At 34.7% G+C, this 72,089-nt stretch overlaps 1 pseudogene; it reads right to left on the bottom strand.

The window, feature by feature from the left end:
• Positions 1 to 12,944: 12,944 nt before the first annotated feature.
• LOC142853025 (large ribosomal subunit protein uL3 pseudogene) lies at positions 12,945 to 64,712 on the bottom strand (annotated as a pseudogene).
• Positions 64,713 to 72,089: the final 7,377 nt, after the last annotated feature.

Genomic DNA, 72,089 nt, shown 5'->3' with positions numbered 1-72,089 from the left:
ACGTTTGCATATGTCCTTCATTTCAGTTTTTCTCCTCTCTATTACTCTTCATGCCCTAAATTCTTTCACTTCCTCCCAAGTTCACACTACATAACTCATTGTTAATGATGAGCAGCGAGTTCACTTTCTGCGTTTGCAGAGTAACACGGACAATCTGTCAGATAAGCAATGGCCTTTTTATCATGCACACTAATAGAACTCCAGAGTGTCACTCTCTTTATCATGAGGTTCCCCCTTTTCCCCCCTCAGACATAAATAGCACCATTATGTCAGATCCCTCTGCATCTGAACAACAGTACATGCTTTTAGACCTGTGCCTTTGTAAATTTCACTACTTATGAATTTATTGAGAACCATTAGCATTGGATAAAATTGAGACTTTTCTACAGCCTAGGTTTCTGTGAAGTATTGCTTTTGTCACCTAATGAAACAGAATAAATAAATTGTAAGTTTCAACTGTTAGAAGAAATTTGCTTCATAAGTCCAGGACAGACAATATCAAAAATTTTAAAGGATAGTAACTCTATTAACCTTTTTATATTTTTATTCATCATAAAAGCATTTTTAAAAATCTTTGTCTTTTATTTTATTTATCCTTTTTGATATGGTTAAATCTGGAAAATCAGAATATATCATGAAAAGTAAATGCCTCCACAGAATTTTAAACATGCACAGAACATATGAGATTAAAAGTAATTTTTTCTTCTGAAATAGATTTCTTTAGAATGATTATGGAAATACTATTTATATAGAAAATGATCAATTATTTTCAATAACATATCAAAGCATTAGATATCCATATTTGAAAATAATTGCTCTTTTCCATAATCATAGGAGAGAAATTTCTTTTATAATATATAACTGCCATGAGGAAAATAAGAAAAATAAGAATTTAGGAATTTCACTAGGTCTATTTTCTGTGAAAAGAAGATTAAATGTAGGTTTAGGTGACAGAATCTCCTTACCTAAAGATATATTAGTCACAGAGAACTGTTTGAGGGTCTCCGAAGACCTCCTGATAATACTACATATATAAATCTAAGGTCTGGAATCTTAGGGCTTTCTTTTTATTTTAAAAAAATGAATAAGAATTCAAGAAACTTGATAGCAGTAACTTTATCTTTAACCAATTTTAATCCCAATGTAATACTTTATTCTCATGGATTATTTTATCACAATGATGGTGTGAAAATAAATCTAGATGATATTCGCCAAGGGAAATGCAATGAGGCATCTTTAAAGCTCAGTTCTATTTTTCTTATGGATATATCATTAAATCATCACACTCAAGTCTCCTGCATTCATTTATTTTAAATAAGGCATTTCTACGCTGCAGAACTTTTCAATAAATCAATGACTGTTTTGAAGATCTCAAGTACAATTAATGAGAGCAGCAACCTTCCTGAGCTAGCTATGTGTTACGCTCTTTCTTGAAACTTGGACAGAATGAGTGCTGTTACTGTTTGTGCTCAGAGACTGATTATCAAATTTAACAAAATCACAGTACCCATATTTTATATGTTCACGTTTTCTACTAATTTTAGATGTACCATATAAAACATCAAAGACCATCATTTTGAAAGGGAATAATTAAAATCTTATACCTAAGATCATTGTATTTCCCATTGACTTTGATTCAATCTTCCAAAAATGTCCATTTGTCATTCTTCTGTATCCTTAGTAGACCAGCTCAGTCAGACTGTGATACGGAATTCCCTTGTGTATGCAGTGAATATTATTGGTTAATAAAGAAACTTTCTTGGGCCTTTGCAGGGAATAGAAGTATGTGGGAAAAACTAACCTGAATGCTGGAAGAAAGGAGAAGGAGTTAGAGAGAAGCCATGTAGCCTTGCTGGACACAGACACCAGAACATTAGCTGATAAGCCACAGTCACATGGCGATACAGAGATTAATAGAAATGGGTTAAATTAAGATATAAGAGTTAGACAATAAGAAGTTAGAGCTAATGGTCCAAGTAGTGTTTTAAATAATATAGAAAGAGGCCAACAAAAGGCCTCTTCCTACAAACTGGTACCCACATGGCCAACTAAAACGCACTTAAAACCTGAGAGAGCTTAAAAAGGAAACCTTTACCTCAACCCAGGCTACATTAATCTGAAATGAGAAAATATAAATTGAGAAAATAGCTCCTTAAGAGCATTTTCTAGGTCGTTTTTACAATCTGTGAATGATGCAAGAGGGCCAGCTCATTGTGGATAGTGCTATCCCTTGGTTGGCAGTTCTGGATTTTTAAAAGACAGCAGGCTTAGAAGCCGGTCAGCATCACCCCTCCATGACTTCTGAATCATCTCCAACCTTCTTCTGTCTGACCTTCTTGAGTTCCTATCCTGACTTCATTTGATGAACAGTGCTGTAGAAGTGTTGGTCAAATAAACCCATTACCTCAGAAGTGTTTTGGTCATGGAGTTTCATTACAATAGCAATCCTAACTAAGACTTCACTCTATCCTTATCAAGGTATGTGTATACAGGACCCAGAATTTGGAAATGATAGTAGGTACAGTCTGACGTGGACTCTGATATATTCCAATAATAACACTACTTAATATCCCATACTTTAAATATGATTAAAAATTACTATAGCAATTATTTTATGGTTAAAGATAGAAAGAGGATTTTGTTCCATACATTCTAGAAATTTATATTTTGATAAACAATTAATGAAGAATTAGAAATGGAGATCCATCTGCATGACACTTGCCATCCTTCCTTCCCTATGCTACACTACATGGCTGAGAATTTAGTTAATTGACCTTTCTGGCAACATAGTGAGTGAAGGTTAAACTTGTGTAAATCGTTTGGACAGTGTGCATATGGGACTAAAGATTTATTTAAGACAGAAAATAATTGATATTTGTTGTTGTTGTTGCTTGAGACAAGCAATAAGTTAGTAGTACCAGAGTTTTTAAAGAGTAAAATTGAACTGGTGAAAAATGTTTTGTTGTTGTTCTTGAATAGACACTATTGAATTGAAAGCATTGAATGAATTGAGTTTATGAATGAAATGTTGAGATGAATTTTTGTGTGCAGAAACAATCTGACATACAAAGGAATAAGTTTGAAAGACGAGGTTAGAGGAATATGTAACTGATTTCTATTTCAGATACACTCTTCAATAAGAATATTGAATGTGCAAGCAGTGTCTTGACTTTTGCAGAGTATATTACAATTTCATTTTTAAGATAGCATATTCCACAATAATATTAGAACATAAATTGCAGTGGAATAAAAGTAACTTACTCTCTAATCAATGAATCATTGTTATGTGAATGATTGTCTGCACTGAATTATATTGCAACAATGACAATTTATTTGATATGTTTTGACTCTCAAGGTTGGTAGTGTAGCTTAGCAGATTATGTAATACTTTGTTAGTAAATAAGTTATATGTTGAGTATTAACGCAATATGAAAGTGATGTAATTGATAAGTTGAGTTTATATTCTTACCGGTGCTTATCATTTATGTAGAATGACAGTGGATACTTTTATACAAGAGCATGCTATTAAATCATGGAATTTCCTAAACCACTAATTTGGGGTACTGTTACAGTATACAATATAAACTTAAATAATAATAAATTTTTCTCTAAAAGAGATCTATAGGATTTCAAAATCATGAATTTAAAATATTTTGGAAACAATTTTATCTCTCTATACTTCTTCCTAACACTTTTAATTCCTCCACATAGACATCAGAAATGAGAAACTGCCATGGACTCTGTTGCTATACACTTTTCTTCGTAGGTCAACCTGATATTTCACAGGAAAATTAGATTTTACAAGGATTTTTGGTAAGAAAATTGTACTCAATCAAATGGTGAAGTGAAAAAGTATATTTCATAAGTAAAATAAATTTGATTTCCAAAAGAAAATCAATTGGGGCATATAATTAATCAGTTTTATAAACACGTCTTCTTACACACACTTGATTGACTGCAGACATACATATGGTTGAAATTATAATTACCAAATATTTTGTTAGAACATGTTAGTATCACCACATGGGAATAATTTTAATATCTATGAAATAATGCAATTATCACTAATTATAATGCTAAATGAGTTCGTGGAAAAAGCTTTACTATATAAAAATATTTTCTTCAAAACTAATATGAATTTATGGGAGAAATACTAAATTTGTAGGCTTCAAATTGTATAAATATATAATTTATATGTCTGAAGTATATTTGTTTGAAATATGAAATTAAATGCTATATAGTTTAGTTTTCTTTTGTTGAAATAAAATACCATGATGCAAAGTACTTTATAAATGAAAACATTTATTTCATATTGTATTTCTAGAAATTCATCGTGTCAGGAGCCAGAACAGAAAGTGGCAGGCATTAAAACAGTAATAAAAAGTTGACGATTTACATATCAACCAAACAGCGGTAGTAGAGACTAAACAGTTTCCTAAGTCATATTAGGTTGATTATTTTTAAAGCTTTACCCTACCATTGCTTTTGTCCAGCAAGGCTCCACATACTAGCAGTTTGATAAATCCCCAAACATTGTCACCTACCAGGGACAGAATTCATTAAGACTATGTGGGACACTAATTTCAAACATAAAATGCTTTATAATGCTCAAGTAGTTATAGCGATATGACATGTTACAGTTAAATGTAAATAGTATCAAGCAAAGGAAATGATGTAAGTTATTAAGTGAATATTTTCATGCAAAAAAAAAACCCAGAAATGTAAGTCACTCTTTAAAAGTGTTAGGATTCATGAATTATGCTGGCCTGCCCTCAAGGTCCTCAACTGCAACCACCAAGAACTCTTCTTGTGTGCTGGCCATATACCCCTTATAAAAAGCAGCCTTCCCCTTTCTCCCAACGCCAAAGACCGGACTCAGGAGCCTTTTCACAATAAACTTCCCAGGTGAGTTCTGTTTTATGGTTTAACTTTCCTTTCTGCCTGCTTTCTGCCAAACTACAACAAAAGGTACTTGTAATTCCTGTTGAAAAGCTTAAGTTCGTGCTACAGCATCCACAACGTGTCATTCACAACTGCTTTTAAATCAAGCTCAAGGGAATCTACATCTGTTCTTACTTAAGAATCAAACTGTTCTTACCTTTCCAAACAGGATGCACACATGTGGTGCAATACATACACGCAAGAGTTTACAAATAAACACAGCATAAATAACTATTAAAAGAAAAATGCAAAATAATTCAATATTTTCATTGATTTTCAGACCTACCCTAATGAAATGTAAGAATTCTGAAATGATTTTGTAGATTCTGTTCACACAGTAAATATAAAGCATTGCCAATAAGAACAGCTCACACCCAGAGAATATTTTAATTTGGAAATTTGGAATGTAGCCATTCATAACATATTTGAAGAATGTAGAGTGATTTAACACATTTCAGTAGGTCCAGGTCTTTTTCTTTTTCCTTTTTTTTTTTTTTTGATCTTGTATGATGCATTGTACTTGAATAAAGTCGGCAGTAAAACTAGTGATTCGTGCTATTCTGAGAACAACATAAAAATACCAAAATAGGAGACATTACTTTGAGTGAGGTAACCAGACACAGAAAGACCATTTTCACATGTACTCACTCATAGGTGGTTTTTAAACATAAAGCAAAGAAAGCCAGCCTACAAACCACAAATCCAGAGAACTTAGACACCAATGAGGACACTAAGAGAGGCTAATAGATCTAATAGATCTAATCTACATGGGAAGTAGAAAGTAGAAAAGGACAAGATCTCCCAAGTAAATTGGGAGCATGGGGACCTTGGGGGAGGATGTAAGGGGGGAGGGGAAAGGCAGGGAGGGGAGCAGAAAAAATGAAGAGCTCTATAAATAGCAATAAAATAAAAAAAGAACACAAATGACCATCCTGAGTTTACTAAGTCACTGAGTGTATATATTGGTATTGTGTTATGTTCCACTGCGGCAATTGAGACTTCTTCGATATTACATTAGAACAAGTGACAGCACAATTACAGTGGTGTCATTAGCCAACATAAACCAATTACAAACTCTCAGCCAGTGAAGCTGAGGATATATTGTTCAAAAATATATAACTGATCTGATAAAATTCTACTTGAAAAATGTTTATATTGTGATCATGTTTATTATGAACAACAAAGACAGCAAATTCCTTATCACACAGACAAAAATATTATTTTTGGTTCCCAAACATCTAAAAATTATTACTTCAGTATTGTGTAATATTAGTTTAAGATGTGTTGCATTCATTTATGCATGGAATATTTATTTAATAGTTCAAAGATGTGCCACATTCTTTAATGTTGCATTTGATTAAGTCTGCAAGCTGTGTTTCTTTGCCTGTAACTAATTAGGAGAGAGAAATAGGGGAGTAATCTAGACTAGAAGAGAAGAACAGAAAGAAGCAAGGAGTCAGAAAAAGAGTAGGAGAGGAAGACACCAGGGAACAGAAACCCATCTACAAAGCCAACCAAGAAGTAAGAAGGAAAGAAAGATATATAGAATAAAGGTAAGAGGTCAGGGGAACAACATAGTTAAAGGGAAAATGGATAATTTAAGTTAGAAAAAAACATGCTTGAAACAACCAAGCTAAAGCCAGGGGTTCATAATTAAGAAAAAGTGTCTCACTCTCTCTCTCTCTCTCTCTCTCTCTCTCTCTCTCTCTCTCTCTTAATTTGGGAGCTAGGTAGTGGCTCTCCAAAGAGTGAAAGAAAAAAGAAAAAGAAGAAAAAAAAACAACATAGTAATGAATTAAATATCATTTAAAATAACTACAATACCTGGCTATGAATTATACCAAGTTTTCAATGTTCAAACTAGGAAACTGATCAATGAGAAATGCCACAGTTGATTCAGTGATCAGTCAAGATCAATCTTGTTCATTTTTACCTGATGTGAACATTCCACTTATGGGGAACCTTGTTAGCCAATCATCTTTAAGAGGTGGGTTATAGTTAAGGTGTGGTTTTGCTGGGACCCAGAGAAAAGCCTTTGCACTGACCAGGTGCTCTTTCTCTGCATCTTTTCCTGCAGGACATTGCTGTACTTGGATTTCTCGCTTCCTGTTTTGTGAGTTTCCCCCTTATAATAAATAAAATATAATTGTTTTATCCTTAACTAGCCTGGTTATTTCAACGTTCCACGTCTTCCAATACTCTCAATTGGAAACTCAGAATCATGTAAAAAGGGCCAGATCAATTGAGTTCTATACAAACATTAGGGGACCAGTGTTTCCGAAGTGTAATGCTAGGAGATAGCCATATCTGTAGGATCAGGAAAGGTTACCTCCAAGGATGACTTGTAGCAGTGATGGAAACAGTCACTTGAGGTGGGAGACAAATGGATCAGACTTAAGAAATTCTGCTCAATAAACAGAAGGAAGCAAAAACCACATGAGGAAGAAGGATGAGAGAAAATAAAGGATGATAGCAAAGTAGAAGGAAATTAATTCACTGATGCCATGTTGTACATGATGTAAATGATGATAAATATGATGAAGAAAAAATAGCAACACTGAGTAGACCCAAGTATACATAGATAAATGGACATCTAAAAATACATCCTAATTTTGGAATTTTTAATATTATGTCTTTCAAACTGGTAGAATTCATGTGAAAATTTCCCCAAGAAGAGGCCAAATTTCTATATCAGGAAAAAAAAGTTAAAAAATTCATTTATACATCTTTACTGATAAAAGAATAATGTTTACAGACAGACTAAATATAAGACATGAGTTTAAGTTGAGGGTTTTGACATTGAAATTTCAGTTGGGATATTTTTTTAAAGTTTAAAGAATTATAACTTTGATTTTTTTTACTGGTATTGTGTCTCACATAATTAAATAAATAATAAAATATATCTAGCCAAAACTATAGTTCCATAGTAAATTATTCATCTTTGTTAGTTAATACATCATTGTTAACTATGCGAACTTAATTACTCTGCTATAATTGACCATATCAGAGGAAAACAAGGCACAGGCAGTATCACCCAATTATAAAGGATTTTATCCTTTGAAATTTAATTTATAAGGCAGTAATTTCTAACTCAAGTACAAATGAAACTTCAAAACTTAAGTTTATGCAATAAGTTTTCAGGATGGCAGTGTCATATTCCCGAAACAGAGACATATTATAAGATTCTAGGGTGCAAAATTTGTTAAATTGTATCTCAGTGTGTAGTACATTGGACAAAGCATTCATATAGCTCCAAGTCAGTAGTGTTTATACAATATAGGATTATTTATGTCTTTTGCATTTTAATTCAAACCTCATGATTATTTGAAATTGTTAACATAGTGCAACAATAAGTTTTGAGTGTAGTGTTAGGGCCAAAAACTTAAACAAAACTTAAAAATTGTAGTTTGTGATCTAAAGTATTCTTGTAAACAGCAGCCCCTTAAAGCTGCCTCTTCTGTACTTACAGTTAAATATTTTTGTATGAGAAGTCACCCTGTAGACTAAGCACTTAAAAAATGTATGGTATTTTACAAAGTGCCCTGCAGTCAGCCTGGTTCTTATCTGTAAGTAGTCAGGGAGGCAACTCTACTTATCCAGAGAAATCAGCTGAAGACTACCACCCTATAAGGTGAGCAGCAGTTTGCTGTTTTCACTGATGAAATAGGCCAAATGGGGTTCTTTTCTACATCTCACTCCACAAACTCTCTTTGCACTCTTGCAGTATAGTGGTTGGGCACCTGTAGAAATAACTGACCTTGGAAGTTTCAATAGTCACTTTCACTTTGGTTAATAGTGTAAGGTGAAAACCTCAAGAAGACAATCTAAAGTTTTAGAAAGGCACATAGCTGAATGAAGAAGGAGATAAGGTCAGGGAAGAACTACACAGCAGAGCAATTATTACTAGCTGTGTGAGAAATAGCTAGTGATCAAAGATTATGATTAAATCTTTGTATTCATTTTTGCCCTCAATCTCCTGATGCAAAACAAACAATATCAAAAAACCTTTTGAGTGGGTAGTAGAAGGTTACTTATTCCTTTCCATATATAAATATTTAAGTTTGTGATCCCTTTATGATTCTCTCTCTCTCTCTCTCTCTCTCTCTCTCTCTCTCTCTCTCTCTCTCTCCACAGGGTTTTCCTGTGTAACCATCCTAGCTGTCCTGGAACTAGATCTTATAGGGGTTTGTTTTTGTCTATAATTTATTTTATTTTTTAAAAAAGAAAACAAACTATTTTTTTCATTTTACATACCAATTCCAGTTACCACCCTCCCACACACACCAAATAAGACCCTAAAACAATAGAGAAGAGGGTGACTTTAAGATTCTTTATAAGAATACCTTTCAAGTTATCTAATAAAGTGGTTGGTTCTTTCAATTTAATGGCAAAATACAATCTATCATTAAAAGAATATTTTGCTTGCTTACATAATGTTAATCTACAACAAGTTGTTTGGGTATGAATGTGTATGGGTTTGTTTTTTACCTGTAATATGTAAAATGTTTAATCTTGTAAGGGAAAAGGAAAACATGCTGCTTTTTTACTAATATTCACTTAGTAAACAGAAAGTAACCACATTGTAATTTTATTTTCTGTTTTTTTTTCCTTTTTTAGTTTTTCAAGACAGAGTTTTTTTCCTTTTTAGTTTTTCAAGACAGAGATTCTCTGTAGCTCTGGAGTCTGTCCTGGAACTAGCTCTTATAGCCCAGACTGGCCTCGAACTCACAAAGATATGCCTGCCTCTGCCTCCAGAGTGCTGGGATTAAAGGCGTGCGCCACCACCTCCCTGCACACACTGTAATTTTCATATTGCTTGAAAGATTGTGCTGGGGTATATAAGCTGTAAGGGAAAGAAGAAACAGTTAAAATGAGTACTAAGAGAACATCAAGAATAAGAGAGTTACAAGGAAAGCATCGAGAATGAGGGAAGGAAATCAGGAAAATAAAGAATAGAGAATGCAAAAGAATAAAGGAGAGGTTTGAAGGAAGCCATGAAGAGAGTGTGTGAGTGTCTTTTCCTCTTACACCACAGATAAAAAAGTTGAAGTACACTCTGACTCCATGGACTCCATTTTAGCCGGTTGCTGCTGGAGACTGGCCCCAAGGGAGGGAAAGATTCTCCTGTTTATCTCGCTCTCCTATTCCTCCTATAAGCTTTCTATTATTATTGGCAGTTGAGTTACTGTGGATTCTGGGATCCCAACTCAGGTTCTCAGATTTATACAACAGTTTTAACCACTGAATCATTTCCTTAGCGGCATGTCCTAACTTCTAATTTGTAGTGAGTTTGTATTTAGGAATGAGTACATAAGCAAATCGTCAACATAGATAGATAGATAATCTTGAGAGGGTAAGATGGGCTCTAGGGAGCAGGTAATAGTACAAATACATATGATACAAAAAAATGATTTAGAGGTACTGTGTGATGGAACAGGAAGAACTGGGGGGAGGAAAGGAGGAGAAGCACAAAAGAGAATGAGCCTGTAAAACGCTAAGTCTCAATACAACTACAATCAGGAAACCGGCTACTTTTTATGAAACTTAAAAAAAATAGCATTGATAAATCATTTTTCATCCAACACAAAAGTTTTACAAGAAAATCCATGGTAATGGTCAGCTTTTTAAAATAAGAATTCTGATAACGTAGATCCTAAAACTGAGCTGTTTAGAAAAAAAATAATGAACACATTTCACTTCCTGACAACAGAGATAAAAGTGAACTTGTGTAAGATGTTTATCTGTCTTCTTACTGCCTCTCTCCTGTGTGTTTTGTGATTAAGGCTCAGGAATAATTCTAGTCTCACTATTGGTATTTTTTTCAAATGTCTAGCTTTGTGTCATGTTAGATAATAGTGATACTGCAAGTCAGAATACAGGCAGTCAGTGTCTAAATTTAGATTTCAAACCACAATAATTTATTTATTTTTTTCTTTTTTTACTATAATACCAATACCAATCAAAATTTCAACTTCCTTCCCTCCTCCCACTTTCCTCCTGCTCTCCCACACACCCTCCCTCTCCTCCCCCTCCAGTACCGAGAGAAGGCAAGGTACCATGCCCTGTGGGAAGTTCAACCCCCCCCCCATATCCAGGCTTAGAAAGGTATGCATCCAAATAGAATAGGATCCCAAAAAGCCAGTATATGCAGTAGAGACAAATCCCAGTGCCATTATCATTGGCTTCGCAGTCTGTCCCAATTCTCAGCCACATTCAGAAGGTCCAGTTTGATCCCATGCTCACTCAGTCCCAGTCCAACTGGATCTGGTGAGCTCCCATTAGCTCAGGCACACTGTCTCAGTGGGTGGACCAACCCCTTGTGGTCCTGACTTCCTTGCTCATATTCTTCCTCCATCAATCTGGACCTTGGGAGCTCAGTCCAGTGCTCTGATGGGGATCTGTGTCTCTATCTCCATCTGTCGCCTGACAAAGATTCTATGGCGATATTCAAGATAGTCATCAGTCTGACTACGGGGACAAGGCCAGCTGAGGCACCCTGTCCTCCATTGCCAAGGGTCCTAGCTGGGGTCATCCCCGTGGACTCCTAGGAACCCCTCCAGGGCCAAGCCTCTTGTCAATCCCAAAAATGGCTCCCTCAATTAAGGTATATCCTTCCCTAGTATGAAATTTTAAGTATGATGTTTATATTTGGATGATGAAAGAAAGAATTCTTTGAGGTTAGGACTTGGGCGAGGAAAGAAAGAAAACTGATTGATGGTAAATGAGGTAGAGGTTAAAGCACAATGCAGGCAGAATCTTTCAGAAGAATATATATATTTGTACAAAATTCTGAAAGATAAATAAATAAAAAATGAATTATGAGAGAGGGGGAGAATATAGCCACCATTGGAGAGAAAGAGAAAAGCTACCATGTGGCCTGTGACACAGGTTTTTATTTCAAGAAAGTAGGAGACACAGACAGAACAGAAATCCAGACCTTCCTGCATATGACTGAGTCATTGCCTCAAAATGAAAAGTGAAAAGACTGTTGAAGACAGAGCTCAGCACTGGAGATATGATGTAGCATGCACAAAGAGTTAGCTTCATTGGCTATTGAGAGCCCTACTCTCAAAACAATAAAAAACAACCCAAAATTCGAGCCACCATTGTGGGTGACTTTGGGAGCTAATCCTTGTTGAGAAAATTTCAGAAGTGGGTTCAGAGTACATGTCTGAGGGATACTTCCTGCCTGAAGAGACAGCTCCTGGAGTATTTACAGAACTATTCTCATCTGTCATTGGTTGAAGGTTGCTCCCGGGAAATGCATTTCCCCACACTTCCTGTCTAACTTTGGGTAAGGCAGGCTACTGAAATAGGAAAAAAGCTTCAGGCAAAGAGACCAGATGTTTTCAGTGGTAAGTGCGGCATGTTCTGAATGCCTACAAATGAGGAAATACAGTAGGGGAATTTTCAGCACCTGTTCCATAGCAATGTGTACAGAGAGAATGCTGAATCTATGTTGAAGGAATATGTATTAGTTCAGAGCTGTTTCATGATATATACAGGATTAATATGTTTAAAAACCTACTAGTGTTTAAATATCAAGATAAACTGTAGTATTCAAATGTTTACAATTGATATTATATTTCTATTATCATCCTTTGTGTATATATGGTGCAAATACACTAAAATTTTAAAATGCTTTTTGAATGTATGGAAAATTTCTTTGTCTAAGTGTGAGAAATTAGTATTTTGCATATCTATATATATTCATGCTTATATATTATACATATATAAGCATCTGTAGTAAATTAATTAAACTTTCTTAAAAAATATATTCACCACAGTCAATATACTATTTTGCAGTCTGAAAACAGATATGGCATAAATCAATCTTGTATTTAAATAAAAATTGAGATTCTCTAATATATGTAAAAGAAAGTCAAATTTTCCCTTGCTTCAAGATAACTACAATTTTACTATTTGGATTTGTTTTCGCTGATTGCACACCAAAACACAGAACTCATACTCAAGTTTAGTGTATTAAGGCTACTTTAACACACTTAATTTATTTTATTATTCTCTATTTTAGCCATATAGTCCCCCACTGCAAAAACTTTCATTGAGACCTCACCAGCTGCGCAAAGTGCTGCTGGCATTAAGGACCTTCTTCCTTGGCAATGAGGTCTTTCTGGAGTCGTTCGTTCCATGAACGTTTTCTTTTTCCCCATGTTGTGGAAACAAGCAACATTGGAGGAGGTATCAATCAATTTCAGTTAGTCTTCTCCAGAGCATGTCGTTTGTTTTGCACCAACAAGGACTTGAAGAGAGTGATCTCTCACTTGTTTGTTCCCACCACACAGCCTATGAACATGAAAAAGTAAATGGCCACCTCATTGTAATGGACAAAGCCACCCAATGGTTTGGTGCTCTTTTCAGACAGGTCATAGTCAATAAAAGAATTGTTCTTGGACAGCTTGCCATCCTTACTGAGGCAGCCTTGGCCAATCTTGTTAATCTTGTCAATGATGGTAGCCTTTCTGCCCAGCTGGAGACAGAGGGAAGGAAGGCCACACGGGCATGGTGGCAGGCTTCAATACAGGCAATCTTGCACAACCTTCAATGGGTCTTGCAGGGACTTTTCTTTATAAGTCAACAATTGGTGACTTCTTTGTAGCAGTTGTCTTTTGTCACCCCATGACAGCAATTACATTATCCTGTTTAAACACCTGATTCACAGGAACCTGCTGCTCCCTCCTTTCTGGGGTCCAGCCTAGCTTCTCAGCCACAGTGTCCCCATTTACCTGGATCTCCATCAAGTGTGCCTTCTTCTGGCAAAGAGGAAGAAGCAGATGCATCTGAGTGTGGGCACTTATCCAGATGTCTTGGCAGTACTTGTTCCTGCCGCTGAAGTTCTTTAGCTGTTTCTTACCCATGTCATCCTGCCATTTCTTGCAGGACTTGGTGAAAGCCTCCTTTTTAGATTTGTGCCAGTTCTTGCAGAAACACATTTTACTCTCATCTTTTATGTGCTCAGGAAATACTATATTAAAGGTCGGAAGGCTTCATGGGATTTCACCATATCCCACAATGTCTACAACTATTGTGAGTGGTGTTTCAACAATGGTTACAACCACCACAACTTCCTTCTTTTTCGCTTTAGATTCTGGTCTATCAACTTCCTGCGTGTTGTGACTCATGCTAGTTTTGTAGCCTATAAAGGAAGTGAAGTGAAGAGACTTGGAAGGGTCACCCTTGGGAAAACGCTTCACTTTCCCACAATGCCAGCTGTTGTGCTTCTGAAGCAAGAAGCCCAAGGACACATGCCTGGGAGCAGAGAATTTCCTGTGAGATGTTTTGCCTTCACATGCTGCCAATAGAGCGTGTTAACCTTATTTAAAATTAAATAAAGCTAAAACTTCTGATGTACATCATTGAAAATAATAATGTTTATCCAATAAATTTCAATCTAATATATTTATGCTAAAGATCAGAAGCCTGGTATTAAGTCCTTTGCTTGTTTTAGATTTTTATTGTTATGTAATGGATGCATTGCTACATTAATTTTTCCCAGCTTCCTTTAAGATTCTCCAGTAGCATTCAATAAAATCAGCAGTCTCGTGATTTATATGCTCAATAATCATTTCATTGGGCTTATTTTCAATATCCCATGGGTATTTTCCTCTGAAACCTCACTTTTAATTGAGATGATCCCTGTAACATGTGTGATACAGTAATGGTACTACTTTCATGCGGCTTGGACTAATTTGCAACCACAGCAGATCTTCAGCTTTCTTTCTCCAAAACGTCTTAGCCTGCCAGAGGGGATGTTCATTCCATTAGCGTTTCTAAGTGAATTAATTTCTTCATAGTTTTACTGATTCCTCTTTTACTGAGAATATCTCTGAACCCGAGTGTCAAGTTTTCTTTCCTTCTGTGTATTTAATTGTTTTCTGACATATTATATTTAGCCAGTGTGCACTATTTTTGACAATGTCTTTTTAACCTTATAATGATCAGCTGAATTCATCCAAAATTTTGAAACTAGTTTTTATTGTAGCATTATATGAGAATAGCAGAGAGAGTTATCATGATAAGGCTTAAAATTCTTGAATAGTATAAAAACAATGGCATGGAAGATCATAAAAAGAACTCACTGAATTCTTTGGAGATCCTTTGTCTCAAAAATATTAGCTCAAGGCATTTGTTTGTTTGTTTGTTCTTTTACCTCACAGTTCGTATGGGTATATATTGTGGCTTCCAGGTTATTATTGATTCATTTCTGTGTTAGCAAACACATGTGTCTGTGTATCCATATTCATTTTTGGAGGGTTTTCTTTGTCTCTTTTTCCTGTTTGGTTGTTTTATCATATTCTGATTCATTTATTTTTGAGTTATTTAATTTCATTACTATTCCTTAAATGCCTTTTTTTCTTTTGTAACTAGAGGGAGAGAGGGTTTGAATTACAATAAGAAGGAAGGCAGGGAGGAACCGGAAAGAGTAGGGTAAGGGGAAAGAGTAATTAGAATATACTGTATGAAATACCATTTTAAATGACTCAGACACAAACACACAGATATGTACAAAGTGAAAAAGTTGAAAGAAGTTTAGGAAAATTCAGTTTTTTTTTTAAAAAATTGGCTGCGTGGAATTTGACAATTTACAAAAAAGAAATTTTTCTTTCAGTTTCTGCAATAGAAATTGTGTGTTATGTTTTTCTTAATCATACTATGTATTATACTAAATTTAGATTATTCTGTTGCATATTAATGAATTCATAGATAAATCTGCATTAGTACAGCTTTTATTTAGAGAATGACACATATAAATTGCTAACAGCACATAGATACATTGTGATCATTAGTTTGTGAAAATAGACAAAATAAATCTAAATCAAATTGGGGCATAAAGGTTTTTGGCCACACCTGGGTGAATTAGTCCAGTGGGAATGCCCATTAGAAAAGAATGCAGCGCTGTGCACTGCTCTGGAACCTTGACAATAAGGTGGGAGAAAAGTGAACATAGGCATCATTGCAAATACCATGCAACCAGCTGCTTCAGCATCTGAGTCTGTAACTTCTCCATTACAGTGGGTTAGGACCTCCCTCTGAGTCAAAATAAATCCTTTCTTCCTTCAGTGTTTTGTCAGGGTATTTCATCACAACAACAGGAAAAGTATATGTATTATGGGCATGTGGTTTAGGAACATGATGAATTTTCAGGACTGTGGCCACAAAAATCATGACAAATAGAAATGTAATACAGAGGAATGAGAACCTTTGAAAATTCAAATCTTACTCCATGTTTTGAAATAAAACCTAAGTTAGTATTCTATATGAAATAATTTAACACTTGTGTTTATAGTCCTCGTTTGCTACTTATTACTGAAGTAATGTTTTGCTAATATTAAAATTATATTCAATCAAAATTACTTAAAATTAGAAAATATATAATATCTAACAGAAAGTTATATGCTCATTGATTTGCTAAGTTTCTTAGTAAAAACTTTATTAATTAATGACTGTTCCTTAAGTATAAGTAGGCTAGATTAAAGGGCTTATCTAAAAACAGAAATTTAGTTACTCATGATTTTCTGTTATTCCACTTTCTATTGATTTGCCGCCTACAGTATTTCTGACCTACATCATAGTCAAATACAGACAACTGAATACAACAACTTAAATCATGCTATGTAGAAAAACTGCAACATTAAAAGAGGGAAAGAGTTTGTAAAAGTTGACAAAAGATGTGTTAATATGATAGACTATTGATGCAAAACTAAATTGTGAATGTTTTCTGTCATTAATTAAATGTTTAATTTTTCTAATTTCAAACTGTGATATAAAATATTTGTCTCTATCTCTATGGTCAACAGCAAAATTGATCCTCTTCATTTTAAACATATAAGTAAAAATTTATAAGTATTTTGGTATAAGAACTGTTTAAATTTTTGAACATTACTGACATATAATCATAAAATATATAATTCTAAATTTTCTATATATGTAAACACTCATTCAAGACATAACAATGTAACTCAGTTCCAACTTAGCACACACAATTCCCTGGGTTCATATGTAAATACGTGCACAAACACACACACACACTTACACAGTCCAGTTGTTCAAAATGTAAATAAGCGTGTGTATGTGTCTTGGTACATGAGTCATGGCAATTGTTTGTGCATAACTTGAAGTAATTATTTTATAAAATAATGTAACTTAGTTTCATCCATTCAATTTATTTTATCAATTGTGATTTTATAAATAGTAAGACACTGACTGAATTGGGCCATTAATTAATTCTTTGAATAAGTATATCATATGAGCTCTTCAAGAGGAATGGTTTATGAATCATTTAATAAAACACCTAAAGTAGAAAATAATATGTCTCATGAGGACATGAAGGCATGAAAAAAGTTCACAGCAAGATACTGCCTTTCAGATGAAATCAACCTATTCCCTTTGATTTTCAATGTGCTCACTAACTAAAACTGACTTAAGAAATTTTTTATGTGAAATAAATTTTTATTTAAATTAATTATTTTAAACTCCACTAAGTATCTATTTAAAAATAAACTGATATTATATAGCATGCCTACTTGGACAAGGTGGGCAAAGTGAAGCTCTGTCAGATGCTACAGTGACTGTCCTTCTCCACATAAACTCTAAGGAGTACACGCACTCATACATAAGCTAGTTTTGAAAGTAGTTAGGAAATCAGGCAAGGAAAACATAGTTTCTGAGTGTAGTATATCATAGGAAAAATTTTCTTTGAAGAATAGAGAAAGAAAGACACAACTTGAGTCACAGATCCGCAGTTCCAATCATTTGGAAGAACGGAAGGGAATTTGGTAAGACCTGAGCTCATCATTTCTCAGTTGCCATAATATATTCTCTGAAACATTCAACTTCAAAATAAAAGGTGATTTATAATATTACAGACAACAATTGCTTACTACTATCCCTTATGGCCTAGAGCATGGCAGCGTATTATGGCAGAAGTATTGTGATACTGCTTACTGGAGGGCTAGAATACAAGAAAGGAAAGGGTGAAGAACTGCAGGGTAAGTGCCCCCTGAAAAAGTATGCATCAGCTATTATTGAGTTTGCATAGGTTCGGCGGGTGAATACTCACTAAAATAGAATAAAATAAACATTTAATACTCATAAGCGAAAATATAACGGAACTCATTACTTTCTAGTTGTGGGGTCCCACAGATGTGAGTCCTATTCCACCTTGGCTAAAGGACAGAACGTGTGAGCTTATTCTTGCTCTCTCAAACTTCTTGACAACAGGTATGGCTACAAACAGGAAATCCTAATCTAGGGTGTGGTTAATTAGTATTTTGAGTATAGAGGTGGATCTGCTCCACCTTGTCCAAAGGTCACAGAATATGGAAGTGCTTGACTAAGGACACTCTGTTTATTCCTGATATCATGCTAATGATGTCTGTTGCCCCCCCCCACTTTGGAGTGAATAAAAGCATATGAAGAATAAGCATGGGTGAGTTCAGTATTCACTGAATTTTCCTCCCGATGCTGTTCTTTGTTTCTGTCTTTTATTTCTCTCAAATCTCTGTTCCTTTTGTTTAATAATTCTAATCAGCACGTTCCTATTCTAGAACATGCAAATCCCATAAAGGCTGGATCTTGACAAATGCATCACACACTTCAATGTGTGACTTGCAACATGTACAAGGATTTAAAAACAAAAGGGTATGAAACTGTGCTCTGATTTCCTGCCACAAGGCTTCAGCTCTAAAATACCCTGGCTCAACTCTCGTAGTCATAAGGTAGAACCCAAGCATGTGTTTCAGGACAAGTGTTTGTGAGAAAGAAGAGCAAGGCCTTAGAATTGTTATTCAGCACCAGAGATGCAGAGGTGCTGTGGTGAAATTTAGCTCCAGGCAAAGCACAATGCCGCTGTCAAGTGACTGACATACTGGAAATGTGTTCAATAGAAAAATAGGTCTGTTTCTTTTTTTTTCTTTTACTGTACTTCTAACAGTAGAAAAGGGAGGAGAGAGTGTAAGCTACTATAAGGCATTGTCATGGAGCTCAAACCTAGGACTGCTATGGGGGGATTTGAAACCAGGTAGTCACAAAAATCAAATTTTCTATACAAAGAGAAGACTTGACAGGACTTCTAGATTTGCTAGGGTATCAGGTATGTGGGTCAGACATGAGATTTTTGCATGTATCACTGCCAGCATTAGTACATATTTGAAGCATACTACACTCTAAGACTGTGAATGATTCTTGGATTGAGGAAACCCAATTAAACATGGCCTTTTTTGGCCATGTAAAACTCTCCACCAACAGTTCCTCAATTGATCACAAACTTCACAAACTTTTATCCCTAGGCAATTTCTTTATGTGAATTGGGAGTATGTATACCCAACATTTCTCTCTCTCTCTCTCTCTCTCTCTCTCTCTCTCTCTCTCTCTCTCTCTCTCTCTCTCTCTCTCCTTTACACTCAGAAATTTGTGAATACCAGGCTGGATTTCTGTTTTATCCTGAATCATCTCCTTAATACTGTACAAGTTCTTGTAACCTTGTGACCCATGTTTGACTCAACTAAACCCTGGTAGTATTAAGATTGACTCTAGCAATACTGTGTCACTACACATAGAAAAACATTTAATTGTTCACTTGCTGAGGCTGGAGAAAGGAAATAGCCAAGTCTTGAAGTCCTGGAGCTTGTCAGCAGATTTATAAAACCTAACACCTGTGAAAATTTTAATAATTCTCATAATCATCCCTGCTAAGATAAGAAATTTGCAGAACAGAGTGATTTGATATATGGTAACACGTAATCCCAAGGAGTCATATACATTCTGGAAACTGTTCTCACCTGTGACTGGTTTCAATGGCCTACATCAGAATAATATAGTCCATCCTATTGTGGACATTTTTCTACTCCAGGAATGAATTGACATTGGCAGTGTGGAGAATTACATTATGACATATCTATTTGATGTTACTAGTCAGAGGTCTATTCTGCCCGATTAGGTTGGGACAGTGTCAATAACAAGCTAAATAAGTCTGGTAACTGTCCAAAGACAGGCAGATACCATGATGCTTAATCATATGACATTGACAGTTATGGAAGTGTACTTGGTGTCTCTGCCCCATGTTGAGGATTCAGGGTGGAATAGGTAGGGGGAAGATTGATCAGTGAATCAATTACAAATTGATTGTAATTTGATTACAGAAATTACAGTTAGATGAATATGGCCCTGCACAGCATGGAGGCTTCCGATAACACTCTTGCTTTGTATAAATTATTCTATACACAAGAAAAACATCTATACTACAATTCTTTTAGCCATAAACGTAAGTGTGTCGAGAGAAATTGTGAATAAGAATATGGATATGATCCATTTTGGTTATATATGATAATTGGATTCTGTGATGTCTATGGGAAAAAAGGGTCATTTAAATGTAAAACTTATTTTGTGATAATTTTGTACAAGAACATAAAAAATTAGTTAGAAAGAAGTAAGTATTCCTGGTGTGATATTGCACAATGGGGTAACCATAGATAACTGTAATGTTCTGAATATTTCATAATGCTGCAAAAAATATTAAAATTTTCATCATAAATAAATGTTAATGTTGGGCTACATATGTTTAACCAGATTAAGAGTTTGTAGACTATCTACAATATATCAAAACCTAACATGTTAATTCATTAATATGTATAACTGTTTCAACTCACCAACTTAATATTAAATTTTGAAAAGATATCAAGTGATGTCTAATAATTTTGATAGCTGGAAAAACTTTTTGGAATTTGTTATAGATTGAATTGATTTTTCACAAAGTGTGTCTCCTTATGTCTTAAATTCCAACTTGCTAATAATCAGAATTGGAGATTTAGGAAGGTAGTAAGGATTGTATAATTTATTGATTATAAAGTTCATAGGTTAAGATTCCTGTCCACACAAGAAAAAAAGGCCCTAAGATGTGTAGTCTTTCTCTCTCATCCTCTCTTCCTCCCACACTCCTTCATGATGTCTATCTCTTCTCACTTTCTCCCCTATATGAGTACAGAAAAGTGACCAACACATATACAAAGAACCACAACACAAATTTAATCTGCTGATGCTTTATCTATTTTCCATCATCCTTATCTGTGAAATATTAATGTCCTTTGTTTCTTCTCCTTAGAATATTTAGTTACAGCAACTTGAGATAACCAAGTATATAGGCATAAATTTTTGAAAGTAAAAATATACTTGGATAGAACCCTATAATTTCTATGACCTCACAAAGGCTTTGCCAGAGGGTTTTGTATAGAAATAACTTTGGTAGTATTAATTATATAAGAAAAAAACGCTCAGTTGCAACAGAATGCACAGGCTAGTAGAATAGAGGAATTTTCTTTCCTGACTTTAAATTTTGAAAAGAAATTGTTAATAATTGCTGGTGCAGAAAAGTATAAACTCTTCAGAAGACATTACTTGTTCTGAAACCTACCAGATTTATTTTGTAAAATTATTCTAAGGTATGACTTTTTCCTATAACAGAAAATAAACTGTATTGGGATTCTCGAACTGTAAACATAATTGAATTGAAATAAAATGTGAGTGAGAAATAAGGATATACTGTTTCACTTTGCTTTATAGGTCGTAATATATGACAGTGAGACCAAAGCAAGAGGCAATCTGAAGCCTGTTATTTCATGGAAATTGCCTTGAAAACACACTGTCCTTTAAGAAAAATAATAGTGTGATTTGTTATTATTCTGCATTGTATTGAAGTAACTTAAAAGAATAGCTTAAATCCCTTTTCAAAAACGTTTTAATTATTAATAAGTTTCTATATTTCCTTGAAATACTTACTTAAGAAACATTTGAATTATTTAGAATTCTTAATGTCTTAATGAAATTCTTAGTATATTTTGTGTACTATGAGATATCACAGAGCTTCCTAAACTCTATGAAATAGAATTCTATGCTGAAAAATAAAATTGAGAAGATCTTCTGTATTTAATTTTCCTAATGAAACTATTTCTGATTTCCTTATTAAAATATATTTAATAGAAGCTGTGTATGGTACAGTATTCTTCTATCCTCAGCTGTGAGTTGATTCAGATATGTACGTTCAGCCAGAGGACCTTGTTTTAGAAAAAATCCTATCTTATAAAAAAGTTCAAGAAAAATTGACGGTGATGTGGAATATCACAATATTTTCAATAGATAAGAAAATCCCTTGCTTAAATTCTTCAGGAAAGAAGAGAAATTTATGACAGCCAAGACTGAGAGATTAATAAAACCTGAAAGTCAAATGACTGTAGAAGTTCTGTATTTTCCATCTGCATTCTAGACTTAATTTGAAAAAAGGAGACCAATGAAGATAGAGTACAGGTGAGGAGAAACGATGCAAGGCAATGATAGAGCTGAGTGAAATTGTAGCAATTACTCTATCTCCATGAAAATCACAGAGATACAGATTATTTTGTATGTTAATGAAAAATAAAAATAAAAATGGTAGGTGGAGCTAAAGATTTGGGGAAAATAATCTATCTTCCCCCAAAGATGCATCAACTTTAACTAACTATGCATGAAAATGTCTTCAATTCATTGAAGGCAATCAAGAGAGAGACTAAAGTTACATGAAATAAGATAATACTTACAAGACACTTATAGGTAGAAATGACCCCTTTTCCAGTTTTTTTTATCTCTTCCCTTAAACACACCAAGCAAAGTCCAAACACCCTCTTGGAAAAATGAGGATGAAGTCATATTTGTTTTATTTGTAGCCTACTAGATCTACAACAGGAAACACACATGATACCTTTCATACTTGATGGTCCCTGATCCAGGGCTGTGAGACTCCAGCCTTGTGAGAGAGACTCGAGGGTGGTGCTGTATCATCTCTGTCTGACAGTAACTTTCAGCTTAGAATAATCCAGAGAAACAGCCAACCCTGTGGGACTAGTTTGGGATTTCAGATGTATAGTCCATTTTTTCAGCTAATCTGCCCAATGTGAAACAGCATACCAGGATAGTTCTGCTGAGATGATAGAATTTACCATAGAATTTTAAAGCATCAATGCAGTCTTTGAAATGAAAACCAAACCAAAATCTTAGCTTTATTTAAGACTAAACTGTGAAGGCCCCCAGAAGTGAATCTGTTCTACCTTGACTAGAGGTCAGAGATCGTTCAGACCTATTCTTGTTCCTTCAAGATTATAAAACAGGATGTTTGACTATGGTGTGGCTACAGGATGTCTTGCATAGACAAAAAGATGTTTTCATCTAGGTGTGGTTGCTTGTTGTTTTGAGATATAATTACGCTGTTCTTTGTATTGTAGTAAAGAAGTCCTTTGCTTTCTCCTCCTTTTGGATTGGGGTATATATACAAGAACTTTGAATAATAAACTTAGGGAAGATCACAGTGTTTACTGGACACCTTCCTGATTCTATTGTCTATTTCTCAACTCTTACTCCTCTCTCCAAGTACGGTTAAAAATGAAACTCAATGACTTTCAGAACATTTGGTGCAGTGTGTGGAACAGAGAAGTTCCAACTCAGATGGTGTTATGGCTTCCAGTGCTCACCCAGAGGAATAAGAGAGATAATGGTGAATATATGTTCATGGCACTCTGATATCATCATTCTGTCATCTGAGAAAGGAATGAAAATCCAGTGATGGTAATTCCCAGTTTCTTTTTTTTTTAATATTTATTTTTTATTATGTATAAAATATTCTGTCTGTGTGTATGCCTGCAGGCCAGAAGAGGGCACCAGAACCCATTACAGATGGTTGTGAGCCACCATGTGGTTGCTGGGAATTGAACTCAGGACCTTTGGAAGAGGAGGCAAGGCTCTTAACCTCTGAGCCATCTCTCCAGCCCCATTCCCAGTTTCTTGTAGACCAGCTACATAGACTGCCCAGACCTCTGTGAGTTTTATTACCCTAGATCTGGTTGAGGAATGCTGACTGGGTGTTGTCCCATATATGCAATATATCTTGGGACACAGAATTAACTTTGCCAGTGTTTAATTTATTTAAATCGTTATATTGGAATATCATCAGTAACTTTCATGTCTGTTCTATAGAGATCAACCATACTGACTTTTCTCTTTTCCAGGGCTTATAGAGATATTCTTTCTACAAAATATGATTACAAAGATTTAAAAATATATATTCATGCATATAAGAAACAGGAGAGAGAAATCTGTGATGGATAAATTTCACGAAGAAATTAAACGTAAGCGGCCAGTGTGCCCCATAGATAGTCCCATCTCTTTCCCCCAATGCCTCCATCCATTTCAGCTTGTTTCTTAGTCAGCACTGACATTTTCATGCTGTTTCAAAGATAATTTAATATCTAAAAAATTAGTTTTTCCCCCTCCAAATTATAGAAAACCTCTTAACCTCTTTTCACATGGATGCACTGACATAACTAAGAGGTTTTTATCCCACAGATTCTTGAAACTCCAATGAATGAAGATGGGCAAGGAGCGATGAAAACTCAAACAGCTCACACTGAGTAGGTTGTTTATTTCCATAGCACCATTTAAACAGAATAAAACAGACTTGTTTCTTATGTTTATAGTCATTATAATTATAAGAAATAACAGGTTTTTATCATTAAATTTATGATTAGTTTCCTGGAAGTCATTTAATATCTTACATTTAGAAATAGCAGTTAATTCACTCCATGGGTTTTTCTGTTCTCTATAACCTTCAAATTTAAAAAAAGTCAGATTGTCTATGTTTACTGTTACATAGCTACTGGATGAAACAGAGTATGTCTAAATAAATGTGAATTTCTGATAACTGATAAGCAATTTTTTAGCAAAACTTACTGAGTTCAAAGAATGTGTGTGTATCTCTAATGTAGTAATCTTACTTTATTTCTGGGACATAGAATTTTTTTCCAAAACATTATTTCATGATTATTTAAATTAAGTGCATGAATTAACTTTCTGGACATGAGTTACTTACAGTCTGCCTGATAGCCAGAGATGTAGCCACGTGCACAGTAGCGGTACAACTCCTGTAGAATGACCAATAACTTTATGATTATATTCTAATGCCCACTTTACAAGAAGTCTCTTACTGCTGTTGTAAGCCAGGCCAAAGACTAATTTCTGGGGAAATCATGGGCTCTAGGTAAAATATTAAAACCACTCGGTACTTAAAATGAAATACTTTCAAACATTCTTTGAAGTATCTATGTTTATACCCATAGGCAAATGCCTCTCTTAGCCTTAATCAGAGGAAACTTCCTCAGCAATGAAAGGAGGTAAATGTAGAATCTTATTGCTGCTCAAACTCTTGCGACTAAATGACATTTGAGTGCTCAGTCCTGTATAAGCAAACATCTCTAAGAATCAGGAAACTTTGAAAAGTGGCCAGAAAGAATGTAGAGAACAGAGAAAGGGAGAGATACTATTTTCTGGGCATGGTAAACACATTGCAGTGATGAACTTGCAGCAACTGTATTTATTTGCACTGGGCCTGCAAAAGATTGTCAGTACTGGTTCAAAGAGCTTTAATTCGCCCTTCTGAACGATTGGCTTTTCTCAAGTGGCTGAAGGATCATTGTATTCAGTTTTATATGCAGTGATTATCCCACAGGCCCAAATGTACTGTTCTCTATTTATGTTCATGAAGATGTGACAGATTAAAATCAGAGTCACAAAAGAAAAACAAAGATATTATTAAGAAAAATGGATATGTGGGGGATGCTTAACAAGGTGGTAGGGAGAAAACATGGTAGATATGACAGTAATAAGAATATATTATTGATCTAAATGCTCTTTGACCGGAGAATAGATAAGAAAAAGTGATACATTTACACAATGGAGTATTACACAGCAGAAAATAACGACTTCTTAAAATTTGCAAGCTGATGGATGGAGCTAGAAAACATCATTTTGAGTGAGATAACACAGATACAGAAAGGCAATTATCAAATGTACTCAGTCATAAGTGGTTTTTAAGCATAAAGCAAAGAACATAAGCCCACAAATCACAATCCCAGAGATCCTAGACAACAAGTAGGACCCTAAGAAAGACATACATAGGTCTAATCTACATGGGAAGTAGAAAAAGACAAGATCTCCTGAATAAATTGGAAGCATGTGGACAAGACCGCAATAACAATAACAGGCAAAAATATCTGTTAATGTATTTGTTGTAATCAAGAAAATTTTTAAATCAGGGATATTCTGACTTTATTCCAGAGAAGGAGAGAAATTATCTGTCACACACATTTCAAAGGATTTGTATATTTTAGACACCCCAGTCATGCCATTTCACCCATGTTATTCCCATGATGACTTTTGTATGCTGAGATTCTGATCCAATACGGAATAGGACTTTTAAATCTTACCACTTCTACAAGACATCCCTATAGTTTGAATGAAAGCATCGTAATTAAAGCAGGCATGTTTAATAAAAGTTCATAAGTAACAGACTCTCCAAGCATCTGAAAAGACCCATGTGAATGTCTCCTTTAGATTTCTTTGCTTCAGATCTCCTTGTCTCAAGCTTCTTTTCTTTTCCACCTGTATTATGATGGTGACAGCTGGTCCTTGTTGATCTTGGTTTGGCATATGCTTCTGGACTCACTCCTGGTACATGGTCACACATCCCTGGTTTTCAGGAGGCTTAATTTCTGCTCTCTGGCTTCAGCCCATGCATTTATTCAGATCTGCTACAGGTTCCCAGCAGGGCTTCATTCTCCATCATTTCAAATCAGCTTACATCTATTCAGACAAGCCATTCCAGTCAATTACCCAGTTATTGACATGGAATCTCCCCCTTGCTGGCCTCAAGGATTATAGCACATGCAAATCCTCTTCTGTTCACCATCCATATTCAGAATTCGATCTTCACAACAGGCCTGGATCTTTGCCCTGACAACCATCTGTATGACCGAGACCTTAACATCCTCTCTAGTGCCTGGTGTTTCTGCTGCAGATAGTTAATACATTACAATGTCTCAGATCAACAGACTGGAACATCTGAAGTAATTCTACTATACCCACTGCTATAAATTGAAATTAGTAGACTATCAACATGGACCCAAAGAAATTCTGTAACACTACCATACAGGAGGAGTTGATAACCAATCTACTCACATATATCAAATGAAAGATTGAAACTGGTTCATTCCATATTTTGCACAAATTTATTTACAAAGTAATCTATCTTGTACTACAGTATAGATTTGAGCTAAAAATGTTATCTTTCAGCAAGACTTCCTTTTTATATTTTCTTTTCATTCTTATAGAATTTTTCTCTTCTTATAGTTTAAGCTCTGGTAAAATTTAATTAGAACATTATAACTAAATTTATATTAAAAATGAGCACACATATAATCAATGAACACAATAAATCAACTAGTTTCGAAATAAAACAAGGTTTCTGTACGTTTTGGGATCCCTAAACAATGATGAGGTCATTCTTTTATTTCATTTTTATCATTTCCATTTTCCATTTATTCTATACTTAATTTTATCAATGGTGTTTAAAATAAGTTTATAATACTTTCATAACTTTTCTTACTCTGTTTTTTTCTATCTTTATGTTGTGTAGACAATGTAATGTGTCTCAGTGTTGACCAACAACTTTATTAACTGGGTAAGTTTATATTGAACATTGCCATTGTATCCTTTAATTGTTTTTCATTGTTTTCAGGTTTTCCAAATAACAGTATTCAATACATTGTAAAGCTTATCGTATAGAATTCCCAGAAAGAAACATTTTCTAAAATATTAAGAATGACCTCGTCTTTGTATGGAGGTCCTGAATCACATAAGGCAGATATTGCTGAAATCTGAGCGATGTGTAATTTCATTCTGCTTCCTTTGCTATGAAATATAGAGCCATTGGTGTCATGAAATCGAAGAAGGATAAAAATGAAGGCCTTTACTGATAGAAGCATGTGCAGTTTATATTAGATTAAGAGGGATGGAAACAGATCTGTAGCTTTTGAAGTACATGAAAAACTACAGTAGCACTGAAGATACTGGCAGGTCAGCGGTGTAAATGGAAATAACTACTTTAGGGATAGACTGTTCAGGACTCATACTGAGAACCTGTGTGTCGCATATTTCCAGAAAATCAATTTATTTTCAGTAACTTGGGAGTGCTATGGTTTATGAAATACAGTTATAGTTCAACTGTCAGCACAAAGCAAAATTTCAAAGTGGGTTCACCAGTGGTATTTTGCGCTTTTAGGAGAAAAAAAATACTATATATTTTTCTTCACTGTGAGCCTCAGTTTTCTAAGTGCAGTCCAAAATATATTTAATTGTATATATTCATTTTGATGCCAACTGAAATAAGTATATTGAACATGTACCCGAACTTTTATCATATACATATGAGTCACAAATGAATTTGTAATTCTGAATAAACATGTTTGAAAATCTATAAGAGAAACTTATTTGTCATTGAGTAACAAATAGAAGTAAGATCCTGACTACTGGATACATCAACATGCAGATAATTTCAGAGTGTAAAACTGTGTTTCCATTATAGAAAATAAATTATAGTCAAATTACAGACAACCAGATTAATTTCCTTTAATAGCTTGAGGTGCACAGTAGCTATTGGACAGAACAATTGTGACACTAAAAATTATCAGAATAACATACATACATATATTATTTATATTAATGATTAAATAATTTTTAGTGGCATAAATTAAAACAATGAAATACAGTGATTAATTAAACTCTTAAATTAGAATATATTTATAGTCTACAGAATGTTATAAATTTTGGATTGTATTTAAGGAAAATTCTCATTGAAATTTAGATTTGCTGATGTGTTTACCAAGTATATTAATTGTATGAATTGTATAGTGTCAGAGTAGTGTTTAGTGTAAAACTTATCAGATGAACATTTATTGGCACTTTAAAAGCAAAAGGTTTAAGGATTCTCTTCCTACTACTACATGACACATTGAAATATCTAAATACCCCAACCTATGGAGAAGTCAAAATACAAAATAAATATAGGAATGGTTCTATTGAAATGGAACTTCTGTTGTTTATAGATTCAGGTCTCTTGTTTTGAATCCTTTCCCTCTTCATAGTAAGAATAAGACATTATTATATTCTCCACATATTTAGCATTTATTTTTGTCTTTTCAATTTAAAATAATATACAACTATGTTTAAGCCAAACATCTCTTCATTAATAAATGTTTCTCAGATTTTTAGCAGATGAATATTTCATACCATTTTAGAGATGCCTAGATTGCACATAAATTTTCATACCATTTTAGAGATGCCTAGATTGCACATGAATTGTGAAATGCATAGAACTGAAGAGCATATAGATCAATGAGTTTAAAGAAAGAAGTGAACTTTATAAGGCACACCTTAATTGAATACAATGTTTTTTTCTCTCTTTTATTTCTTTGTAAGTGGGAATGTGTGTGTGTGTGTGTGTGTGTGTGTGTGTGTGTGTGTGTGTGTAAGTATATGTGGTGTCTGTGAGTGTCTGTGATTGCTTGTGTGTGAGACAGCATCTTTCAATCTAGACTAGTTGGCCTTAAACTCACAGAGGTCCACTTGCCTCTACCTACCTAGTTCTAGGACTAAATGTGTGCACCACTCCACATTAGAAAGTTTTAACTTTCTAGAAAAAATTACACCCTATTCTTCATTTCCAAGTCACACAGGCTACCCATGCTGTCCTTTTGTAGTTATTGTTGCCACAGTGTGTTTCTGAATTTTGCTGAATTTCATATAAATCTAATGATATAAAAATCATTATTTTTTCTGTACTCTTTAAACATTAATATTTTTTAAAAAATATTAAGAATGTAGCATTATGCTCTAAATTTTTAAAGTATTGATGACTTAGTATTATTTACTATCAATAAAAATAAAATGATCTTGTCAAATTTATTGTCTCTCTTTTAATAATGAGTTCTAATTGCTAATTTTTAAAAGTTAATGGATATTAGTTAATGAATAATTTTAGATATTGACAGGTGCATTATTTTTTTGTAATTTAAACAGAAAAGGAAAATGTCAATTAGAAGGAAGACTTGAGGAAACTATGATGAGTACAGAGGAAAAAAAAGAAAAATATTCAACAAATAATAGAGACTGACATAGATTTAGGAGACATACAAGAGTACATAGCTCTTTTGTTGTAGTAAATGCTTAGCAAATTCAATTGAGACAACAACCTACAACCTTGGATTGTAGTCTGGTTATCTTTTGCTTTACATTTCTTAGGTTCGCACTTTATGGGTTCATGATGCTCACATTCAGATTAGGTCTCCATTGTTTCAATAAAACTCTGAAGATATAACATCAGCAGAACACCTACATGTCAAGTCATTAATGCCTTAACCACTTCTTAATCCAGTCAGTTTTATAATTAAGATAAACCATGTCAAAATGTCTCCAGTTCAGGAATGAGGGTTTTGGACGAATATACGGAAAGTAGAAGAAAATAAAGTCCCTTAATTTTGAACATTTGTTCCTCTGGGGAGGAAATTAGAGTGGCAACTGCGTATCAGGTCACTTTAGTTAAATGTGCCTTAAATTTTCTTCTCTATTTGCAATTTATGTTAGGCTCAAGAAAACTATGTGAAATGTTATAGAAATTTAGCAATAGATTTAGCATTTCAAGTGGTGAAAAATGATCAGAGCACCTGAAATTAAAGAGGCAATGTGAATCACAGTTTGCTTACGTTTCTTCCCTTCCATATCTGCAAATTCACAGGACCAGCACTTCTGACTAATCTTAATACCTACAGATCACTTTTGGGGAATATTATTTTAAGGTGTTGCATTTGTTTATGCTGCATTTGCTTAACTCTGTGAAGCTGTGTTACTGTGCCTGTCTAAAACACCTGATGGTCAGTAAAGAGCTGAATAACAATCAATAGTGAGATAGGAGCAAAGATAGGCAAGATTAGCAAACAGGGGTATATATAGATGGAGTAATCTAAGAGGAAAGAAAGAAGAGCAACAACAGAACAAGGAGAGGAGGACGTCAGGGGCCAGCTACCCAGTTACACAGCAAACCGTGGAGAAAGAAGTAAAGAAAGAGGTAGACAGGTTTACATGAGATAAGAAAAGCCAGATATGAATCTCCCATACTCCTCTGTAGGTAGAATTAACATAGTAAAATACAAAAGCAATCTACAGATTCAATATAATCCCCAGCAAAATCCCAGAAAAAAATCTTCACAGATCTCAAAAAAATGGTACTCAACTTCATATGGAAAGCAAAAAACCCAGGATAGCCAAAACAATCCTGTATGATAAAAGAACTTCTTGGGGCATCACAATCCCTTACTTCAAACTCTACTACAGAGCTACAGTTCTAAAAGCAGCCTGGCATTGACATAAAAACAGACAGGAGGACCAATGGAACGGAATGGAAGACCTGGATATTAATTCACATACTTTCAAATAGCTGATTTTTACATAGAAGTAAAAAATGTAAAATGGAAAAAATAAAGCATATTTAACAAATGGTGCTGTCATAACTGGATATCAATGTGTAGAAGAAAGAAAATAGATCCATATCTATCACCATGCACAAAACTCAGGTCCAAATGGATCAAAGAACTGAACATAATGCCAGCCACACTGAACTTCATAGAAGAGAAAGTGGGAAGTACACTTGAATGCATTGGCACAGGAGACCACTTCCTAAATTTAAACCAAGTAGCACAGAAACTGAGAAACAATTAATAAGTGGGACCTCCTGAAACTGTAAAGCTTCTGTAAAGCTAAGGACACAGTCAACAAGACAAAATGACAGCCTACAGAACGAGAAAAGATATTCACAAACCCCACATCAGACAGAAGTCTGATCTCCAAAATATACAAAGAACTCAAGATATTGGTCATCAAAAAGAACAAATAATCTAATAAAAAACGGAGTATAGACCTAAACAGAGAACTGTCAACATAGAAATCTAAATGGCTGAAAAACACTTAAGGAAATGTTCAACATCCTTAGTCATCAGAGAAATGCAATTCAAAACAACTCTGAGATTCCATCTTACACCTGTAAGAATGGCCAAGATCAAAAACACTGATGACAACTTATGGTAGATAGGTTGTAGGGGTAAAGAGAACACTTCTGCAAGCTGGTGCAGACCCTTTGTATATCAGTGTGGTGATTTCTTAGAAAATTAAGAAACAACCTTCCTCAAGACCCAGCAATACCACTTTTGGGTATATATCCAAAGGAAGCTCAACCATGCCACAAGGGCATGTGCTCAACTATGTTCATAGCAGCATTGTTTGACATATCTAGAAACTGGAAACAACTTAAATGACCTTCAACTGAAGAATGGAGAAGGAAAATGTGGTACATTTACACTATGGAGTACTTCAAAGCAAAAAATGAAAGAGGAAAGAAAAGAGAGAGAGAGAGAAGGAAAGAAAGAAAGAAAGACATAGTGAAATTTGCAGGCAAATGGATGGAGCTAGAAAACATCATTTTTAGTGAGGTAACCCAGACCCAGAAAGACAATTATCATATGTACTCACTCGTAAATGGTTTTTAAACACAAAGCAAAGAAAACCAGCCTACAAATCACAATCCCAGAGAACCTAGACAACCATAAAGACCCTAAGAGAGACATACATGAATCTAATCCACGTGGGAAGTAGAAAAAGACAAGATATCCTGAGTAAACTGGGAGCACGTGTACCTTGGGAGAGGGTTTAAGGGGGTGGGGGAATTGGGAGGGGAGCAGATAAAAATGTAGAGTTCAATAAAATTCAATTAAAAAAAACTCTAAAAAAAGGTAATAAAAGCTAGCGAAAAGCAAGCCAGGCTAAGACTGGGCACCCATAACTAAGAATAAGCCTCTGTGTGATTTATTTGGGATTTGGGTTGTCAGCTCCTCAAAAGACCAAAAGAACAAAAACAGAACACAACAGATCACCGTTGGCTACAACTCCATACCTACATAATTTTGTATATTTTAAATATGTTTTTGCATATGTGTGTGTGCAAGTTTGTGTGTGTGTGTTCGTATGTTCTTGCACATGTGTGTAGATGCATTCATGATTCAGAAAACAACGTGAAGAGCAAAGTTCTCTCCTTTCCACTATGTGTGCTTCAGCAATCCAACACAGGTTTTCAGGCCTTGGTCTCTGAGTCCTTTTCCTTCCCAAGAACCTTGTTTTGATCATAGATCCAGAAACTTCTGAAAGTGTTCAACTTCTTGCTTCTCTGAGAAAGTGTAACTGTTGATTATGCCAGATTTTCTGTAACTTCCTGTTTTATTACACTTACAATACAAATACTACTATGATTGTTTCTGAGTATTCAATTTTAATATTTTCCTCATAATAGTGTGAATTCTAATGTGTATGGGAATCTTTTTATTGCTTAGCATCCACTGAACTTTTCTGTTTGAAGTCTGTTTAAATATAGTTCACGAAGATAGAAATAGTACCGATTATGAATTTAGATGATGAAACTACTAACTTTAAGACATACTGATTTTACATGATTAATGCATTAGGTAGAAAATAAACACAAATCCTGCATCTTAGGCTAGCTAGCATCTCTTTATTTACTACTCTTAGAGAAATTACTCTTCAAAGCAGTAGCCTAATATAAATTACATCGTAGAAATTGTAGAACAGTGTGTTCCATTTACTTTCTGTTTTTATGTAGCTTATTATAATTCTATGATTTAAAATCTACTACCATTTAATATCATGGAAGTGCATATTATCTGATTCTTAGAAAACATATATAAGGTAAAGAGAATGACTGTGGCTAAAGCTACATTCTGTATTTTGGAAATGGAAGCGTACAGCACTCAGTGGTCCATGTCACTACTCAAATTCTGACTGTCAGAAATGGAGGAGTACATACTCCTGCAAGTGGAGGATGTCCATTAATCATGCTCCCCTAGTTTATTTGTCAAGGAACATTTCATGGCCCATATCCTTTCATGTTTCATGGGTCTGCCTTTTTTGAAACTGTTTCTGTTCACTGCCTATATTTAAAATGGATACCAGGGAGAGTTTCATTTCTAGGACCTTACCAGTGTTGACCAGATGAAGTTTATTGATGACTCCTGCGTCTTTTCTCTTTTTGTTTAGTCATCCTTATCAGATGACTTTCATTTTCTTGTTGCCCAGGTGATCAATCAACACTCAAGACCATGACTGCATTCTGGGTAGGCAGAAGGAAAAGGGCAATTGAATAATGAACATAGCTTTTTCTAATACCTTACAATTATTTTTCTGAGAGAATGTATTACATCTATTAGGTTCAGGATCCTGTCACATGGACATAATTATGTACATGGAAATCTGAACAAATTAAGTTTTACACACATCCTAAACAATATCAAGTCTCTTGTCAGAGAGACTTTAATTATAATAATTACTTCTCAAAATACTGACTTGAGGCAACACTCTTCTTTCTAATGTTTATAATATATATATATATATATATATATATATATATATATATAGAGAGAGAGAGAGAGAGAGAGAGAGAGAGAGGAGAAAAAAGAGATAAAACTTAAAATTAATTTAATATTTGTTTGCGATTTGACCACCTTTTGTAATATTTATGAGCTAATAACTTGCAGTGTTTCTGGCAACAGTGTCCAACATTAATAAGTCTGCATTTGTGAAGTCAAGAGGTTTGTTCAAATCCAGAACCCAGAAATTTAACCAATCTAAAACAATTAAAATATATAGCTTTCATGAATTTCAATCTCACAAATTACATTTATTTCAGCAAAATACTCGAAAACAAAGTCGGAGAATAGTTGGAGTAAATATACACCCTTTTTCAGCAAAACAGAGTAGGGTACTCTGAATTGTGAAAGAAAACTTTTAGTACAGAATCAGATTTCAGAACATAGCTATCGTGAACAAAACTAAGCATGCAAGGGTGCTTAATGTGAAACACTAATGCAATAGCCAAGAGGCTAGATCACAGCTGAAGCTCATCTGAAGCAAAAGACTAGAGAGAATATGAAAACTGGGACATGTATATATACCCACATGAAAACACATATGAGCACCTCCATACACTCCACACATCCATCCAAAAAGTACAAGATCCAGCTACCTTTGTTTTCATACAACATATTTCTCATCTCTAGTTTTAATATGTAATAGCACCTTCTGTTTTATGCTGTATCACCTGGAATAATGGAAGTCAACCCCTTAACCCTAGTGAGTAAATGCTGAATCAAATCTGATGTAGTCATAGAAGTTATTGACAAATTATTATATTAGGCATAATTATATGATATATTATTGAGAATGTAACCCAGCCCATTGTAATGTATGATTCAAATTTCATTTTAGATGCCGAGCATCTCTGTTCCTGAAAATTGTTACACATTTGTGTCAAGAATAAACCAAGGCATGATATGCATTGAATTGCATAATCGTAGAATATTTAAATTTCTGTAAAATAGCAAGTAGAATGGAATTATTACATTATGGAATGTTAGTTATGACTTGAAAGTGAGCTAAATAGAATTTGAAAATCACAATCCCAGAGAACCTAAACAATGAGGACCCTAAGAGAGACCTACATAGATCTAATCTACAATGGTAGTAGAAAAAGACAAGATCTTTTAAGAGTAAATCGGGACTTTATACCTTTTCTTTATGTATGTCCTGTTTTTCCTGCTGCTTCCATGTCCAGCTGGCTGGCTGGCCCCAGGTGTCTTTCTCCCTCGTTCTCTCCTTCCTCTCATTCCCCTATTTATTCTCTCTGCTCATCAGCCTCGCCTATCCCTCTTCTGCCTACTTTTTGGCTGTTCAGCTTTTTATTAGACCAATCAGGTGCCTTAGGCAGGCAAGGTGAAACAGTAATACATATTTTCATAAATAAAGAAATGCAGCATAAACAAATGTAACACATCTTACATTGCTAACAAATGCAGCATAAACAAATGTAACACATCTTCACATGGTTAAAGTAACATTCCCCAGCATAAACAAATGTTACACACCTTTACATGGTTAAAGTAATATTCTCAAGCATAAACAAAAGTAACATACCTTCACATGGTTAAAGTAATATTCCCAGGCATAAACAAATGTTACACACCTTCACATGGTTAAATATTCCCTGGCATAAACAAAAGTAACACACCTTAGCATGGTTAAAGTAATATTCTCAAGCATAAACAAAAGTAACATACCTTCACATGGTTAAAGTAATATTCCCAGGCATAAACAAATGTTACACACCTTCACATGGTTAAATATTCCCCGGCATAAACAAAAGTAACACACCTTAGCATGGTTAAAGTAATATTCTCAAGCATAAACAAAAGTAACACACCTTTACATGGTTAAAGTAATATTCCCAGCATAAACAAATGTAACACACCTTTGCATGTTTAAAGTAATATTCCCCAGCATAAACAAATGTAACACATCTTTGCCTGGTTAAAACAATATTCCACAACATGTGCCCTAGTTTGCATTTGGTGGTCAGAGGACCGTTATGGGTATTGGATTTTCTTTCGGCCATATGGGTTCCCCGGGGCAAACTTGGGTTGATGGGTGTGATGACAAGTACCTTTACCCACTAGTGATTTCACTGGTTCCAACACTTTGTTATTAAACAAGTGATATACGATGGTTACTCTTTTATTTTTATGATTTCTTTAATGAAGCAGATGTGTGTGTATGTGATTGATAATGGGCACATGGGTGCAGATGCTCTCAGAGGCTTGGAAAGGGCATCAGGTTCCCCTGGAGCTAAGCTACAGATAGTTTCGAGCCACCTAATGTGGGTGATGGGAACTGAATGCAGGCTCTTTGTAACAGCAGTATGTGCTCTCACCCACTGAGCCAGCCTGGACTACAAAATGAGACCCAAGTAATATATCTTTTTCTTTGCCTCCCAAGGGCTGAGTTTACATATATATATATATATATATATATATGCAAGGCAAAAACTAGATAAAGAGAAACAGGTTAAGTTAAAGGAGCTAGCCAGAAAGGAGTCTAAGCTAGGCTGAATAGTCACAACTAATAAGAACTCTCCACATCATGATTGGGAGCTGGTTGACAGGCCCTCAAATGAAAACGACTGGTACAGGCTCATGTACCTACACACATACAAATGTAACCTCACTGATTAAGTAAATGTAAAAGAAAAAAAACGAAAATAAAAGAGTAAATAGGGAGCATAGGGACTGTGGGAGAAGGTTGAAGAGGAGGGGAGAGACAGGGAGAGGAGCAGAGAAAATTGTAGAGCACAGCAAAAATCAATTAAAAAGGTTAAATATAATAATTTGCCTATGTTTTTAAGAAATCATACTTTAGAGATATTTTTGAAGTATTTATGGACAGAACAATAAAATGCCTAGCATTAGGTTCAAAATAACACAGTAGCAAAGTCACACTAGGGAAAATAGACGGAACCAGGACAGCTTTATGTTGACAGCTTTCTTGACAGTTTAGGACACATGGAAGCTCACTACTCTGCTGGTTGGGAGGATGGCTTGGGTGGTAAACTGCTTGTCATAAAAATGTGATGGCCCAACATCCATGTATGTCTCAGGTGTTCACTATTGTCGTCCCAGTGGTACGCACAGATGTGTGCAAGAAAAACACACACATTAAACATATGAATGGAAAAATAATTTAAAAAGAAAATTGAGATGATAATGTAATTTCAAAATTTCTCCTTTCCTCTAAACTTCTTTATATGACCCTTTCTGCTTTCCCTTGGATGCATGGTCTCTTTTTTCAGTAATTATTATTCTATGTATATATTAATATGAATACATATACACATATTACTTAATATAACCTGTTCAGTTTGTACAATGTTAATTGTAAGTATGTTTTCATCACTGATCAGTTGGCACTGAATGTCTAGCTGGTGTAGTCTTCTCTGGGGAAGACCACCTATTCCACTGTAGCTTCCCTCAGTTGCCTATGTATCTTTGCTGAGCTTTGAGATCTTGTGGTCTTTTCTCTGGCCAATTGGGCACATCTATTGGTATCATTCTTGTTCAGTTCACCTTTGCACAGTCATAATGGTAATACTTTATAGGTGGTGGTTCCTGATGTTAAAAAGAGACACAATACCACAGGAAATTCCCTGATGCTTGAGTATTAAGAATCTTTGTATCCTATAATTCACAACTTTTCTAGAGCCTTGGATGCAACAGTGTTCTACAGATGTATTTGTTGAAACTGAGTTCCATACTTCTGCATTTTGAGTGACTCTGTTTTCCTGTTTTGGTCCCTATCTGTTGTGAAGAGGTTGCCATGACAGTGACCAACAGCTCTCTAATAGACTGAAGACTTACTCATCAAGAGGAAAACCTTGACTGTTTCTGGAAAATTTGCTAATTACTCAGTCTTAGTGAATGCATGGTTATTGGAGAAGAATCTATGACCTCTAATTTACTAAGGCAGAATTGTGACCAACTACAATATATAAACATTTGTATTCACATATAATTGCAAGTTTCACCTAATTTTATTAGATTTTATGCTATGCAATAATGATCTATCGTTATTTAGCACAAAGAAGCATAACTGAAATTTAAGGACATATTGAGCACATCTCTAAAAACCCATGAATGTAAATACTGTAACAAGAAAAATAAAAAAAAGTAATGGACATATTTACAAAACGTGAATTAAAATACATGCATGAAACGTATCTGTAATTAGGTACAGCTCATTAGTTCTTGTGTCTAATTAACTAGAAATTAATTCAGATGTCTATTAACCTTGTATTAGGACATATAAATGGCAGTTTTGAAATCAAAGTCTTATATTTTAAAATTATCAATGTATGTCTTATTAAACAGAATCTTAAAATTGAGCAACTAAAATATGTTAAAATAAAAATCAACTCACAGATGACATAAATCTTTGAATGTATTATTTTAATACTTACTGCAGTCACCTAAATCATCACCTTTAATTAATTTAATCTTATGCATTGAAAACTGCTGTGAATTGTTATTCTTTTCCCTTTAAAAAGATATCTTGCTAGTTCATGACTTTTAATTTTCAGATTAAGAAAAACACACAGAACAAAAATATTTGCTCAGCAAAATGTCTCAGCAACTCTTAGCATAATTTTGAAAAACAACATTGCATTTTCTAAATCCAAGATGAAAATAAGCTTGTAATAGGTGCTGCCGATGCTTCTACAAATGGAAGATTTTTTTTCCTCCAAATTTTATCTTAAGTTTTTTTGGGAGCCTTCTGTTTGGCTAAAGTTTTAACATTTTTTTTTCAAAATAAATTTCCTAACAAGACTATATAAATTTAGCATTCATTATTTAACTTTCATTTAATACATTTTTCACTTGACAATCTTCTTTTCTTATTTGTTCTTGTTCTTTTATAAAATAAAACATCTTCTGAAGATTTTCTTTGAAAATAGACATCTAAATTCTACCTTTTGTAATAGTTTGTGCATTTAGATGGTGGCATTTAAAATCAAGGTCACAAAAGGAGAGTAAATAAATATAGGTGCTCACATATCTCGTGAGCAAAGCACATTGGAAAAAGTAATAAACCTTTGAAAAGCTCTTAGCTGGTCCAATTGCCTATAGGAGAAGAGCCTCCTCAGACTATTAATTGTAGACAAGGGGGCAAGGCTCCATAATTAGATGCAGTTGGTGGGAGGAAAGCAAATACTTGAAAAGTGTGAATTTATTTAAAACGACAGACAGCTCAAAAAGTTACACTTTATACAAAAGTGCATATTTTAAAAATCAACTCTAGAAAACCAATTATCATATGTTGTGAGGTTTAGAATTCATCATAAAATGAAAATCTGTTAAAAACTGTCAACTTTTAAAATGACAACATCTTTGAATGTTTTCTTTGGGGGTATATCAATTAATTTTCAATTTTTCTATTTAAATTCTTCTCTTGATATTACTTACCCGTGCAAAGCATAAAGCATGAATGGCATAAACGGAAAACAACGTTCATGGACCAAATGTTCCAGGGTTTAGTGGTGAGACTTCCTGTGTTTAAAGACGTGGACACACTTCCAAACAAGGACAACAATACCTTTCAATGTACTACTGTATAGTTTTATGATTCAAAAGTAGATATGTGAAATTCCTAAGGATGGTGCAATAGAATATCATCATCATAATGACATAAACAAAAAAATTCAAATCTATATTTTAGAGTTAGGACCCATAAGTGAGAACTTGTAACATAGGTGATGGTCAAGATACTTGACAGTTTTTGGAATTATGTTGCTTTTTAATAAAATATATTTGTTCCTACTAAAGATTACTGAAATTCTGCCGTGTGATCTGATTAAACACTGTAATGATGAAACGAACGATAAGAGCTTACAAATTGTGACAATAATTGCAGAGGTTTAATGAATAGTTAGTAGGCTTGAATCTAGTTATTTTGTTTAAAAATGTCATCAGTAACAAAAGATAATAAAAGATATAGCAGACTGAGGAAATCTAAAGAGATGAAAACAAATCATTTAATAGAATATATATAGTTTTTTAAATACTATGGGTATAATGCTCTAACTATAAAATTATAGAAAACATAATGCATTAACATTTCATATAAATTTAAAGAATTTAGTCATTCTTGAACTTTAACACACTTCTCATTGAATACAATTTTATTAACGCAATAAGATATTTACTAAAAAATATGAAAAAAAATCTTTTGCTATTTTATTTCACCATGATTTTTATCTTTCTATAAATATACGTATGTATGTGATAGGCATTTTTACTTCTGAGATTTAATAAATGCAGGCTCCATTTTTGTTCTATGACTGTTATTTAATCTGCGGGAGAAAATATATATATTACACAAGAACCTTTACAGTTTTTTGATATTTATGACTATAGACCTTTAGTAGGATTTGTGTACACACTCATAATAAGCATTGTGGTTATTTGTCCAATAACTATTTCAATGTTTATTATTCTTCAGATTTTCAAACTAGGTACAACTACTACTCAGATTTTTATTATTGACCTCACGAATATAAATCAGGTTTGTTTCATTGTTACTGTTAACGAAGAAGTGCTTTCCATACAGTGACTTTTGAATATATTACAAATTTGATAAAAGCAAATAGAGGCAGTACTAAAATAGGCCTAACTGTGACTGTGTACCATTTGAAAAAACATTTCAACCTGTGTTATTTGTAGCCACACCATTACTATGGAAGCTCAATTAGATAAATAAAATTATGAAATAAAGTTGAAAAGGTCATTTTATTTTCAAGTGTAAAGAATATATTTAAATGCTACTATATTGAGTTGATGATTCATTGCCATGGGAATTGCATGCCTGGCATTTCCCCAGATTTGTTACACAAATCAAAGTTACTTTCAAGATATTTATTTATTTATTTGTTTGTTTGTTTATTTATTTATTTGATACAGGGCTTCTCTGTAGCTTTGGAGCCTGTCCTGGAACTAGCTCTTTTACACCAGGCTGGCCTCGAACTCACAGAGATCCACTTGCCTCTGCCACCTGAGTCCTGGGATTAAAGGTGTGTGCACCGCTGCCCAGCTAAGATACTTAATTTTTTAAAAGTTGATGATTCAAAGAAATCAGATAAAATTATTAGTTATAAATAATAAATATTAGATTTTCATCTTCAACCCTATTGACTTAAAAATCACATTGAAAATCTTGAAACATTTTCTAGTTTGGTGAATCACACCTGTGATCCACTTTGGATCCCTTAGCAGGAGAATAAGAAGTCTTAGGCAAGCCTGGGCTTAAGTAAAATTGCTAATTCAAAAAAATACCAAGAAAATGTGGAAAACCACAGAATGACAATAACAGAAACACTCAGAAACTGGCTTCCCTTTTATTATAAGTCAAAAATAGGGCACAAAAGCCAGTGTCTCTGGAAGTTAAACTATCTATCTAGGAGATAATAAAACTTGTTTATTAAAAGCATTTAGATTACTCTGCCTATCAAAATATATATTAAAAACATTATTATATTGCTTATTCTGATACTATATTCTTTATAATTCTTCTATAGCTGCCATATTAAAAATGCCTTTATATTTTTTCTTTTCTTTTTTTAATTTATTTATTTATTAAGGATTTCTGCCTCCTCCCTGCAACCGCTTCCCATTTCCCTCCCCCTCCCCCGATCAAGTCCCCCTCCCTCATCTGCTCGAAGAGCAATCCGGGTTCCCTGACCTGTGGGAAGCCCAAGGACTGTCCACCTCTATCCAGGTCTCCTAAGGTGAGCATCCAAACTGCCTAGGCTCCCACAAAGCCAGTACGTGCAGTAGGATCAAAAACCCACTGCGATTATTCTTGAGATCTCAGTATTCCTCATTGTCCGCTATGTTCAGCTAGTCCGGTTTTATCCCATGCTTTTTCAGACCTAGGCCAGCTGGCCTTGGTGAGTTCCCGATAGAACATCCCCATTGTCTCAGTGTGTGGGTGCACCCCTCGTGGTCCTGAGTTCCTCAAAATGGTGGATTATAATGGTTTGTCTGAATCTGTGCTTAGTAAGAATTTCATAACTGGTTTTGTTTGCTTGGAAGCCCAAGTAGTTTAAGTTCTATTTTATTTTACTATATTTTCAACTTTTTAAAATACGCACTCAGTAACTCAGACTAGTTTCAAATCAATGATCTTTTGCCTCAGTCACCCATAAAGCTGTGGTGGTGAGCAAGCGCTCCTCCTCCAGAACATAAAATCTGAGTGCTTAAATTATCCATTGCATAGTTTATAAATGTTCTTTTTTAATTTTTTTAATTTATTTATTTATTAAGGATTTCTGCCTCCTCCCCGCCACCGCCTCCCATTTCCCTCCCCCTCCCCCGATCAAGTCACCCTCCTTCATCTGTTCAAAGAGCAATCAGGGTTCCCTGACCTGTGGGAAGCCCAAGGACCGCCCACCTCTATCCAGGTCTCCTAAGGTGAGCAACCAAACTGCCTAGGCTCCCCCAAAGCCAGTACGTGCAGCAGGATCAAAAACCCATTGCCATTGTTCTTGAGTTCCCATTCTTCCTCATTGTCCGCTATGTTCAGCTAGTCCAAATTTATCCCATACTTTTTCAGACCCAGGCCAGCTGGCCTTGGTGAGTTCCCGATAGAACATCCCCATTGTCTCAATGTGTGGGTGCACCCCTCACGGTCCTAAGTTCCTTGCTCGTGCTTTGTCTCCTTCTGCTCCTGATTTGGACCTTGAGATTTCTGTCTGGTGCTCCAATGTGGGTCTCTGTCTCTGTCTCCTTTCATCGCCTGATGAAGGTTAATATTCAGGAGGATGCCTATATGTTTTTCTTTGGGTTCACCTCAAAATCCCATCAAAATTCTTCACAGATCTGGAGAAGACAATAATCAACTTTATATGGAAGAACAAAAAACCCAGGATAGCCAGAACAATCTTATACAATAAAGGATTGTCTGGAGGCAATACCATCCCTGACTTCAAACTCTATTACAGAGCTACAGTATTGAAAACAGCTTGGTATTGGCATAAAAACAGAGAAGTCAACCAGTGGAATCAAATAGAGGACCCTGACTTTAACCCACAAACCTATGAACACCTGATTTTCGATAAAGGAGCTAAAAGTATACAATGGAAAAAAGAGAGCATCTTCAACAAATTGTGCTGGCAAAACTGGATGTCAATCTGTAGAAGAATGAAAATAGATCCATATCTATCACCATGCACAAAACTCAAGTCCAAATGGATTAAAGACCTCAATATCAGTCTGAACACACTGAACCTGATAGAAGAGAAAGTGGGAAGTACTCTATAAATGTTCTTAGGACAAGTGCTTGGGTTCACCTTCTTATTTAGCTTCTTTAGGTTCACCAATTGTAGACTCCGTGACCCTTATTTATGGCTAGAAAACAATTATGAGTGAGTATATCCTGTGTTCATCTTTTTGGGTCTGGGTTACCTCACTCAGGATGTGTTTTCTATTTCCATCCATTTGCATGCAAAATCCGAGAAGTCACTGTTTTTTACTGCAGCGTAGTACTCTACTGTGTATATATTCCACACTTTCTTCATCCATTCTTCCATTGAAGGACATCTAGGTTGTTTCCAGGATCTGGCTATTACAAATAATACTGCTATGAACATAGTTGGACAAATGCTTTTGTCATATGATCGGGCATCTCTTGGGTATATTCCCAAGAGTGGTATGGCATGGGGTTTTGATCCTACTTCATGTTCTGGCTTTGTGGGAGCCTAGCCAGGTTGGATGTTCACCTTCCTAGACATGGACTGAGGGGGGAGGACCTTTGACTTTCCACAGGGCAGGGAACGCTCACTGCTCTTTGGACTGGAGAGGGAGGGTGAGAGGAGTGGGGGGAGGGGGAGAAGGGTGGGAGAAGGGGGAGGGGAATGGGAGGAGGGGGAAACTTTTTTTTTTTCCTTTTCTCAATAAAAAAAAAGAAAAAGACAAGTGCTATCAGAGACGATTTGGTGATTCACTCAAGGTAATTACAATTGCAATCCCAATGTGGAAAAAAACATAACACTCATTTAATCTAAAACAAGCCCTAATTTTAAATAAGTCATTATATTTGTATGAATTTTTATATTCCACTGATTGTAAGCATGCTTTATCTAGAAGGAACCGTGTATAACAAAAAATTACTGGAAGAATACTTAGGGTGTGAACAATAAAATATACTAAATTAATAAAGTGAAATGGTCAACTTAACTGGCTAGGTGATAATTAAATTTTTGAAAACATTATTCATAATTTTAAGAGACGTATTTTTTAAATAGAAAGAAGTTTGAATTATGTCATGTCTTAGCTCGATTCTAAAGTGTAACTTAGATATCTTTTAATGCATCATAAAATTTTTATTTTAGTTAGCAATACTGAGTATTCATTGCTATAGTTAAACAAAATTTCAAGAATGTAACGAGACAATTAAAGGTATTCCTCATAATTGTTTAGGCCAATTCTATTCTGTAAAACACAATGTATACAAATATATTTTGTAAAAACTAAAGGAACATAATTCTTAAAAAAAACTCCTACCTTTTACATTGGAATTATTTTATAAGTGATTGCATTGTTATTCCAAATAAGCATGTCCTGAAATGCCTATTTCAAAATTTAGAAATTAGATATGGCCATATTACATATAGCTTCCTACTTAAAACATCTTAGAAGAAATAAAAAAAAAATGTGTTATCTAAAATTATCACCCTTCAGCCTTTCTATATTTAAATGTGATGGGTATAATTAGATATTATTATTTGATCTGATGGACCGTGCAATTGCATATAAATTTATACATTATAATTGATGCCCACTATAAAATAATTTTTTGGTGATTAATCCTAGTAAATCATAATTTCTTTTTCATTCTTGAGATGACTCAGCCACAAAATGGAAAGCAGTTAGGACACAAGCCTATGTCCTGTTTTTACTTGATCTTCTTTCAGAAGCTATTGAGATGTGCAACTATGTACTTGGAATGAATACATATGACGCTGTGGATGCCAGAGTTTGACACTAACTTTCTCCCTTGTTCGTGCTCTATAATATTCATTGATAGAGGGTCTCTCATTGATCCTGCAGCTTATACATGTGACCAGCTTCGCTAGCCATTAACGTCCAACAATCCTTCTATTTGTGTCATGCCTGTTACTTTATAGGATTCACACAAGAGTTTTTGGGTGTGTGCTGGGGACCTAAACTGAAGACATGATATACCTTAACCAAATTTGACAATAAAAATTCTACTGACAATACTCTTATGGCAATATTTATAATTTGAATGTTATGCTTAAAACTGAAGGTGTGTAATTATTGGATTATGGCACAAAGAAAGCTACACAATTTTCAAAGTTGTGGTACTGTCATTTTAAGCGCCTACCTGCAGACAATGTAAACTCTTGTTTTACCACATCATGGTTAACATTAGGAGTTCTCATTGTTCTGAATTCTGTCGACTATGAGAAGTATGTATTGGTATTTCATCACTGTTTTTTCTTGTCATAATGTATTTACATATGGTATTGATTTTTCCCTGTACTTTTCGATCTTTTCTGTCTTTCTTTGTCAAGTCTTTCTTTAATTAACTAAAAATTTTAAAATGGGGCTTATTTCTCATAATTGCATTATAAAATTATTTAAGCATTTTAATTCACAGAAATCTATCAGCTTCCTTTAGTTAATATTATCTCCTGAGTTTTGTAAGTTCATCTTCTTTTTAATGTTTTATTTTGAGAAGTAAAATGTTCTATTGCTGCTTAAGACATGTTTTCTAACAAAGCTATCCTATATTTCTGGGATCGTCCTTTGATACTTTTTACAATTCTTACACTAAATGCCATATGCATTTTCCATATTTGTGTGCTATAATTTTTTCTGTCGAATTTAAGATTTATTCAATGATGAATTTAAAATTCTAAAAATATTTTGTGGTTTATTTTAATGTATTTTGTTTATTTTATTTTATTTATTTACTTATTTATTTATTTATTGTATCTGGATGTCCAGTCAACACTGTTACCTGAAATAAGAAACTTTTTTACCCTGTGTTATATTTTTCTCTATGTCAAATATTAGTCGATCATATCAACAGAACATTTTTTGATATATCCTGGCTTTCATTTTCAAAATTACAGTTCTACATGCACATTTATTTCTTTCCTAATTAATAAATATAGCACCAAAATATGAGTTAAAATTTGTGTTTTATAACTTTATAGTATATGTATTTTTTTAATTTTTAAAATTTTGCCTCTTAAAGTAATGCAAAACTGTGCAGCTCTTCAATTTATTTCTGTTGCCAAACAACATGAAACTATTTATATATAAATGTCTCTTTTACTGACAAGAATAATATATAATTTATTAGTATATACATTAAACATATGCAGAATTTAGCATTAGGACAAAACACTAAAGGAAATTAGGAGGAGGAAGAATTTTAAATATAGTCATCCTTATGCTCAAACGTTTCTAAGTATTAAAAGCAAATACCTTTTCATTGCAAGATAATTGGGACATATGGAGGAAGATAATGACAACTAACCTTAAAAATGAATATCTAGAATAGTTCGACTTATTTTATCTCTATCAGAAATTTAACTTACTGGAATAGTAGATATAAAAAATAAGCAAATGACCCAAAACCTCCCTGTGAATTAGCATTTCATTCCAGTGTTTCCAGAATTCTTATACTTGACTAAGAGATAAAATTGTATAAAGTATGCCATATTATCACAATAAGAATCCAGTTACTATTTGATTCTGTTTGAGTGAAAAATGTTCTTATTCACTCATAGATTTGAAAACTTACCTCCTTGTTTCTGGCACAGATATGAGAGTTTATCTTTAGGAGGTACATACTTGCTGGGAAGAATACATCCCTGTGGTTAGGATTTGAGGCATCACCTTGTTCCACGTTCTCCTCTCTCACTGATGCCTGTAGTTAGATGAGAAAAACTCTCCCAGTTTCCTGCTGCTGCAACCATTGCAAAGCTTCCTGGTGGTCTCTTATCTTTCTCTCCCTCTAAGCAAAAGTGAACTTCTTCCTCCTTAAGTTTCCTTGGATCATAATATTTTATCTCAACAATCAAAAACTAAGAAATAAAATAATTTTTGTAAGAAGTGGTCTGGTTGCAAATAAGCTGACCATTCTGTTTATTTCTTTTTTTTTTAATTGTTTCGTTGTTGCTGCTGGCTTTTTTTGAAATAATACTTTTGAAATTTGAATTAAAATAATCTTTTAAAGCAATAAATAGAGACTAATGGGCCGGTCCTGTAGGAGTCTGAACGGCAGCAGTAGTGTTGTAAATAATGTGTGGAGTGGAGTCCCAGACTATGAATTCTTAGAGGGGAATAAGAACTGGCTTAGGGGTCATTTGAGGGAAAGTATGGCAGTGAATCTGTAAGCATTCTCCCTGCTTCCTGAGAACTTACATGTAACTTAAATTAAATGATAATTGATTAATTGCTTTTTGTTAAAAAAAGTTTACACTTGTAATGTGGAATTTGTGACATGATTCTTCTTAGTTTTTATTATAACTTTTACAATAAGAGGGATAATAAAAATGATCAAGTGGTGGGATTGAAATAAATGAGAAATTTGCAGTATGAAGAGCTCAGGAGCAGTTAAGATTTCAAGAATAGTTTTTACTGAGAAGAAAAGAGTCTTTCATGAATAGGTTACTGCCATTAAAGGAAGCCTTTTCCTAGAAAAATCCTGAATAGGAAATCCTCCCAGGGAAATCCTGAGCACACTACCCATCCCCCTTTCAGGGAGATATCCTTATCTAATTTATGGTCTTCCTTACACTTTGGATAATATGACATACAAAAAGAGGTCAGAGATACCTTTATGACACTCTGGGATATTCTTAAAACATCTATCCCTACACTTACTTGGGAAAAACATAACTGAAACAAAAAACTTGAAAACATCAACAAGATTTGGTGGCCTAGAGGAGTTGCCCACAGATCGGATTTCAAGCGTTCTCTTACTTGACACTATGGCAAATACACGGCATATATAGTGACAAAGTTGTATCATCAGAACTTTCCTCTCGCCCTACACATGAACTTAAATTGATAGAAAATGAACGATGTAAAAGGATGATAAAAGAATGAAGTGCCAGGACCTCCCTTAGAAACTCTAACTCATGCAGAGCCTCTGAGGGGTCTTCATGACCAAGGGAAAAAAAAAAAGAATGCCAGAATTAGATATAGAAACAAATTTTATAAATATATAAAATGTAAAACATTGTATTATGACAGAATTTGAATAATAACTACAGCATATTTGGCCTGAGAATTATTCTTGGGTAGTCTGATGATTAAGAGTTAATAATACACTGCTCAGGACATGACAATTTGCCTAGGGGGCCTTAAAGTTGGGTTATAGGGTTGATGAGTAAAAATGAGTGTAGAATATAATTCTCTTCTGTCGTGGTTTATCAAGGGTGGCTGAAAAATATGTAATAGAAAGTGAAACACCTGCCTGAATAAAAAATGATATGATCTATGTTCTGGATCGGTATGAATATATCTCTGTTTTCTGAATTCCTTATAAACAAAGAAGCACTCTGTCTCCTAATCAGTCAGGCTGTGATATTCTTGTCAGAACCCATGGCTCAGCTTAGTTCTCCCTCACCAACTCCTTATCTCCTCTCTGGGATCAGGCCTTTGCTGGGGATGGCCCCTGTCATCTGTCTCTGTTACAGCTTCAATTGTGAAAGGAAACCTGATATAGGACCCCCCCCCTCTCCATATGCTGTGAATACCATTGGTTAATAAAGAAACTGGCTTGGCCTGTGATAGGGCAAAAGAGTGGAGCAAGGTGGGGAAAATTAAACTGAATGCTGGGAGAAAGAAAGCAGAGTGAAGAGAAGCCATGTAGGCCCACCAAAGCTTTAGCTCCTCTGATGACATTGGGATGCTTTTGTGGTCAGCACGTCATGATAGCCATGCCCAGACCAAACGGTGTTCAAATAGTAATGATGCATTTAAGAATTAAGATTTCTGTAAAGGCAATAGATTATTCTTACTATTAATCTACTTTTTAAAATCCAGTACAATCTCTTTCATTCTAGAACATCTTCAAAGTACTGAATGCCTACAGGAGAGATTTTTCTATGAGTAGCGTTAGAAAGAATGAATAGATGAGCAATGACAGAAATCATCTGAAATGACATTGAGAGTGTATATTCTGGCACTCTTACTTTCTTTCAAATTATTCTAAAGGACAAATTTTCTTCTGCCTATCATTATATTTACACGCCATTATGTTGTAAAAAAACAGACAATGGAAAAATACTTCATTTCATTTTTGAATTATGACAAGAGTCCAAAGGAAGCTCACACAATGCACTCTCATGAAATTCACTTCTCAGGCAATATTTTAAGGTTTGCACCTTTTTTTCCCCTCTTCCTTTTTTGCAGCAACCATTTCATTTGAATATCTGCTTCAAATAACAGAAGATAGTATAAAGCAGATTGTATTTTTCACACGTTGGGCTACATATACATATGGAAATCTTGCTTCTTCCTAAAATAAACTACATCCTTCAGCAGTGTCTTTACAGCTCTGCATATTACTGCTTCATAGCAGAGGGGTTCATTTCTAGATGAACTGCTGCATTCATAACCTTAAAACAGTAGTGAAACATTTAACACAGCCTTAAATTTTGAACACATTTCTTTAAATGAGCAAAGCTAACAGCAAATTGTGCTTAAAAGAATGTAGCATAATTGTAGTTATTCAAGAGACATTAGAAGGTATTTAAATTGCTGTGTTTTGCTGTTGGTACCATAAAAATATTACATTTGAGAGGGTAAGCTAACCTCAATTCATTTGCTATCTTAGTAGTTTTCTTAAAGTTACCACTATAAAAAATCATTTCTGAAGTATCATTACAAACTTCCCTGTCACCTCTTCTATGTCTCCCCTAGGGGAACACTGTAAGAAATGATCCATAAATGCAGATTTGAAAGTGGTGTCAACAATAGAGCATATAAACCCTTTAGTCATAGTCACTTAGTAAACACATTCAAATAAACCAGATGGTCTCTTTCCCTTCTTGAAGGTTAAATTGAGTGCATATTTGCTTTCACTTTAATTATAACCTTCATCTTACTGGGTGATTTTAAAATAAAAGATATTGCTGCATAATTCACAAACAATTTGTCACATCGATGCAAAAGTTAAAGGGAAAAAAGAACATCCAAACCTTTGGGAAACAATCAAAGTCAGTCTTTGGATGGATGTCATTTTGTTTAATAGGTTTTTTTTTAAGGCAGTTTCTGTGAAATGTGTGTGACATTGTTCTTTACTCTTATAGGAGGTATTGAATCCTGGGGTCTTACATGATTGTTTTACTCTAAGTTACAAACCCCCAAACAGTGTAACTGGGAAAATAAATTGAGTGCAAGAAAATATGATTAGCTGTAGCATCAAAAAGAGATCTATAAATTGACCAAGAATACTAAATTATATTAAATAAAACACCAAATTGAGGTAGACACAGCGAAAAATATCTGATTTAGCATGAGAGGCTAAGGTGAGAAGATTTCAAATGGTAGGCCAGCCTAAAATTATAAATTTACATAATTTAATCTCAAAACTAAGGTAAAATACAAGCAATAAACCCTTTTAAGTTTGAAATCAAAAATAACTAAAAGATAGTAGAAAGAATACATCTGTGAACTCTTACAATGAGTTTGACAAACTTAAGTAAGTTTAACAAGGGGCAAAGAAAGGGAAAGACATTAGATGCATTTTGATTACTGAATACTAAGTAATATGAAGAAAGGCATTGTTCTATGGCATGTTTCATTCATTAAATGAATATGTTAAAGGATCAAAGACACACCAAGTTTATCTCAGGTATGTGCAACAATTGTTATTTCTTGTTATTTGTTGTTATTCCCTCAGGGATATTCAGAATGAAGTTAGAAGGATTTATATTTGTCCCCAAGTTTCAAATTTCTCTACTTATTTGTATGTGGGTATGTGTTTATGTGCATATGTGTGTGTGCATCTGCGTCTGTCTGTGTTTATACATCTATGTATACAATAGAATGGTGCACATGTTCTTGAATTATGTTCAATACGTAACCAATAACTTTTACTTCAAATTTTTATCTGCTTTCTCCTTTAATGAGCTCTCTCATGTAAAGTGTTAAAAAATAACAACAACAAAACAAACAGATCAACAAGGGAGGAAAGAAGGTACTAATAAAAGCGAGGGGTACCTTCATCCATTGCTGGTGGGAATGCAATCTTGTGCAACCACTGTGGAAGTCAGTGTTTCGGTTTCTCAGGAAATTCGGGATCAACCTACCCCTGGACCCAGCAATACCACTCTTGGGAATTTACCCAAGAGATGCTCTATCACATGTCAAAAGCATTTGTTCAACTATGTTCATAGCAGCATTATTTGTAATAGCCAGAACCTGGAAACAACCTAGATGCCCTTCAATGGAAGAATGGATGAAGAAAGTATGGAATATATACACACTAGAGTACTACGCTGCGGTAAAAAAACAATGACTTCTCGAATTTTGCATGCAAATGGATGGAAATAGAAAACACTATTCTGAGTGCGGTATCCCAGACCCAAAAAGAAGAACATGGGATGTACTCACTCATAATTGGTTTCTAGCCATAAATAGGGGTCACGGAGTCTACAATTGGAGAACCTAAAGAAGCTAAGTAAGAAGGTGAACACAAGGAAAAACATATAGTTATCCTCTTGGATAAGGGAAGTAGACAAAATTGCCGGGGAGAAAAGTGGGATCTTGGGGGTGGTTGGGAAGGGGGTAAGGGGAGATGGGGAGAGAAAAGGTAGAAGGGAAGGAGGGGGGACTTGGGGAAACAGGAGGATCGGGATAAAGGAAGGTTGGATAGGGGAGCACGGAACCACAATTCTTACTTAAGGGACCCACTTTAGGGTGGGCAGGAGAATTGACCCAAGAGGGGCTCCCAGGTGCCCAAGCTGAGGTCCCCAGGTTAGTTCCTTGGGCAGCTGAGGATAGGGAACCTGAAATGACCCTATCCTAGTGCAATACTGACGAATATCTTGCATATCATCCTAGAACTTTCATCTGGCGATGGATGGAGATAGAGACAGAGACCCACACTGGAGCACTGGACTGAGCTCCCAAGGTCCCAATGAGGAGCAGAAGGAGGGAGAACATGAGCAAAGAAGTCGGGACCACGAGGGGTGCACCCACCCACTGAGACAGTGGAGCTGATCTACTGGGAGCTCACCAAGGCCAGCTGGACTATTACCAAAAAAAGCATGGGATAAAACTGAACTCTCTGATCACGACGAACAATGAGGGCTGATGAGACGCCAAGGACAATGGCATGCAGTTTTGATCCTTTGCAATCTGCTGGCTTGGTGGGAGCCTAGCCAGTTTGGATGTTCACCTTCCTAGATATGGACAGAGGGGGAAGGACCTAGGACTTACCACAGGGCAGGGAACCCTGACTGCTCTTTGGACTGGAGAGGGAGGGGGAGAGGAGGGGGGAAAGGGGAGAGGGGTGGGAGGAAGGGGAGAAGAGTGGGAGGAGGGGGAGAAGAGTGGGAGGAGGGGGAGGGAAAGGGGAGGCTGGGAGGAGGTGGAAATTTGTTTTTTTTCTTTATTCTTCTTTTATCAATAAAAAAAATATATATCAAAAAAAAAGCCAGAAAATTCAGGAGTTTCCAGAAGCATGATATTGTTTGTACTCATAATGCTGTTTCACATTTGGTGACAGACTCTAAAGTCTGCAAGCATAACGTCCAGCAAAGTGAATATTCTATTGCAGTATTTTCCACTGCAATTAAATAAAACTTATAAAAATAAAGTATGAAATTAATATGTAACTATGTTTTTTTATTCTTACTGGTTTTATTTTTATATATGTATTTAAAATGTTCATTTATCCTGAGCTACTAGAACATATCTCTTTTTCTGTCTTTCTGTCACAAGCACTCACTCTCAGATAAACATGAGGAATGCATAATGAATTAATATTTTCCCAGGAATATTTTTAAATCCTGAGTCCTAGCTGTCATATAACACACATTAACCCCATACACATGTGAAGTGAAACAGATCAGGTAATATTTCCACTTTGGAGACCATGAAACTTAACACTTCCTGGACAGGAAGTAAAAAATATGAGAACTATTGGCTATTCTCTACATCAAACTTAAAATTGTCTGCAGGAAGAAAACAAATGAGCAGTGAACATATCCAGTTAGAGAATCCTGATATTTATGTTTGCTTTATCATTTCAAGAGTTTGCTAAGATCTTCAGTCATAAAAATATAAATCAAAAATGGGCATGATTTCGGGTATTGAACCAAGGTTTTAGAAAAATACCTTACTTATTGAGTGACCTTCAAAGTCATTAAAGGAATGCGCTTAGTATTGCTGTAGTCTTGTTGCCTGAAATATTTTCAAATACCTAATTTGCTTTTGATAAGTCTTTCTTATATTTATATGTTTAGCGGTATTGGAAGAAAACAATGTATTACCATGTTTTTTGTTTGTTTGTTTATGTTTTTTTTGAGACAGGGTTTCTCTGTGGCTTTGGAGCCTGTCCTGGAACTAGCTCTGTAGACCAGGCTGGTCTCGAACTCGCAGAGATCCACCTGCCTCTGCCTCCCGAGTGCTGGGATTAAAGGCGTGCGCCACCATCTCCTGGCAGTATTACCATGTTTTAAAGACTTTATTTAGGAAAAGAACATAATGTACTGGTTTGTACATAACTTTAGCTCATATAGCTGGAAGTGTTTTTACTAAAAATTTAGAAATTATAAACACAAATAGTGAGAGTGCAGAGTGAGCTAGAACCTCTAACTCAAAAACAAATTTTGTTCTATAAGAAGTAACATACTAACAGGAGAATGAACTTAGTTATTTCTGAACAGTAGCTTTAATCAGGAAAAATGCTTTTAAGGGTATTTTTTATGGAAATACAAGAAATTTTGTACTGAAAATGATAAACCAATTTACTTTTATTACTCTATTAAACTAATTCTACCACTTGATAAGATAACTTGAATTTATCTAAATTAGTAAAAACATCTAAAATGGCAGAGAAATAATAATTTGAACAATTTTTGAAAGAATAAAAATCACAAAAATAATGGAAACTCTTTGTATGATAAAGTACATGTATGCATCAATTTATACAGAAAACCTAGGAACTCAGGGAAAGAACTTTCTATTATATGACAGATCTTTGATAGATATTGTAAAGATACAATAATTATTGCTTTACCAGAGACGACTTTCCCTTGCAGTATAAAGGAAGTTATTCTAGGAATAAACACATGCCAATCATAAAAATATGAGACAACCATAAATATTCATAGCTTCAGATATGAAGATATAAAAAGATCAAAAACATTTTCAGATAAAAATGGTAATTGTTAAGATATAAACAAGAATATTACTCTGTGTAGATTGTTAATTTGAATAAATTAACTAGTATTTGTTTTATTTTTGTAAACTAATTAAAAAGAAACAAAAATAAGCAGTATGAACTCAGTTGTGTTTTTCATAATACAAATGTTGGAAGATTTGTCTTCGGTTTTCCTGGATGAGAAAATATTCCCGAGACAATAACTAAGGTAAAATGAGGTCAGAATAGTGAGTCCCTCATTCCTTAGAGGAGTTTAAGTTAGAACCCCTCCATCTGTGTGTGTGTGAGCTGCCTGCCGTGTGAGAAACACATAAAAACAGAAAACTGTCAGAACTGGACCAGCTCTTCTATCATTCAGTATTGTAAAAACACAAAATATCTGTTTTTAAAAATCTAACTTTATGGTATGTGTTATAATAGTCGGGGCAAACTAAAACAAAGGACATTCATTATAAAGTTTGTTATATCCAAGGCATTGGGGGAAATGCACAACACCTGTGAATGTAATTTTTCTCCATAAGAACAAGTTGGTTTTAATATTGTATTTGATATTACCTTAGAAAAAAGTTCAAATGATAGAAACTAATTATGAATACCTGTATAAAAGTGACATCCATTAGAATACCCATACTGCCATTTTTATTATATGCCAAAACACAGAGTTGGGGATTTGCAGGGCAAAAGTAAAAATGTATATTATAATTTTTGTATCCATTATTATTTTTATGGATCATTAACATAAATATGGCTTAATAAAATACAAATTAAAAACACATTTTTCTCAAGGTTTAGATAGTGTCTCATAACAGTATTGGTTGACAAGTAGAAAGAACCCAAGTACAAATTAAGAATGCTCTTCAGCAAAGACGCATGAAAAGTCCTGAGCAAACTGTAGAAAAAAAATACTGGAATCATATTAAAATGAAAAAAGACTATAGTGATGACACAATGTCTTACATAGAACGACACTGTTTCTTTTGTTCTACTTAAGCCAGCTATCAACTGCCTAAGTTAATAAATAGAGTTTCTCCCCTCTCAACCACAATGAAAACTGAGGAAAGAGGCAATTTCCTGAGTGATTATCACAATTCAATGTCCTACTTTTCTACAGAGCTCTCTGTCAATTATTCTTCTCTAATGGAAGTGGAGTTTTGGAATTGAACACATTTGAGTGACAGTAATTTTCCTAAAATATTGGTGAAGGAAAGCAAATCTAAAAAATATCCACTTTATGAGGCCAAAAATGAGACTTTCTTGAAATTATAGCAATGCTATTATTCAAATAGGGCTTTGTCTCTAAAAATACCATAATCTCTGAATCTATGATAGCTGCATGTATTCAATGATAATGTTTAGAAAAATGTATTTTATCTGATAATTCCTTAAGTAAAAATGGATTTTAATCACACAAATGTTTGCTTCCTTCAGTATTCCTAAAGATCAGTAAAAAGATAGGCCATGATGGCATAATGATAAATAAACTAAAGAGTATGAAAACTCTGAAAAAAAAGGGTGCTTGGAAAATAAACACACACACTTCTGGTAAATGATGATAGAAAGAAGAAAGAAAGAAAGAAAGAAAGAAAGAAAGAAAGAAAGAAAGAAAGAAAGAAAGAAAGAAAGGAAGGAAGGAAGGAAGGAAGAAAGAAAGATGATAGACAGATGATAAATAGATGATACACAGATTGAGCATGAATAGATAATAAAATGATAGTTTGGTTGGCAACTTGTTGGGATTCAGAATAGTCTAAGATATTCAGCTCTGACTATATTTGTGAGGGAGAGTCTACAGATGTTTAACTGAATTAAGTTGATTACCCTGAAGATGGGTGACATGATTGCATGTGCTGAGGTTACTGAGTGAATGAAAAAAAAAAACAGAAAGTGAAAAAAATAAAGGAGAAGCAGCATTAATTATTTGGACTTCCTGACTGTGGAAGTGATGAGACCAATGACGTCACATTTCTTCCAGCATGACCCATCTTCATACCATACACCAAAGTCAACCCTTATTCTTTCAAGATCTTTTGTTAGTGTTTTGTCATAATAAGAAATTTACAAGATGAATATATAGACATGCTAGATAGATATAAGTAGATGATAGAAAAAGATAATAGGTTTTAAAAGATGACATTCAATAGATCTGTAAACATTGTACATATGATCATATGCATTCTTGGAAAAATACACTGTAAAAGGCTTGTAAAATGGAGTTCAAGAGAAAATTGAGTTTTTAAGGTGAAACCTCAGTAGAATGTTGGAGGAGGTTGCTTGCAGGTTCCCGGCTGCCTGTCTACCTTAGACATGAAATAATCACACAGAAACTGTATTTATTAAATCACTCCTTGGCTCATTAGCTCTAATTTCTTGGCTGACTCTTACATCTTAATTTAATCCATTTCTAGTAATCTACCAGCAAAGTTTCAGCATGTCTGTTTCTAGTGACTCCATGGCTTCTCTCTGACTCCGCCCTTGTTTCTCTCAGCAATTAGCCTAGCTTTCCCTGCCTACCTAAGTTTTGCCTTGCTATAGGTCTTGGCAGTCACTTTATTCATTAATAGTAATCACAGCACACAGAGGGGACTCCCAAATCAAGAGAAATTGGAGCATACTGTATAAAAAGGTGGAAAGAGTATTTTAAGTGTTAAAAAAAAGTGAAATATTTTTACTTTGTTATAAAACTAATATTTTATTTTAGTTAGTTATTTGGCTTTTCGATACAGGGTTTCTCTGAGTAGCCATGAGTATCCTGGGCTTTGCTGTCCTTTGCTCTTGTAGACCAAACTGGCCTCGAACTCACAGAGATTCGTCTGCCTCTGCCTCCCAAGTGCCAGAATTAAAGGTGTGTGCCACCACCACTTGGCCAATCATTGATATTTTATAGTGAGAATGTATTAACCCCTTACTTAGACGTCAGCTTGATAAGTATTTTAGATGTGTTCTATATTAGATATTTATGCAAAAAAATACAACTGGTATTTAGTTTTCTAAGTAACTGTAATCAATGTCTAAGATGGTTTAACCGAAAAATAAACTCTCTTTCACTATCTACCTTTGCTGCATAACTATAAGAATAGGTGCAATTCAAGTTATTAACTAAAATACATAAATTAAAATCTTATGAACTCAAGATCTAAGTAGCCTCTTAGATGAAATCTTCCCTTCACAGAATGTGGAAGAGAGTACCTTCATTTTAATCTCATCTCTCATAGTCTATTTTCATATTGAGAAAAGCATCTATTTTTATTTCTGTTGAGGTCATGGCAATGCATACAGAGCATGATTTCTATACTCAGCATTATACTAGACACCACACAATGACAAAAATATTACTGAGTGTTTTTGAAGACAGACTATACCAGACTGGATTAGATACCAATCATTTTAGTTTGTGACCTCTATTGTTACATTATGTTGTTGCTCCAGGTTTCATATTATTATTTGAAAATTTGAACTAACAAGGAATTCCCAATTGAAGAAAAAAGAAAGGACTATGTGTGGTGGAGTTCCTAAATTCCAGAAGAGGGCATTCTAGTGTGCTAGTAGCACTGCAGTAGCTAGTGTGATTGTGAGCCACCATTTGGGTGATGGGATCTGAATCCAAGTCCTCTGCAGGTGTGCAGGATTCTTAACTGTGAAATCATCTCCAAGCCCTGGGTCCTGAGTTCTAATAGAGAAAAATAAAGAAGGGAAGATCCAGATTTGAAAGCAGGAATAAAAGAGTAAAATGTCAAAGGAATCATGAATAAGCCAAGAGTGGGAAACAAAATTTCTGCCTCTTTTCTTTTTCAGTGTCTTCTGAACAATTGCGGCACTACCCATTCCCTAGTTATCCCTTCCCTAGTTTGGTGAAAGTGAGACTGTGTTCTGCAGCTTGCATTCTTCCTTTTCTTTCAAGATTATAGAGAAAGATGTGACTGATCTGATGGTACGTGAGTGGTTCTTCAAAAAGTAATGTCAAATGGTCCTGGATTTGTGGGATGATTCAGTGCTCTGCAGTGCCCAAGGATCTTAAACCCTACTCATTCCATTTACTCTGAGCACAGGAAAAGGTTGTCAACAAGTTCTAAATGCTGTGTATTTCAGAACTGCAGAAAAGCTAACAATGTAATCAAGATCTTTTTTTTTAAGCAGTGGGAAGCAATGTGATTGTGATCTTGCCTGAATTCTATACTTTTTCTTTTTTGTGTAAATATTTCATTGACTGTTGTGGTTCTCTACAGATTTCTTAGATTTGATCTGCCTAATCTAGTATTTCAAATGCCTCAACTTCCAGTTTTTATCTCATTGTGAAATATAGATTCTATATATGAAAGGAAATGCAATATTTGTCTGAGTCTGTAGTTCCTTCCCTAATATAATATTTGTCATGTTAGCCATGAATTTAATATATTTGTTTTCTCCACATTACAGTTTAACCACTTTAAAGGAAATCTATAGAGTACTAAAAATTGCTTTTGGTTGGCGTAAGTATAGTCAGTAATAACAATTTATAAATGTTATAATTCTCTCTATTGGTTTGACCCATATGGCCAGTTGCAAAGTAAACAAATTGCATACATAAGTGTAAATGGCAATTTATTGGTCTTCAAAGGAGTAAATTAATATATGTATTTTTTTATCTGTTGTGTAAATTTGTATTCATCTAGTGTCTTAGCAAACAGTAGATATAAAACTAGTGAGAAGTCCTCAGTATAATCAAGCGAGTTCAGAAATAAAAATAAACATGTGATAGTTCCTCTGGGATAATAAAAGTAAGAATTATGATAATTTACTTTTCCTAAATATTTTTGTCTTCCTCATAAAAAAGAGAATATAAGATTCAATATTTTTTCAAACTCAGTTTTAGTGCAATATGTGATCTTTCAAACTCTGATAGATTAAAGCCAATTTTCCCAATAGCTACAAATATTCATGTACCTAACAATAATCAGAATTGACCTTTTCTCTATTTAAATGAGTTTATTGCCATTATAAAATACCTTAGTTTACCTTCGTCTGGGTTTTAGTGTCAGCCCAAAACAGATTTTCTATTTCTTTTACTTTGAGCTTAGGACAAAGACAGTATGGTAAATCTATTCATTACACCAATGTGACCTACCTCATGGTATCCAGACAACTGAATGGAAAGAGGAGGCAAGCATTTGGGGAAAGATGTACTGTTACATGGGGAGACTCCTGTGCTTTACCTCCTCTACATAGGCCCTATGTTCTATACTATTCACTACTTCCATCAATTCAGTCATACGCTTACAAAGGCCCATCACTGGTAAAAAAAAGGCCCTGACATAGCCATGGGGAGGTCATTCAGATTCCAATAATAACTTACTCATTTTATTGTGAAATATATTATGTAATCCACACTTTTAATAGTGATGAATCTGATTTGAAAAAAGAATCTTAATTTTGAAGTGAGTAATTCAATGAAGAGATTGACGGAAGGTGTAAACTTTAGATGAGTTGTGGAAGAAGTGACTTTTTATCTTTGTCTTACCTCATTTCACATTTTCCTGCTGTTTTATATAATAAATGCTTTCAAATTTGATGATGTTATCATGAATCTCTATAAACACTTGAATTGAAAAGATAGTACTTATACTGATTTTTTTCTTTCTTTTTTTAATTATAAGCCTGAGAAAGAAAGTCAAAGATACATATTAATGAAATTGTTCCTTTACTTAAATAATTTGTCAATACCAATGATTATGCTTACTTTTCTATAAATGTTTTGAAAAGTTCATGTAAACAACAATAAGAATTTTGAAAATGCTAATATTTCATTATCCTAATGTTCAAATAATAACATATTTAAAATATTTTGATTAAAAAATGTATACCTATGTAATTTATGATCATAAGTTATCTAAATATAGGATGATTAATCACAGCAAGAGAATAACAGGAAAATTATAGCAATTAAGAAAATAAATGCTATAAACATATCATGACATTTAAAATTTTGTGTGGTAGAAATCTAACTATAATAATGTTATTGCATTGCAGTTAAATATGCATATATTGGTATACCTGTTTTTCATGTACACATGACAAAAATAAAGAATAAAAATTAATATAGTTCTTCAATTAATCTTCAATAAAATATTACTTTAATTTAAATTTGCATGATTCTTTTCACTTATAAATTTTCTTTTTGTTTAAATTGTATTTGTATATACAATATATTTTGAGAAAATTCATCAACTGTGTTCTGAACTCTCTTTGTTACATTGTGAACCAACTTTAAAACTTTCTTAAATTATTAAACAATAGATCATTGAGTCTAATGAGTTCAAGACATATGTATTGTATATGAACATTGGATCAGCCAGTGTAATGCTGTTCACCAAGTAGGGGAAATACTTCTGAAGAAAAAGGCCTCTTCTTTACCCAAGAAATTCCATCTCATCTGGTGTTGGATCGTGTAAGCTTCTCTACCACCCAAACTGCACGCTTGACTGATTTCATTGTGTACTGGATGTTTCTGCAGTCAACCACAGCATCTATGAGTTCATCTACAGAGACCCTGCCAAATACAGAACATGGTAATTTCCAGTAGTGGTCTATCATGACCTTCATACCTTGATCGTGGAATGCTGGCAAAGAGTATTGAAGTAAGACAGAGATAACAAACACACACACACACACACACACACACACACACACACATAGAGTGGAATCATGCTGGATATGTACTCTGATAGAGATATCTGATACAGCTGTGATTCAGAAGAACCTCAACTTGTTTATTATGTACAGTACAGTGGATAGGATCAGCTAATCTTGGTATATACTATCTTCAGGAGGAGAGTTTCCAATTATAAGAGTATCAGTGGAGAATGCTGTGGTTGCTAGTTTGTGTAAATATTTGTCACTTGCTCACATTCAGATCCCCAAGGAAAGATTTGTCATCCTCTGAATATGACTCATATGAGGAATAGCTCTGTTAAAATCACATGGGTTCAAGGCTTGGATGTTTTGGAGTGGCCATGACAATTTCAACAAAACCCATTCTTTCAATCAGGGTTTCACCCATTCATTGCTTCCTCCATTCCTTACAGTTCTACTTAAACTTTGGTTCTTCTTTTATTCACCTCTGTTTAGGTGTTCCTATAGTTTGAGGAGTAAGGTTAGCAATATAGAGGTCACACTGAGATTGAGAATACCATAGACATCTTAGTACTATTAATTGCACGTCATATTATTTCTGCATATTATAGAAATTGCTCAAGATTTTGCTCCGGCTCAAGAAGAGTGATATGCTTATTCTGTGCTAAATAAATGAAATGAATATCCAGACACACCTAAGACTAAGTATGCAAAACAAAGTCAGATAAGAAAACACATACATTAGAGAAGCTGTGGAATTGGAAATTTGCCTCTTTCACCTTTACGTACAATGGTTCTTCATAGCCATATTCTTTTTTCTTTTATCATGCTGTAGCAAAGTCATTGAAAAATGTGTAAAAAGCCCTCTGGTTATTGTTATTTATTTATTTATTTATTTATTTATATACTTATTGTCTCTTGCATTTAATTCAGCATGAGAAATTTTCTTTATCCTAAGAAAATAATAAGTTCTATTTGAAGTTGTCAAACAATATATTATTATGAGGACCCTCAAACATGGTGATGGTAGATGAAGCGTGATGAGTGGTAAATAAAAAACACATGCTGAGAAAATGACTCGACCAAACAAAGTCAAGATGAAACTTTGCATTTAATGAGGGTGTAAAAGGCACAGTGTAAACAACTTGTCACTAACTAGATACTTCTCCCAGGGGAAGGTTGCTATCTCTAATGTAGCAGCTCTGACATTCGGTAACAGCATATGTTAAATCAGATGTGTAATGTGAGAAATTTCACTCCGGGGATTATGCTTACCTCTTAGCTCTGCCACCACTACACACGTCATTGGTTCTATATGAATAGAGACTAGATTGCAGATATAGACCAAATCTCAGCAGAAATGTTCTGAGGGCAATTATCAGGAATATTTTCAACCTTTGGCTGATCCTCTAATCCCACCTGTATTTCATTTTGTCCAGCTACATCTTGTGGCTGATTTTACATATCATTTCCTAGATCACTTAAAGCATAAACTAAGCCATGCATCACTGTCAATGACTATGCATTTCTGTACTAGAAGTGCATTTCTTCTCCACATAAATTAAATGGTTATTGCAGTACTTGAAATTCTATTAAAGTCAATTTTTTTTAAAAAATAGTAGTAATGATGAATAATAAATGATCAAATAAATTAAATATTTAGAAATGCATTTAAATAAATAAAACACATTTGCAATGAAAACTATTCAATGTAGGTGAATGGATTTGAATACGACATACATACCAGTACACATAGGGAAATACTTCTAGTTCTCATGGTTGGGAGAAATAATATGTCTAAAATTTCCATTCTACATAAAGCACACTACAAATTCATTCCAACAGGCATCAAAACATAAATTCAATTTTATCAGAACTAATAGACATAATGTCAGAATGTATATGGACACACAAAAGATTTTCAAGAGCAAAACTCTTTAGGTCAAGAAGAAAGCATTAGGAGGCATTAAAATATCTTATAATATATTAATGACTATGGTAGCTGAAATTATGGCATACTATATGATTATTTATAGACAGAGAACTCAAAATTTAATCCATACTTCCATAGCCATTCCATTAGTGATAAAAAAAAAAAAAGACCAAAAGTTCACATTGGGGAAACCATCGACCCTGAACTAAAATGGCAGATAAAGGCAGACATTCTTATTCAGAATTCTAATACTCAACACCGACTCTCACTCTATGTGTAACTAGCTCACAATAAATCAAAACAAGAATAGAATTCCTGATAATAAAATCCTGATAAAAGAAAATACAAGGGGTAACTTAAAGAACATCATTGTAACTCTGAGTTCTTTATACAAGACTTAAAAGCACAAGGTAATAAAGAGCAACAAGAAAATGAACAAAAAGACTTTCTATTAAAAGAAAATGAAACCGGAAATTTGATTAAGATCCTATCTACACAGTGGAGAAAAAAATGAGCATTTTACTATTCATATTTACTATTCATCCTGTAAAGGAAAAATAGACTTAATATGTAAGCAACCTGAAACATTATACCAAAATATCTATATTTATATTGACAAATGATACTAATACATTTTAATGAGCAATTTCACACAATTAACACATTTATGAAAATATTGTTTGATATCATTACCAATCAAGTAAATGGAGATGAAAAAAGAAAATATTATCTCATTCATTTAAAATGTCTTTTATCAAAAGTTGAAATCCTGAAAACAGCCTGGATGTTTAACAATTAAAGAAAGAATAAAATAAATGTGATATATATCCACAATGGAGTATTACTCAGCTATTAAAAAAATAACATCATGAAATTTGCTGATATATGGGCTCAACTATAAAACACTACCCCTAGTTAGGTAACTCAGACCCAGAAAAACAAACATGGTATGTGCTCATTTATAAGTGGATATTATTTGAGAAGGATAATCATGTAACAATCCACAGACCCAGAGAGGTTAAGTAACAAAGAGGGCTCAATGCAGGATGGATGAATAGTGCCAGGAAACAAAAATAGGATAGATTTTTCAGGTAGAATCAGAGCAGGTAGGTATGAGAACAACAGGGAGAGCACTAAAACAGATGCTTGAATTGGGTAGAGTATTTCTGGAGTGTGGTAAAAACATAGCAACATGAAAACTCCCAGGGAACTGCCAGGGTGACCACAGTGAAGACTCCTAGTAATGGGGAACAAAGGGCCTGAAAGCTCTGTCTTTTGTAAGTAGGTAAGTATATCAGTAGAGGAGCTGGACACCAAACCAGCCACAAAACGTTTAACTTACAATTTGTTCTGTCTGCAAGTCGTGCTGGGCTAAAGTTGGAACAGAACTTCTGTAGCCAGTCAACGACTGATTCAACTTGAGTTCCATGCCGGGAGATGGTGCCTACACCTGATACTGCCTGGATTGTCAGGAACCAGAGTCTGGATAGCCCAGGGACCTAGTATAGAAACCAACAGAACCTAGAAAAAAGAGCCATTGAAATGATCCTTATTTTCTTAATGAGATTCTACTATACTCCTAGACGGTAGTCTAGTTTACTAATCAGAGAGACTTCATCCATCCACAGATGGGAGCAGATGTAGACACCTGCATCAAACGTGAGGCAGAGCTTGGGAAATCCTGAAAAAGGACTGTAGGAGCCAAGCGGTCAGGTACACAAGTAAATGGCCCACTGAATCAACTATCCAGGGCCGATATAGCCTCAAAGGGATTGATTTGACAATAAGAGAGTCTGGATGAATCAGCGAAAGGCCTTCTGAATATATTTTATGGATGTACAGCTTGATGTTCTAATAGGACTCCTAAGATTGGTCGTGAGGTCTGTCTTTGACTCTTTTGACTGCTTTTTTGTCCCTTTCCTCCTATGAGTTCTCTCACACAGTCTTAATAGGAAGGGATGCGTTTCATATGATTTTTTGTGAATTTGGGAAGCCATGTTTGGTTGATCTCCCTGGGAGGCCTGACCTTTCTTGAAGGGAAAGAGAGTAGAGGATTTGAGGGAGAAGGGGGTGGGGGAAGAGAGATTGTTAGGAGATGAGGAAGGGGAACTGCAGTCAGGATGTAATATTTGTAAGAAGATTAAAGAAAAAAGAAAAAAAAAGTGCTAGTGGCCTTAACTTCACTGATGCATGATACCTGTGAAACAGAGCTAGATGAAATAAATACATGTGAATGCAGATATCAAGTACTCCCCGAGTCTCACTTTCTTCATGAGGGCTCTATCATGTAGTATGAAATGTCAATTCTGATTTTTAACTCATTACTTTATATTAATAGTTGATCCCTTTTCCTCCAGAGTCATTGCTTATCTCCAAGATCACAGATATACTTTCTTCGTATCATTCTCAGCTTTTCCTTTTCAGTTAGTAACCTATTTTGTCACCTGAAAATCCTACTGATATTTTTATGAGCCACTTCCATAAGTGCATTAAAAGGAAACTGCCGGACAGGTGTTTTAAGTGAGTGCTGATTATTATTACGGAACCTTGCTGGTGAGTGCAAAAACCTGTCAGCATGTTCTAGTGTTTCCATTCCCTATCATCCCCTGTCATTAGGCATGCACATTCGGTAACAGCAAGTCTTGTTAGCCCCGATCTACAGAGATCAGCCATGACACGATGGTAACGCATTTAGCACTGCTTCCCAGTCTGCTCATCATTGCCAATGGGACAATATACTCCTGTTCGTAACATCCAGAATGTTAGATCAGGGTCTCATACTGTCAAGCTGTCACTGAGCTTCCATTTCCCTGAGCCTTTTGACCCAGCTTCCACAGATTGTCAGTGATGCCGGCAGCCCTACTTCAATTAATAGGAGCTGTTGGTTTGTAAGCTTCTGAAAGGTATTTTTAAAGATATAATATTAAATCTGACTCCTCATGTTTTTACCAGGACTATAAATAAGGTGACACTTGAAAGAAACCTTTATTGGCAAGCTAATTCTGTTTTCTATTTATGTTTAAGCCCTGTGGTACCGAGTCATTCCCCTGCCTAGGCTACATGTTTGTGCTAGAATACATTAATGCATGAATGCAGCTATTTTTTTTTCTTTTAAACACACTCTATACTTAGCAGTGACATTGCTTCCTTTGTTAGACTGAACTGTGTTCTTGTCATAATTAATGGTCTTATTCCATGAGTGTAATCAAGGTTGGATATTTAAGATGCATATTACTAGTGAGATTTTTCTCCCACTAGAAGCAGAAGTTAGGAAAACAGGTAACTTTTTTTTTTCAAGGAAAGGAAAAAAAGACTAGAGTTATTCTTTTAGTTTCAAAAGGCTGGGAGATTCTAAGATTTTCCCATCAGTTCTTTACTTTGATGTTCTTCATAGCTTCAGTATTTCTCTGTTTAGTGTATGGAGATGGCACAATAAATATCCAAGGCTAACAATTCAACTTTACTGATGTTGTGATATTTTTATATATGTCTGAAATGTGAAATACAGAATAATCCATCCTGCAAATAGTATAGATCAGATTATTTTTCTTGACTGAAAATTTTAGATACAGCATATTTCTTTGCATACATGATAAATTCCCTTGAGTAGAAACTTTTACAGTTCCAGAATATTCTATCTGCCTAAAAAAGTCATAAGGTTTTATTGTGTTAATAATTATTATTCATCCATATATCTTAAACTCAAGCAACATTTCACCATTCAGTACATTCCACTCTGTGTTGATCACATCATAGCACAGCAGTAAATTTTGAAGCAGTATAACTATAATATAGCAAAAGAAGCATCAAACTTACATGAATGAAGGTGATTTTCACCTCAGTTTTGTAGTGGCTTTCCTGAGTCAATATATTCTTAATTATTTGCTAACATTAGATCAAATTTATTCTTGATCTTAGATTTTTACTCACTTTGCAGAAATGAGTAAAAAAATAATATATTGGTTTATTTATTTAGTTTTGTTTTTTTTTTTGAGACAGGGTTTCTCTGTGTAACAGCCCTTGCTGTCCTCAGACTCACTCTGTAAACAAGGTTGGCCTCGAACTCAAAGAGATCTGCCTGCCTGTGCTTCCTGAGAGCTGGGATTAAACATATGTGCTGCCACCACCCAGCTTAGGGTAATTTTTGTTTTTAAGTACAGTGACAGTATTACTTGGATAGTCTTACCCCTAAATAAACCCTTTGATAAGGGAACTGATATACAGGAATTGGTAAGGAGATGCTTTTCAGGAAGAAAATAATGCAAAGGAAAAACAGTAAGGACATAAGTAAGCAGATTATTAACAGGACATGACTCAATTTGGATAATATTTAAATAGTGAACTGGTCATCTCTACAAAGAAATACAAGTTATAATTCAACTGAATAACAGTTTTAGTGCTGAAAATATAATGTCTATGATACTGAGAAATGTCTCATTACAAACATATTTGTTTACCCTTCTCTCGTTTAAGATTTGAAAAAAAAAACTGTTTGCCTGATGGATATCATACAAGGAAAACCTCCTATGAAGTTTAGATATTTGTTCCCCTACCTTCCATACTTTTAGAAACTTAAAAATAGCGCTAGAGAAAGTATATTGTACAGCATATCACGAATGTCCAACATAGCTACCAAACAGAAATATGCTCATAGTTATGTACCACATAAAAATACTGCTGATCATTTATGTGTTCCCACAAGACACTTTTATATGTTTTATCAAACATTTCTATAATGGCTTATTGTTTTACACCTTGCTTGTGGAAGCAACTTTTCATTTACATAATATGGTCCACTTCAAAAATTTTAAGTACCACTTACACTCTAAGAAGTTTGAAACTTAATATCTTCTTATATTACTTCTGTATCCACGTCTTATATGTAGTTTCCTTCTAATGAACTCTTCCAAATTGGGAGTTTAAAAAAAATTAAAAGCCTACTTTTTCTTCCCCTCTCCATATATTTGATTTTTCAATATTGAATGTAATTTCTTAATGCTAATTCTCTTTTATTTAGTTCTCAACTTAAAATTTTTGTGGTTATCAGTATTTCTTTGTCTATGCCTTCTATTTTAGTGAACTTCTAGATTTCTGTTGAAAAAAAGACACATAAAACACATTATATGTTAAAAATACAAAATACATTAAGGAGGGCTTTCTTTTTTCTTACATTTTCAAAAGTTTTCATTTCTTCGTGATGCTTAAGGCATCCGAGCAAAAATGGTGGTTGAGGTGTCCATGGTGTCAGAGACACAGGTAGATAATCTTTACATGGTAGACTTGAAGAATCAGAGAAGGCAAATAGAAAATAGATGTGTCTATATCCTTAAAATTGTCACCATCAGTGCAGACTTCGCCAGCTAGAAACTTCATCCTACAAAAATCTATAATCTTCAAATAGTGCCATGAGCTAGAAACAAGCATGGCCTGTATCAAAAGATATATCAGATTCTAAGCAGAACAAATTTTAACAACCAGTACATAAATTTCTACTTCCCTATAACTGTCAGAGTCTGGATTGTTTAATTCCACAAAATTATGAATCACAGCCTTTCAAGTTCAAGAATATCTGATAATTTTATAGCTAATTCTTCGCTATAGATCTGACTTCTCATGTAATGTTGTAACAGGGTTTGTTTTTCAATATCCCTGTATAACCTGTATATATTTACTCCTGCAATAAATGTAAAACAAGAGTCACAGTGAATGATATATAGCAATCTGTGTACTGGAATGTTGTCAGAGGAGCACCACTGTCTTAAGGCTACTCTGGAATTAATACTGAGATCTTCCCTCTCCACAAAGTAGCACAGCTAAAGCACAAACTCATTTTAAAAGACCGTGAATTTGAGGTGGTAAACATTCACTTTGGTCATATGGAGGAAAACAGGTTAGTTTCTGATTACTATGCCATTTGCAACCTAAATTTCTAAGATAGAAAGTTTTCTTGTCAAAATACGGAGTATAAAGCACTATTTGTAATAGCCAGAACCTGGAAACAACCTAGATGACCCTCAATCCAAGAGTGGATAAAACATTTGTTACATTTATGCAATGGAGTACCACTCAGTGGTAAAAAACAATATCTTAAAATTTGAAGCTAAATGGATGGAACTAGAAAAAAAATTATGACTGAGGTAACCCATATTCAGAAAGACAAAAACAGTATGCACTCACTCATAAGTGGGTGTTAGACATAAAGCAAAGGAAAACCAGCCTACAATCCACAACCCCAGAGAAGCAAGATTACTAGAAATACCACAATATAGACCTACGTGGATCCCCTGGGAAGGGGGAGGAGACAAGAATTCTTGAATAATTTGGGAGTGTGAAGAAAGGGGGGAAGGTTGGAGGGGAGGAAGAAGGGGATAAGGAGAGGGAGGAGAAGAGAAGGTGTAGAGATGAGAACATGAGGTAATGGGATGATTGAGTTGGGGAAAGGACAGAGATGGAGAACAAGAAAAGAGGTATCTTTATAGGGGGAGCCATTATGAGGTTAGGAAGAAATCTGGCATTAAGGAAATTAACAGGAATCCACAAAGAAATTTCCATAGACCCCAGCTATGACTCTAAGCAATAGTGGAGATTGGCCTTCTCCTGGATTCAGTTTGATAACTACCTTAATCATGATAGAACCTTGAGGCTGTAATTTATGGATACAGCAGCTAAGTACTGGGTCTAGTTCCCAAGTCCAGTCAGAGAGGGAGGACCAATACTATGAGCAAAGTTTTAAAGACAGTGATGGAGATACCCACAGAAACAGCTGACCTGAGTTAGCTGAAGCTTACTGACCCAAGACTGATAGTTGGGGAATTTGCATAATAGCAAAACAGGCCCTCTCAGTACCAGTACCAGTTGAGTGAGTTGTGGTGTTTATGGGGCCACTATAAGTGGGAACAGTATTTATCCCTAATGCATGAACTGACTTTTTGGAGCCCATACACTATGGAGGGATAGCTTGATCAGCCTAGATACAGCAGGAGTATGGCTGTTCTCGAATTTGAGCAGTATTTGAAAGCCGTTATATAAAATCAAGTTTTAAAAAAGATACTAAAATGGTTAACATAGCATTCTTCCACACACTGAGACAATGGGGATGTTCTATTGGGAACTCACCAAGGCCAGCTGGCCTGGGTCTGGAAAAGCATGGGATAAATCCGGACTAGCTGAACATAGAGGACAATGAGGAATACTGAGAACTCAGGAACAATCGCAGTGGGTTTTTGATCCTACTGCACGTACTGATTTTGGGGGAGCCTGGCAGTTTGGATGCTCACCTTACTAGACCTGGATAGAGGTGGGCGGTCCTTGGGCTTCCCACAGGTCAGGGAACCCTGATTGCTCTTGGAGCAGATGAGGGAGGGTGACTTGATCGGGGGGAGGGGGAGGGAAATGGGAGGCGGTTGCGGGGAGGAGGCAGAAATCCTTAATAAATAAATAAGTAAATAAATAAATAAATAAATAATAAATTCTATTGGCTATTTCAAATGTAATTAATAATAAGTTAAAGTTTTCTGTTTATTGGTTCAAAAATGATGTATAATATAACAAGACACACCAACTTAAAAAGACTTTTCTCATCCATTTATCTATTATTCTTACTGGTAAAATTCATGCTTTCTTCCTAAACTACATTTTGCCTTCTGGGTTGATTTCCTCATTGTCACAAAGAATATCTCACTATTTCCCATGCTTCTTGCTGTTTGAGCTCACGTACTCTATCTTTCACATTTGTGGGATACCAAGAGCGTAACTCCTCATCTTAAATGACTAAAACAATCCTTTCTGTTTTGATAGACCTGCTTAGATTCCATATTTTCTGATTTCAGCAGCAACATGTGCAAGATTCTTGGTGAGATGTGAGTTGTATGTTTGTGACATATCAATTTAAAAAGGAAGCATAATGAGAAAATATTCTAACAAAGCAAGATATAAAAATCTTCAGGGCCTCTGCCTCCCAAATTCTGGGGTATAACTTTGTGAGTTCCAGTCCAGCTTGGTCTACAAGAGTGAGTTCCAGGACAGGCTACAGAGAAACCCTATCTCAAAAAAAAAAAATTATCAGGACATACTCCAAAGTATGTGTCTCCATGTCGATGTCAAGCTTTGCAGATCTCCAACTTCATTCAGCTTTGTTGATGGAAACACACTTTTCTCTCTGAGCAGCATCCACACCTGGACTTTACCTCTCTGTTGTTGGCAATCCACAACTGTGGCATCTCCAACAATTTGGGATTCCCAATGAAATCTAGATGTCATCATTGTAGCTCATGTAATGGCATCTCTGGGCATCCATGGAGAGGCACTTTTGACACATGCCTGGCCAAAGAGACTTTGCTCAGCTGCAGAAGTAGATTTCTTGGATTTTTGACTCTAAAGACAGGATCACGTGGCCAAAGCTGCCAAGTACTCCTGCTTGCTGCAGCTGGAACATATATTCCCCACTCAAGCACTTTTCAAGAGCTTTCTCGTTTCTATGGTAACTTTCACTGCTTACCCTTTTCTTTAATTCCTTTTTATAAACTGGAGCCTAAGTTAATCTCTCTTTGTCCCATTTAACATCAGGCTTTTCTTTAAAAGTTTTCTTCCCTCAAGCACAATGCTCAGTTCCCCATACATTCCCTAATGCTTTTTTTATTCTCAAACTGCACATTTTAAAAAGTTCTTCCTTGACCACTTGTTCCTTTTTCAATGAATATTATGTAATAGTGACCACTAGTAACTACATGACACAGTCAGTCCTATACTGCCACGAACTTTCCTCTCCCTACATCATTAAACCAAATTTCTTCCATACAGCATCTGA

Source organism: Microtus pennsylvanicus, chromosome 6 (assembly GCF_037038515.1).
Source record: "Microtus pennsylvanicus isolate mMicPen1 chromosome 6, mMicPen1.hap1, whole genome shotgun sequence".
Lineage (NCBI taxonomy): Eukaryota > Metazoa > Chordata > Mammalia > Rodentia > Cricetidae > Microtus > Microtus pennsylvanicus.
This window is presented reverse-complemented; position numbering and strand designations above follow the sequence as displayed.